Genomic DNA, 72,089 nt, shown 5'->3' with positions numbered 1-72,089 from the left:
CTTATATAGTTTGAGATATCGAAAATATATTTAGAAAACATCAAATTTTAGAAATTAAATTTCAACTCTTTGTTTCTTCAAAGCCCTCTATAGGATACGAAAGGAGGTGACTTGAAGAGATGCTCAGACATCCTACATGCATAGTTGCATACAATTTTTATAAGTAGTTGATGACGATTTTACACTCAAGACATATGTCTACTCTAATAACATATTAAATTATTTTATTTAAAAATTTAATATGCCAAAAAAAAATGTATTTATTAAAGTTTCAAACATTTCACATCTTGAGTGCTACATTGACAAAATGCAAGCATGGATGAGAGAGGTTAAAAAATTGTTGAGGAGAATGTAGCTTAACACTTACTCTTTTGGTACGAAACATATGCTTATATTAGAGAAAAGGGTAATCAATCAAATCATATCTTAACTAGACTATAACAAATTGCATTGAAATAAATAGGATGAGGTTAGGTGTGAAAGTGACCAAAAAATAAAATTCTTGCAACAAAGATTAGACAAATTTGATAAATTTTACCTTTAATTATTTGGTGAAGAAAGTAAAAAAGTCATGTAATTATGGTTTGAGAAAATGTAGAAGAATATATCGATTAGTATCTTCATGAAAACCAAGTCACAATTTAACTTAGGAAAGTAAGTTTTAAGGCATCGAATTCAATGAACTAAGCATGTAATAGGTTTGGTACACACGCATTGATAAATTTTGTATGATCAAATGATCGACCCTACTTATTTAATCTTGACATCTCGACGAACACAACTATAGCAAATTTTATTGCTTGGCCTACATCTAATTTTCTTTTTAAAGATAATCAAATATGCAAGTCTAGTTTAAGCAGAAAAAACATATTTAGTTGATCTTAAACTTTTTACAATATTAATATTAATTATATTAACTAAAAAATATCCAACATGCCTACCCTGATTGTTATTAGAATTCACTAATTTTGATTTCTTTCTTTGTCTCCCTTTTTTCTTCCGTTTTCTCCTCTTCTTCTGCTGCTGCTTCTTCTTCTTCTCCTTTTATATCCCTTTTGTTCTTTGGGACCAACTAAATTTAACAAAAATTAACATAATTAGTAAAATATTAAACAAATAAACACCATTTCATATAAATAAGTACAAAATAAAAAATTTGCACTAACAAACATTAAGACATAAATATTAAATTTTGTGGGCCAAGGACACAATGGCGGGGTGTGTGTGGTGTGGGGTAACGTGCGCAGGGGCTGTCAGAGGTGTATGATAAAAATCAAGAGGTAACTATGACAATAGAACTCATAACTATGCAGTCATATACTATGAATAGCAATATTTTTTTAAGTAATGGATATGTGGTACAACTATTATTTGCAAATTATTCTTTGCCCGCGGACTTTATTAAGATATATGAAGATCCTTCCCTTCTTGGTTTCAATACACTTTCATTTTAATCTCAATCTTCATGGAAAGAAAGCAAGATGAGAATGGGTGTGCTCGACCCTTCTAATAATATACATGACTAGTTTCTTCTATTCTCATCTTGCAACATGCAAGCAGTAGAAAATATATCACTCAAAGTGATGGTACAATCTCTAATAGCACTAGGGAATTGTACGTCATCATGGAGCATCGAGGTTGCTCGTTCCAACATGTCAAGATAGAACAAAGGAGGGAGGATATTTGGTCTAGAAAGTAAGACGAGAATGGGTGTTTTTGACCCTTCTAATAATATACATGACTAGTTTCTATTCTCATCTTAGTACTTACGGATGATAGAAAATTTATCACTTCAAGCTATGGTACAATCTCTAGTAGCACTAGAGAGTTGTATGTCATCATAGAGCATTGAGGTTGCTCCTTCCAACATGTCAAGATAGAACAAACAAGGGAGGAAAATGGGTTTAGAAAGTAAGACGAAAATGGGTGTTTTTGACCCTTCTAATAATATACATGACTAGTTTCCATTCTCGTCTTACTACTTATAGATGATAGAAAATTTGTCACTTCAAGTGGTACAATCTCTAGTAACTCCATAGACGGACCCACATGGGGTCATGTGGGGTTAATTGATCCCACAAAAATGTTTGTTTTTTTTTTTTTAATCTGTAAATTATTCAAACTTGTTGCCAAACTTTTTTTTTCTTTTTTTAATATGTAAATTAATCACAACTTTGTTCAATGGCAAGCCCAATTGCCTGTTACCAAACCTTTGTTTTTCTTCATTTCATATGCATTTGGAGTCTTGAACAACCGTACATTGTCCTACAGCGCCGCAGAGGGAAGAAAATGAAGAATCGACCGACACAAAGAGATCGTCAAATTGCAATTCATATTTTGAGATTTTATTTGCTTGTGCTAATTTTGTGATTTTTCTTCCATATAGATCGCAAATCTACCATCTACTTGTTTGACATTGTTTTTCTTCCAAGTTCCATCTAGGTTAGCAAACTTGTATTAATTGGATTTGGATGTGGCTTTAGTTTTTCCATATATATATATATATACCCTCGTCCAATTGTCCCTTAATTTCTAGTTTGTGCCTCACCTATATTGATATTAAAAATACTTTTCGAAATTCCATAATTTTTTCCTTAAATTTGTCCACTGTCCACTGTAGAAATTTTGATGTGTTATAAAATTGGACATTGCGTTTTAACCCCCATTTGTATATTTAGTTTGATAGGTGATTGCGATTTGCAGGGATATACGTTGCTTGTTCAAAAGAAATTATTATCAATTTCAAGTTTAAACATTATTTTTAATTTTTGACCCCACAAAATCAAACGCCTGGCTCCATCCCTAAGTAACTCTAAGGAGTTGTATGTTATCATAGAGCATCGAGAGATTGCTCCATCTAACAACCCAAGATAGAACAAAGGAGGGAAGGAAATGGGTTTTGAATAATTTCTTTTCACTGACGTTATGACATTTTACACAAGGGTTAGATTGATGCCAAACTAGAAGGTAAGAAATATAAATTTTAATGACAAGTATTATTTTTAGGGTGTGTTTGATAGCACACCCTTTTCCATGGAAAATCGAAAATCAATACCATTTTACAATTTTTGTAGTGTTTGATAGGTGAAATTTTTCATGGAAAATGAATTCTACCTTTCTTGGCCACATCAACATTTTCCATCAAATCCTTGAATTCCAATTTTCACCAAAATGGTGAAATTCTCGGTTATTGTAGCATTTTTTAAAATTTTTTGGTAATGGAAATAAATTCTAAGAATTATTGTAAAAAAAATATTTCCCTTTAAGTGACAATTTTCATTTAAAAGAAAGTCAAACGAATGTCAAAAGATAGATGATTTTCTTTAATTTTTTTTTTTTGGGCAATGGAAACAAATTTCATATCTAATACTAATAAATTATATCTCTTTAATTGATAATTTTCATGTAAAATAAAATCAAATGAATATCAAAAAACACTTTTATTTTAACATTTTTCACGTGAAAAATTATACCAATCAAACACAATAATTTATAATTCCCAAGAAAACAATTTTTAGACAATTTAATTCCCTAAAATTCGTTTTCAATTCCATTTTTGCAATCAAACGGACCCTTAATATAATTTGTATTATATGGAAATATTTTATTGATTAACTTAAAATTTTATATGAAATTGAGAAAGATCAAATGAGTGAACGCTTGCCAAAGTATGGTTTATGTTATAGACATTCTTGATGACATACAACTCCCTTGTGCAATTTAATTGAGTCTTCATAAACATTCTTGAAATACCTTGTTAAGAAATAGATCAAATCTCGCCCTTTAAAAATTTCATATACCTATCAAGGTTTGTTTTACACGATAGATTCTCATTTTACGATTTTGAGACATTTTCAATTAGAAAAATGGACATGTTGACTAGCCCAAGTCGAGGTTCACATGAACTTAAAATTTTGTAAGTCTAACATAACCTGAGTTGATATATGGAAAATAAGTGTTTATATAAATTCTTATTTAAATAAAATTATAAAAATTAAAAATACTCAAAAATAAAAATAAAAATAAAATTCTTAAATTCTAAAAAAAAAATTAAATTCTAGAAAAATAAAAATAGTCCAAACTCTTATTGGTTATTTAAATAAAAATTCTATAATATATATATATTACTTGATAATTTATTAACACTAAATTGTTCTGTTTTATTGAATAATCAAATTTAAAGAAATGAAATTTCATAAAATAATTTCTCAAAATTTCAAATCATACGTATGCTTCGATTTTTCTGTTGAGAAACAATTTTTAGAATAACAAATCAAATAGGTTTTCAAAAATAATAAAATAGAACCTCAAAATAAAAAATCAAAAATGAAAACTAGAATGCAAACTGAACGAGCCTTGAAATTCTCCAAATGAAATACCTTTTTCAGTCGAAACAACGTCAGAAACTTCTCATTTCCTGGTTTCTCCAAAATGCTTACTCAAAGACACCCGTAAATTCAAGAATGAAACTCTATCATTGGCATTAAAAAACAATTTCCCATTTTCTTATGTCATCAACTTGATGGATTTTTACTTACAAAACTATGAGAAAAACACGTGTGGGAACACAAAAGGCCAGAAAGTAAGAGTGAAAATGAATCAAGTAGCGAGGAAAACCCAAATAGGGGTGAAAATGAAATTCAGTCGTCCCAACAGAAGCAATACTTTTAATGAAAAATAGTTTCAAATTCTAAAAGACAAGAAAGCTAGCTTGTAAAATACTAAGGCCATGTTTGATAGCACCAAATTCCATGGAAAATATTTTCCATCCATTTTGTGGTGTTTGATAGCAAAATTTTACATAGAATTTGGTTTTCTTGCTTTTCTTGAAAATTGAAATTTTCTTGGTTTTCACTGATTTTTAGGGTATTGTTTACGTTTTTTATTTTTATTTTTTACAATAGAAACAAATTCTATATTTAATTGTAAAAAAATATTTTCCTTTAATTGATAATTTTCATGATAAATAAAGTCAAACGAACACCAAAAAATGGATGATTTTCTTTACTTTTCTTTTTGGCAATGGAAACATATTTTATCTCTAATACCAGTAAATTTTATCTCTTTAATTGACAAATTTCATATAAAATAAAGTCAAACGAACAGCAAAAAAATATTTTTATTTCAATATTTTTCACGTGAAAAATTATATCAATCAAACACAATAATTGACAATTATCAGTAAACAATTTCTAGGCAATTCAATTCTCTATAATTCATTTTCTTTCCACCCAAATTCTATTTTTGTAACCAAATGGACCCTAGGGGCCAGTTTAATTTGCCCAATATTCCATGGAAAATATTTTCTATTTTCTATCTTTTTGACTTGGTTGATTGCAAAATTTTATTGGCAATTCCATTTCCTTCTCCCCCACACATGACCAATTTACTTGGTTTTGTGGAAAACTAATTCCCACCACAATTGTAAAAAATTATATCCCTTTAATTGATAATTTTTATGAAAAATAAAGTTAAATGAACACCAAAAGATCCAAATTTTCAATATTTTTTAGGTGAAAAATTATACAAATCCAACACAATTAATTGACAATTCTTAGAAAAACAAGTTTTATGTAATTCAATTCCTTAAAATTCGTTTTATTTCCACCCAAATTTCATTCTTGAAATCAAACGAACCCTAAGACTACCATTCTATAAAAACTCGTATTTTTTCAAACTCATTTTTAATCATATATTTTTTTAATAAAATAATTTTACACGTAATCCCAAATTTTTTTCTACTTTTTAACTATATATTCTTCAAAAAAAAATCACTATTATAGAACCTATTTAAAAAAAAAAAAAAAAAAAGGCTCAAACACACCCCTATCCCCCATTTGAACCTATTTTTTCACAAAAGATTAATTTTGTAATAGTAAATTTTTAGAGAATGTATAATTAAAATGTAGAAAAAGTTTTGAATTTGTGTTTATATTATTTTGTTGGGAGAATATAATTGAAAATAAGTTTGTGAAATACTATCCCGTTTGGTTTGTATTTCATTTTTCAGTTTTCTGTGTTGAGGGTCCATAAAACTATGTAAACAATTATTAAGAGTTTAAACCATTTATATTTTTTATATTTTTCATTTTTTTAGAAATTTTTATAGTTTTATTTTTCCAGGTTTTTTATTTTTAGAATTTTATTTTTGAACAATTTTAGATTTTATTTTCTCAAAATTTTTTATTTTTTAGAATTTATCAATTTTATTTTTGAATTCATTTTTCTTTAATTTTATTTTTAAAATTTTAAATATTATTTGTTAGAATTTTATATATTTTTTAAACATTTTTATTTTTTAAGTTTTATTTAAATTTTTGCTTTCCATATTTTGAGTATTTTTAAAATTTTCATTGAGAACACTCAAAATGTCAAAAATATATTTTGAATTTTATTTTATAAATTTATCCTTTTTTAAGAAAATATATTTTCGGAAATACCACTTTAAATGCGTTTTTAGTGTTTCACACGATTGAAAACTAAAACAAAAAATTGAAAATAGCAAACCAAATGTACCTAGAGTTTTTTGATAATTGGGCCGTTGGAGATGGTTTCATTAAATTTTACACCAAATTTGGTTTTGCATTATTTAATTACAAATTATATTATTACAAATAAAATTTAATTAGAAATTATATTTAATGAACTAAAGTATTGCATTTATTAATAAATTGAAAAAAAATTATTGTTGAAATAATTATCAAATCTATTAATTATCAAATTGTTGAAAAATACGGGTCATGAATTGCCCATATGGGATAACCCAACCCATGAGATACCAAAAGGATTGGAGGCAGCTTCCCATGATTTCCCACAACTCCCATTGTAACATTCAATTATTAGTCTATCATTTTGAAAGAAGAATGACAAGAATAATGGTGAAATTCGTATGAAAAATATTACAAAAATTGAAAGGCACCAAGAACCGCAATTTTGATATGAAAACCGACAAAAATTGGCACTTAAGTTGTGGTTAATAATTTCCTTCCATTGTGATTGAGATTGAAATCATTTGGTGCAAAAAAGTTACATATTTTGAGTTTTGAAAAATAAGGTAATGCAACCATTTAAAAGATCTTGGAATTCATCATTTCAAGCATATTAACCCGAAACTTATTATTATGCTACTGCAAATTAATACATTGGTATCAAAACCTTAAGATTGAACTACTTGCAATATTTCATGCCAAAATATGCCACTACATAATTCATTTGAGTTATGAATTTTGTACGTAGAGTTTTCAAACTGAATATAGTTTTTATGCCATCTTTTGATAATTTACAGCTTTCTTTAGATTGATAATTATGTAGTAAGGTTAGCACGGTTAGAAAGGTATTTCAATGGTCTTGCCAACCATATAAAGAAATTAAATTTTAGATTTAAACGAAAAAGTTTTGAAGTTTTGAGGATGAAAATGTGATTTTTCTATGAAATTTTATAAAGTTCGAAATTTCATCACATAATAACTTCTTCTCACTATATTTCATGCTTTCCATTTGGTATGGTTAAATAAATCTTCTCGATACGTTTCTAATGATTTATATAAAGATAATTAATTTTGGCCCTAAAATGAAAAAATTATGCCCTCCCGAAGTTTGGATAAAAATCTGATTTTGTGTATGAAAATTGGTAAAATCCAAAATTACATCACATGATAATCTACACAACATTTCATGATTCCCATTTAGATTCTCAAGACCTTTTTAACATTATAATTTTAACCTTGAAATAAAAAAGTTATGACCTCTCCAAATTTGATCACTATCTGGAAATTTTGCATATTTTTTGTCACTTTCACTCTCAGATAGATCTGTTGCTATCTCAAATGTGGTCTTAAAAATTGATTTTTTTTTTTAAAATTTGACTTTATAGATGAACTCAGAACATCAAAATTGATTAGGATGACCAATCGAAAAAAAAAATCGAGGACAACGTGACGACGCTGACATAATCCCAATATTATATTAATTTAAAATATAATTTCAAATTGGTCCCGCACGTGAGATGCATGCGGAACCCAATTTCAATTCTAGAAATTGCTTGATTTTTCAATAAATTAAATTAATTTTTGAATAGTAGACCGATGTGTATAAATAGGCATTGATTGGAATAAAAATATCTCTAAATCCTGATAGATCATGACATCAAAATCTATAAGGGTCCATTTGATTGCAAAGATGGAATTGAATTGAATTGAAAACAAATTTCAGTGAATTGAATTGCCTAAAAATTATTTTCCTGAAAATTATAAATTATTGTGTTTGATTGGTATAATTTTTCACGTGAAAAATGTTGAAATAAAAGTGTTTTTTGATGTTCGTTTGGCTTTGTTTTATATGAAAATTGTCAATTAAATGGATGTAATTTACTGATATTGGAAATGAAACTTTTTTCCGTTGCCAAAACAAAATATATATATTCTAGAAAATCATCTATCTTTTGGTACTCGTTTAACTTCATTTTACATGAAAATTGTCAGGTAAAGGGAAATATTTTTTTACAATGCTTCTTACAATTTATTTTAATTAAAAAAATAGAAATAAATAAAAAAATCGCTACAGTAAATTGAACCGAAATTGGAATTCTAACTATAGAATTCCAATTCCTTGAAAAGTTGGAATTTGCTTCTTCCCAAGACAAGCTAGAAAATGGATTCCTTGGGAAAAAAAAGTATCAAAAGAGCAAAAATGGAAAATAGAGTTGATTTTTAATTTTCCATAGAAAATTTTACACAATCAAACGGGGCCTAATTGTTGACCTTAATAAAGGTGATAAGCTAAATGCCATAACATTTAACATGATAAGATTTTGAGTGTACTAGAAGAACGTGATATTTTAGAGAGCATTAACCATGTAATAGTAGACCCGATGTGGGTCATACTACTTTAGAAAATAAAATTCAGAACTTTGTCAAGCACCAAAAATAGGTAAATTTTACTACTTGGGCATTTGAATTGTTAAGTTCTATTGATTTTTTCACAAATATGAATTAGTTGAGATGGTTAATATTGTTTTGACATTTTTGTTGTTTACACTTTTTGGATATTAGTAGTATGTTCAAACTAGTATCTTCTAAATAGATAAAAACTTTGAATTGAAGCGTCAATTTTCTCTATTGACACTACCCGCTTTTGAGTTGAAAGACGTATGATTTTATGTCGATAAGTCTCGATGAAATGCATATATAGCAATATTCTACTTTGCATAAGACTTTGGATCTTAAGTATTAAATGAGTTAGAATAAATGTGGGATAAATGAGAAGACTGGAAAGGAACAAGAAAAACATATCAGATAGTAAGTACATGAAAGTGGTTATGGTAGAAGACAAATATTATAAGGTTCAAGTGTTTCAATCATACCGTTTGAATTTCTTAGCTCAAAAGTAGTTAATTTAAAGTACATTACACTTGAGTATGTTCATCTTAGTGTTGTTTACATGTCAACACTATACACATTGGACCTTATCTTATGTGGATAATGAATTCAAGAGATAGAAACCCACTTTATATGAGATCAATAAGTGTCTTTAGTCTATTGTCGAGTCTTCGACTTGATTCAAAAAAGATATATACAAAAAATAAGGATAGAGTGGAGGTTTATATAACTGATATTGCAACTTAGTATTGTGAAGTGAAGAAACTGACCTCCTTTTGATGTTAGGATGGTACCAAAGACTCTACTAAACTTAATCTCAGTTATTGTTCTTCTAAGAGTGGTCTCTTACTTGAACTTATATATGGTAGTTCTTTTCGTACTCACGGTGGTGATGTTTATTATGGTTCTAAATATTTGTATTATGGTTTGACATTTTGAGTTAGGAAAACCATTCAAAATTGTATGACCTAAACTTCTATAGAATAAATCCATCTGAATTTCTTTACAGGCTATAATTAAAAGAGATAAAGATGGAACCTTATTTTTTGTTACATTTATAGATAAATTCATCCATTTCAGATGTTCCTCTAATTTTCTTAAGTTAAAGTTATTGTATTAATTTAGACTTTTCTGTAATCAAGTTATGGAAGTGAAAAATTTGAGAACTATTAAAGAGCGTGAATCTCCATCATGAAAGTTCAATGATCTAGGTAATAAAAGAAAAATTCTAACTAGATTATCTATTCCTTGATCACGAATAATTTCATGGTCTATTGGAAAAAAAGAATGGAATATAAATGAATGTGATGAGATTTGATATTATGCAGTACAATTTACGTATTTTCTTTTGAGGAAAGTTTTAGTTAGTTGCAACATGTCACTTAATGGAGCTCTCCCAATGTTAGTACTTTCAGAAAATATAAGTTTTGGACACGGATAACCAAAAATGAGTTATCTTAGACTCTAGTCGACTATGTAAGTTCTTGATAATGAGTCTGGGAACACGAGTTTATCAAGAGCAAGATGTATCTCTGATACACACATGACAATCCAAAAATGTACTTAAGTGAGATTTTGGATGGATATTAGGTCATAAGATGTGACATTTTACATTTTTTCCCAGGGAGAAAATTTTGGAGAATATTATTAAAATTGATATTATATATATTGATGAATCAATTTTCAATACATAAGAGTTGGTTTAAAATTTTGATTCAAGTGGGAGTAATCTGTTTTCAAGTGGGAGCTATTTAAGATCTATTTCCAAGTGGGAGCAATCTAAAAACTATTTAATTTCAATGATTATTGGTTCCGAGTGGAAGCTAAGAGTTATTTAATTTCAATGATTCTTGATTCAAAAAATCAGTAAAAGATTTTGAAGAAAATGATGGAAGTATATATAGAGTACAAAATTTCAATCTAATTTGAAATATGGTGAAAGTTCTAATTGGATATTATGTTTATTTACAGCAATCAGGTTCTCAAAAAGAAAGTGGAAGGCTAATGAGTATAAAGATAAAGCTCATTTTTTTAGAGAATGGTTATATTCAATATGAGTATATTATGTCAAATAAACCTTTCTTCTTAGTAGCGAAATTCAATTATGTACGTCGTGTAATTAAGTTTAGATTATCCCAAATAAACTTGGAGACTGTATTTTCATTCTCAATTGAAATTTGATTGAAGACATTTACATGAGTTGATTTATAGGTTTCATGTTGAAAGTTTTTATAGTATTGTAATAACTTTATAGTTACACTCATAGCTTAATGCAGTCATCTTGACAATGGTACTTGAATTTTAACAGGGTTTAAATCTCGTATAACATTTCATCACTTGGAAGAAAATCGTTGTATTTATGTAAAGGTCTGCTGATAAGTTGTAATTCTAATTTTGATGTTGATGATATTATACATGCTAAGCAAGAGAATGAGTGTATTGAGACCATTTTGAAATTATTGTCAGCAATTCTATATTTTGGGTTAAAAAGATTGCTTTAGTCTTTTTACTCTATCACAAAAGTTGTATATTTTAAAGACTCTAGAATATTTTTTAACTGTGAAATTGCTACATTGTTAATACTTATATATCGAAAGACGACCATATCAGTCTTCATATATGCCCAAAGATCGATAAGTGCATAAAGAAATATCTAGTACGATTAGGAGTAAAAAATATGTTATGATGTATACTTGTCATAACATGTATCATGCCATGGATCTAATCAGAAAGTATCAATATTATACTTAGAAAGGGTATTGTGATACCTAAATGGTGCCGACGTCAGTTATTCTATTTTGTTATTGAAGGAATAACTTGTAATTGGAATAAATATGCAAATGTCGACTAAGGATGAGAGTTAGTCGAGCACAAATAGTTATTAGAGCTATGCAATCTTACTCTATAGAATATCCAGAAGCATATCTTGTAGTATATATCTTGACAGCCAAATAAATTGTTTGGTATGAATACATTGGGCTTCTAATGATACTAGTTGAGATCATGAAATCCATGATAGTAACACAATTATCTCATGTGTATAGAATTTCAAGTATCAAGATAGAATCACACAATTGATGGTATTTCTGTAAGAGTTATTAATAAAGAAAGTGTCTTTGTGATATATATACACAAGTGATAATCTGCGATCATCATATTTTCAAGATGTTGAGATATACCTGTTGGTAATGTTGAACTCTAGAATTGCGTAGAATACACTACTTAGTGTATCAAAATACTCTTGATTGAGTTTTGTGTGCCCATAGATGAATACGTTTAAGTTCATTTATAATCTAATGTTGAGATTATGAGATAATGATTTGTACGCACGTATAAAGTATAACTGATATTGGTTTACCCACACGAATAATCGTCTTAGACACTTTGGAGTGTACTGAGATGAGACGAAGTGATCTTGTTGTGTATATGATTTAGTCGTCTTGATGAGAAATCAATGTGAGATTACAATAATTAATCGAAATAGATTTTGATATCTATTAAACCTGTTTGTAGCCAGATCGAATTCTCGATTTAAGATTACTTGAAGAAATGAACATAAGGAAAGCTCAATTTAAGTATCGAGGAGTACCTAGACTATGATATATACGATGTTATTTACTTATAAAGAATATGACATATGCCCTAAGAAAGAAAGAAAACATCGTGGCAGTGTTTCATACCACGTATGCTTTTACGACCAATATTGGATAAATGAATAAATATATGCTTTCTCATTGTGTGAGATCCTGATGTTTATATAACCTCATACATACCCTCATAACTTTTAACTATTTCTTAAAATGTTATTCCTGTGTTGCTACTTTAATATATTGTCAATGAATATGATTGATTTGGTTTGATGGAACATATCTAGGAAATCAACTGATTTAAAGTTGAAGAATTCAAATAGAAAAGGAAACTATTTTGACCAACATTTATATTTGTATTCGCAATTGGACAATTGTGTATAACCATTTAAAGTACAAAACACAATTGTAAATATAACAATACGATGAAGGGTTCAAGTATATTCTATAAATACTCGAGAGATCGAATATACTTAAATTGATGTTGGAAATTGAGTTTGGGATATAACAAGATGTAATGTTCCTCTAGTAGAGATGCTATATATCCCTAACAGATTTATAGTACCGCAAGCTCTAATATTACTTGTTGGCCGCACGACCAATTTGTCATATGATTTTTTGTGAGATAGATCTTGAGAAGGATCTAACGTGTGATATTCGATGTTGCTTGTGGTTTGGGTGAAGCCCATCAATTGAGAGTAAAAGATGTTGAAAAATACGGGTCGTGGATCGCCCATGTGGAGTAACCTAACCCATAAGATATTAAAAGGATTGAAGAGAGTGGTTTAACTTCTACAATTCCCCATAACTCCCATTTTAACATCTAATTATTACTTATCATTTGGGAGAAAGAAGAATGACAAAAAAAATGGCGAAATTCTTATGAAAAATATCACCAAAATTGAAAGGCACTTAGAACCACTATTTTGGCATGAAAACTCACAAAAAGTAACACTTAGGTTGTGACTAATGATTCCCTTCTGTTGTGATTGGTCATCGGAGTGCAATAAAATTGTCGATTTTGAGACTTAAAAAAGCAAGATGATTCAACTATTTAAAAGACTCTGGAATTCATCATTGCAAGTGATGTTGATCTGAAATTTATGATTATACATAATGCATTATGTACGTCGTGTAATTAAGTTTAGATTATCCCAAATAAACTTGGAGACTGTATTTTCATTCTCAATTGAAATTTGATTGAAAAAATTTACATGAGTTGATTTATAGGTTTCATGTTGAAAGTTTTTATAGTATTGTAATAACTTTATAGTTACACTCATAGCTTAATGCAGTCATCTTGACAATGGTACTTGAATTTTAACAGGGTTTAAATCTCGTATAACATTTCATCACTTGGAAGAAAATCGTTGTATTTATGTAAAGGTCTGCTGATAAGTTGTAATTCTAATTTTGATGTTGATGATATTATACATGCTAAGCAAGAGAATGAGTGTATTGAAACCATTTTGAAATTATTGTCATCAATCTTTGAAACGAAGGACATGAGTTTAGCAATTCTATATTTTGAGTTAAAAAGATTACTTTAGTCTTTATACTCTATCACAAATGTTGTATATTTTAAAGACTCTAGAATATTTTTTAACTGTGAAATTGCTACATTGTTAATACTTATATATCGAAAGACGACCATATGAGTCTTCATATATGCCCAAAGATCGATAAGTGCATAAAGAAATATCTAGTACGATTAGGAGTAAAAAATATGTTATGATGTATACTTGTCATAACATGTATCATGACATGGATCTAATCAGAAAGTATCAATATTATACTTAGAAAGGGTATTGTGATACCTAAATGGTGCCGACGTCAATTATTCTATTTTGTTATTGAAGGAATAACTTGTAATTGGAATAAATATGCAAATGTCGACTAAGGATGAGAGTTAGTCGAGCACAAATAGTTATTAGAGCTATGCAATCTTACTCTATAGAATTTCCAGAAGCATATCTTGTAGTATATATCTTGGCAGCCAAATAAATTGTTTGGTATGGATACATTGGGCTTCTAATGATACTAGTTGAGATCATGAAATCCATGATAGTAACACAATTATCTCATGTGTATAGAATTTCAAGTATCAAGATAGAATCACACAATTGATGGTATTTCTGTAAGAGTTATTAATAAAGAAAGTGTCTTTGTGATATATATACACAAGTGATAATCTGCAATCATCATATTTTCAAGATGTTGAGATATACCTGTTGGTAATGTTGAACTCTAGAATTGCGTAGAATACACTACTTAGTGTATCAAAATACTCTTGATTGAGTTTTGTGTGCCCATAGATGAATACGTTTAAGTTCATTTATAATCTAATGTTGAGATTATGAGATAATGATTTGTACGCACGTATAAAGTATAACTGATATTGGTTTACCCACACGAATAATCGTCTTAGACACTTTGGAGTGTACTGAGATGAGACGAAGTGATCTTGTTGTGTATATGATTTAGTCGTCTTGATGAGAAATCAATGTGAGATTACAATAATTAATCGAAATAGATTTTGATATCTATTAAACCTGTTTGTAGCCAGATCGAATTCTCGATTTAAGATTACTTGAAGAAATGAACATAAGGAAAGCTCAATTTAAGTATCGAGGAGTACCTAGACTATGATATATACGATGTTATTTACTTATAAAGAATATGACATATGCCCTAAGAAAGAAAGAAAACATCGTAGCAGTGTTTCATACCGCGTATGCTTTTACGACCAATATTGGGTAAATGAATAAATATATGCTTCCTCGTTGTGTGAGATCCTGATGTTTATATAACCTCATACATACCCTCATAACTTTTAACTATTTCTTAAAATGTTATTCCTGTGTTGCTACTTTAATATATTGTCAATGAATATGATTGATTTGGTTTGATGGAACATATCTAGGAAATCAACTGATTTAAAGTTGAAGAATTCAAATAGAAAAGGAAACTATTTTGACCAACATTTATATTTGTATTCGCAATTGGACAATTGTGTATAACCATTTAAAGTACAAAACACAATTGTAAATATAACAATACGATGAAGGGTTCAAGTATATTCTATAAATACTCGAGAGATCGAATATACTTAAATTGATGTTGGAAATTGAGTTTGGGATATAACAAGATGTAATGTTCCTCTAGTAGAGATGCTATATATCCCTAACAGATTTATAGTACCGCAAGCTCTAATATTACTTGTTGGCCGCACGACCAATTTGTCATATGATTTTTTGTGAGATAGATCTTGAGAAGGATCTAACGTGTGATATTCGATGTTGCTTGTGGTTTGGTGAAGCCCATCAATTGAGAGTAAAAGATGTTGAAAAATACGGGTCGTGAATCGCCCATGTGGAGTAACCTAACCCATAAAATATTAAAAGGATTGAAGAGAGTGGTTAACTTCTACAATTCCCCATAACTCCCATTTTAACATCTAATTATTACTTATCATCTGGGAGAAGAAGAATGACAAAAAAAATGGCGAAATTCTTATGAAAAATATCACCAAAATTGAAAGGCACTTAGAACCACTATTTTGGCATGAAAACTCACAAAAATTAACACTTAGGTTGTGACTAATGATTCCCTTCTGTTGTGATTGGTCATCGGAGTGCAATAAAATTGTGGATTTTGAGACATAAAAAAGCAAGATGATTCAACCATTTAAAAGACTTTGGAATTCATCATTTCAAGTGATGTTGATCTGAAATTTATGATTATACATAATGCGAGTTATTACATTCTAGTGCTAATTGATTAACTATCAAATTTGTAACTCCTAACTTTTTAATGAACAATTTTAATTTATTGTTGAAATAATAATTACTTATTAATTGATTAAAATTTAAAAATAAATATTAAATAAAATAACCACCACATTAAAATAATTATAAATCAATAAAAATCTATTAATAATAAAATATTAAAGAGGGGCATAGATGGAACAACAATTTTTGTAAAGTTGAAAGAAGGGCAAAATGGGATTATCAAAAATTAATGCCAGTTTATTTATATTTATTGGTAACAAAGTACATTAAACATGCACATATTAAAAAATTAACTATTCTGTCAACAAAAATAATCTATTCAAATCTTTATGAAAATGGAGTAACAACTCCATTAAATTAAAGAATCACAAGTAATGAGAAGCACTCTATAGAATTTCCAGAAGCATATCTTGTAGTATATATCTTGGCAGCCAAATAAATTGTTTGGTATGGATACATTGGGCTTCTAATGATACTAGTTGAGATCATGAAATCCATGATAGTAACACAATTATCTCATGTGTATAGAATTTCAAGTATCAAGATAGAATCACACAATTGATGGTATTTCTGTAAGAGTTATTAATAAAGAAAGTGTCTTTGTGATATATATACACAAGTGATAATCTGCAATCATCATATTTTCAAGATGTTGAGATATACCTGTTGGTAATGTTGAACTCTAGAATTGCGTAGAATACACTACTTAGTGTATCAAAATACTCTTGATTGAGTTTTGTGTGCCCATAGATGAATACGTTTAAGTTCATTTATAATCTAATGTTGAGATTATGAGATAATGATTTGTACGCACGTATAAAGTATAACTGATATTGGTTTACCCACACGAATAATCGTCTTAGACACTTTGGAGTGTACTGAGATGAGACGAAGTGATCTTGTTGTGTATATGATTTAGTCGTCTTGATGAGAAATCAATGTGAGATTACAATAATTAATCGAAATAGATTTTGATATCTATTAAACCTGTTTGTAGCCAGATCGAATTCTCGATTTAAGATTACTTGAAGAAATGAACATAAGGAAAGCTCAATTTAAGTATCGAGGAGTACCTAGACTATGATATATACGATGTTATTTACTTATAAAGAATATGACATATGCCCTAAGAAAGAAAGAAAACATCGTGGCAGTGTTTCATACCACGTATGCTTTTACGACCAATATTGGATAAATGAATAAATATATGCTTTCTCATTGTGTGAGATCCTGATGTTTATATAACCTCATACATACCCTCATAACTTTTAACTATTTCTTAAAATTTTATTTCAGTGTTGCTACTTTAATTTATTATCAATGAATATAATTGATTTGGTTTGATGGGACATATCTAGGAAATCAACTGATTTAAAGTTGAAGAATTCAAATAGAAAAGGAAACTATTTTGACCAACATTTATATTTGTATTCGCAATTGGACAATTGTGTATAACCATTTAAAGTACAAAACACAATTGTAAATATAACAATACGATGAAGGGTTCAAGTATATTCTATAAATACTCGAGAGATCGAATATACTTAAATTGATGTTGGAAATTGAGTTTGGGATATAACAAGATGTAATGTTCCTCTAGTAGAGATGCTATATATCCCTAACAGATTTATAGTACCGCAAGCTCTAATATTACTTGTTGGCCGCACGACCAATTTGTCATATGATTTTTTGTGAGATAGATCTTGAGAAGGATCTAACGTGTGATATTCGATGTTGCTTGTGGTTTGGTGAAGCCCATCAATTGAGAGTAAAAGATGTTGAAAAATACGGGTCGTGAATCGCCCATGTGGAGTAACCTAACCCATAAAATATTAAAAGGATTGAAGAGAGTGGTTAACTTCTACAATTCCCCATAACTCCCATTTTAACATCTAATTATTACTTATCATCTGGGAGAAGAAGAATGACAAAAAAAATGGCGAAATTCTTATGAAAAATATCACCAAAATTGAAAGGCACTTAGAACCACTATTTTGGCATGAAAACTCACAAAAATTAACACTTAGGTTGTGACTAATGATTCCCTTCTGTTGTGATTGGTCATCGGAGTGCAATAAAATTGTGGATTTTGAGACATAAAAAAGCAAGATGATTCAACCATTTAAAAGACTTTGGAATTCATCATTTCAAGTGATGTTGATCTGAAATTTATGATTATACATAATGCGAGTTATTACATTCTAGTGCTAATTGATTAACTATCAAATTTGTAACTCCTAACTTTTTAATGAACAATTTTAATTTATTGTTGAAATAATAATTACTTATTAATTGATTAAAATTTAAAAATAAATATTAAATAAAATAACCACCACATTAAAATAATTATAAATCAATAAAAATCTATTAATAATAAAATATTAAAGAGGGGCATAGATGGAACAACAATTTTTGTAAAGTTGAAAGAAGGGCAAAATGGGATTATCAAAAATTAATGCTAGTTTATTTATATTTATTGGTAACAAAGTACATTAAACATGGACATATTAAAAAATTAACTATTCTGTCAACAAAAATAATCTATTCAAATCTTTATGAAAATGGAGTAACAACTCCATTAAATTAAAGAATCACAAGTAATGAGAAGCGGTTCAAGGAAAAGTATGCCAGAGGGGCTGAAATTGGGGTGAGGCATTGGGCTGCGTTCAGAGAATTTAGGAATTATTGAATTGAATTTGGTGTCTTGACCATGGAGATAGAGGGTCCAATAGATTTGGTTCAAATATATGTGAGCCCGGACACTAGGTTTTATTACTGACCATGATTGTTTGTAAAAATATTTGTAAAAGAAACGCTCCACCTACGAATGTGGATATAGATAGAATGACAGAGAAGAATTTATCCGCCATTTAATTTATAAATAAATACAAATGAATGTTAAATAAATAAATAATATTTATGAATGAACTAGAAATTTGACTAAATATAGATAGTTAGACATTACAGTAAGGTACTTCCATAGACACTCCTCATTATTATAAAGTATTTGAATTTTCCCAACAATGTTGTACACCCATACACCCCTCACACAATGAGGGGGTCCACAAATATAATATTTATGTGTGTCCCCTCACATTATGAGAGGACTGTACACAAAGCTGTGTACTGGCAGTATGCAAGAGGTTCAATCTTTTTCCCAATAGCTGAATTATATATTAATCTTAAATCTTAATATAGTGCACGGTGAACCCAATAACATGTTACATTCTTATGAAGATTTATGCAATAAAAACTTAAGGGCCACGACCCTTTTGGCATAGCTTTTACTTCATGTAGAAAAGCTTTTAAAGATACCTACCTGAATTTTGTTTGAAAGCTAATTTTTTTAAAAAGTGCTTTTAAAGAAAATCACATTAAATCAAACGAGTCCATAAACATTTTAGAATCTCTAAAGGATCATTTTGACTTTTCAAAAGCCATGTCAAGCGGCCCTAAATCATTTATACACATTAATTAGTAAAACCATCAAATGCAGTACTTAAATCAGGTTAACTGAAACTAGCAGTATCAAATATTTGGTTCATCGGTAGTAACTGTTTAACCAATCACTGTTCCATTACCTGAACCTAGCAGTAGTTTCAGACGGAACTGATAACTGTTAACAGAATCGTTGCACATAACAGGTTCGGGGTGGGGGTTGAGGCTCACAAGGTAGTGCTCATAATGTAAATTAGAAGAGAAACAAAACCAAAAAGAAAGATAAAATTCTTCAACCTGTATGCATGAATGCTAGTTCAACATATTTCCTTGTGAATACAGATGTCCATGAAGGAATGACGGGGCGAGACTAACAAAAATGCAGAGAAAAAAGATGAAACACAACCAACCATAGATATTTCTATCAAAAGTTCACAAACTCATTACTCAAGCAGTAAGCCGAGTATATTGTGACCATAATTATAATGGTTCAAATCTAGCACCATTCACAATCCTAAGATAATATAACAAAACTTAAAGAGAGTCTCGAGAAACAAACTCCATTGCTTGAAGCGAGAAGCAAGCTAGGATGGGATCATTGTTGTCGAACTTCAACTTTCTTTTTCTGCCAGAGCCTATCAAGAGCACCGTCAGCATCACCCTGCAAAATGGATATTCCAATTACAGATTAAGAAACAGAGACTTAGTTTATTAATGCAAGATGGGATTTGTAAATAGAGTCCAGGTCAGTTTTATGTAGCTAAATCCCTATGTGGGAACTAGGGTGATCAGGGGCTTTGGAGTCACAATATGGGCAAGACACAACCGACTCACAGCAAAGGTGAACAACAATGGTTGTTTGACTTTAGCCCCTGTTTGATTTTCCTTAAAAAAACAGATTTTTAGTTATTTTGATAAAAATGGATAAAATGTATAATTCATACGTTGATGAAGTTGTGGATCCCATGAAATATGCAGTTAAAATTAATTTTTGACTTTTGACTTAGATTTGTCAACTTTTTTAGCTAAACATAATTTAGGTACTTTCACAATGACATTTGAAAGAAAATAGAAATTTCATTCAGCCAAGTGTCAAAACATAGTAAGAAATATATAATATTTGTCATTTTATCAGACTGCCTTCCATTAGATAGGAATATATTTGATGAATAAAAATAAAAACACTTTTGTATTTGACCAATTTTGTCACAGACAAAAGTACTCTCAATCTAATAAACAATGTGCAAGCTTTGACATGTACTTGAACAGTGCAAAGTTAATAATAACATAAAAAATATTTGCCCTTTTTGTTAACCAAAATTAAAGCAATTTATCTATAATACGGATGGGAAAAATGCAGGCAAAATAAAAAAGGAATTGTCATTTAGTTCTACAGGAAGAGTAAAAATGTGCAGGACAGCAATTGGCTCGAAGTGTATGATAACCTGGGCACGGACGAATCCACAGAGAGCGAATGTGGAAAATTGACCGGTGTATCGGCCAGTTTCATCCAAATGCCCAACATTGATCTGGACAGATGCATGATCCTTAGAAGTGATCAGCCTGTTTGTCGCAGAACTGCACAAACAAGAAAATCATTTCAGATTAATACACACTCTAAACAACTTAAGAAGTTACGTTTATTATCAAAATTCATTCAAACCAGAAAGATAAGCATTATGAAAAATTATATACCACTTCCTGGGGATGTAGAGGTCCATGTTCTGTCCCTCCTCGTTCTGCATCTTGGCAAATCCTTCTAAGAATCAAGAACTGCAAAAAGTTCAAAGCACCTGAATTTAAATATAAAAAAGGGTTAAATCAACAAGTTCACACGCAGTCTACTCATGGATTTCTACAATTTTAGAGTCTTATTCAACTTCACAATCTTTTACATCAAAAATCTTCAACCAATAAAACATAGATGCACATGGGTTTAAGATAATTCTGAAATAAATCTGTAAAGGCTCAAACAGAAGGAAGAAATAAAAACAAAAACAAAGTGCTGCAGAGTCCTAAATAAATCTAAAGTAACTTATCTCTCTTAACTTGAAAATCTATCACCACAGATATAAAATGAAGACTCCTAATTAGACGGAATTTCATGCGTGTAATTTATTTAAGTTAAGAAAAAAGGAATTTCAAGTTAATACACTTCGAATTAATCTTCAGAAATTTTAAAAAAAAAATAATGGTAACTTTTCAAACAAACAAATAATTGAACGTGTTAGATAAAATGGTGAGTTGAAAAGTGCTGTGTCGATTCAGAAATGCACAAATAAAAATTCAAGTACAACATGAAATATAAACATTACATACTGATATATTTTTTATCAATGCGAATTGCAATGTCTACGAAGAATTTAGAGAGAGATTACCAGAAAAGGACTGCGGCGGCGACAGGAGCTGTTCGCGTCTACTGATCGGTTTTATATTTTAGTTAAACCCTAATCAAATTTTTCAGAAAGGCCACCACGAAATGTTTTCTTAAAAGCCTACTTTTCACACTAGGACATCGATTTAACTTTACTAGTTATGGAAAGAATAATGTCATTTACTCATTTCTAATTACTAATCATTACATATATGTCATATAGGACGATTAAAGTTAATTGTTTGAATACTCACTAAACTTTAAAGGGCGTCACGTTTCACTCACTGAACTTTACTTTGCACCAAATTACTCACTGAACTTTGGAGTTAATTGTTTAAATACTCACTGAACTTTAAAGGGTATCACGTTTCACTCACTGAACTTTACTTTGCACCCAATTACTCACTGAACTTTGTAAACTTGCACTCCATCACTCATCGGGTTAAAGAGTTAATTGTTTGAATACTTACCGAACCCACTCAACTTTACTTTGCACCCAATTACTCGCTGAACTTTGTAAATTTGCACTTCATCACTCACCAGGAACCGTTTGTTCTGTTTGTCTATGTGGATGACGACTTTAACACGTGGCAGTTAAATTAGACAAACATAACAATGAATTGTCAAATCATATATCCAAAAGGACCCAAACATGCCTTACCGTTTTCACTCAAAAATATATGGTGTGGTAGAGAGAGGGAGTGTGTGCGTGTGCGGGGGTTGGGTTTGGGATTAATCGGGGTGGGGGTTATTATTTGGATTAAGGTTTAATTAAATTTTTATTAATCACAATTAATAATCTTATTTGTTATCTAAAATTAAAATTTTTAACTTAACTCTCCTACTTATGAAAACTAATCTTTAATTATAGGGTTCTAGGTAATTTTCCCATAAAATATTTTACACATAAATTCAAAACTTATTCTTACTTTTTTAATCATACATTCTTCTAAAAATTGCGATTCAAAATATCGTTTTCCCAAATTATAGTTATCAAGCAGGGGCTAAAAGTCGTGAGTCCTATGATTTTTTGGTACACCAATCCTTAATTAAAAGGTTTTTGACCAAATTGACCTTGGGTATTTGACAAGGAATGAACAACTATTACCGAAATTGATTGAATTGGTCATCGCACAAAAAAAAAAAAAAGTTTCAATTTAGATGTGTCTAATGGTTAGAGTGAGTATTTTTTGAGTGTTTTCACTCAAAAATATATGGTGTTGAAAACAGTGAGGCATGTTTGGGTCCTTTTGGATATATGATTTGGCAATTCATTGTTATGTTTGTCTAATTTAACTGCCACGTGTTAAAGCCGTCATCCACATAGGCAAACGAAACAAACGGTTCCTGATGAGTGATGAAGTGCAAATTTACAAAGTTCACTGAGTAATTGGGTGCAAAGTAAAGTTGAGTGGGTGAAATGTGACGTCTTGTAAAGTTCGGTAAGTATTCAAACAATTAACTCTTTAACTCGATGAGTGATGGAGTGCAAGTTTACAAAGTTCAGTGAGTAATTGGGTGCAAAGTAAAGTTCAGTAAGTGAAACGTGACACCCTTCCAAAGTTCAGTGAGTAATTGGGTGCAAAGTAAAGTTCAGTGAGTGAAACGTGAGGCCCTTTAAAGTTCAGTGAGTATTCAAACAAATAACTCGGACGATTGTGAAAATAAGTGACTACAAATAGTATTAATTAAAAAGAAACACTGGATCAATATAAAAATGAAAAGTATACTGTCCAAAAATTTGTGTTTAAATACATGTTGGAAAAATGAATAATAATTCATTTAGGGCAAATGTCGATCCTAAGGGCATGCTTAGGAGTGTTTTTCTTTTTCTTTTTTCCATCAATTTTGAATGGCACCGTTCATGCAAAAAAATAAAAAATCAATTTTTGCTATTTTTTTGGCACTGATTTTGGGCGTTTCAAAAATTATCTAAAATAATTATTTCAAGCTAACATATTTATTCAAAAGATGTCAAGGCTTAGTTCGGGTTGGATTGATTTTGAGTCCAACCCAAAATCGAATTCGACTTCGATTTTGGCAAATTTTAACCCAAATCGATCCAATCCAACCGTTGAAATCGAACTAAACCAAACTAAATCGATTTGGATCGGTTTGGTTTGGTTAATCTATTTTGTCGTTGGTGTGAATTATTGAAAAATAAGGAAAAGTTTTTTATTTATGTATAATATTATTTTAATAAAGAATGTGTGGTTGAAAATGAGTACTGCAGAAAAAATATTGTGGTAAAATGTGAAAAAAATGGTTGACAAATAAACCTTAAATTTGAAGTTTACATTAAACACTTCTTCTTACTTTCTTTTCTTTTCATTTGATATTAGAAGTTTTGGTAGAGAAAACATAGTCGGTAAACAAATTATTTGAAAAAAAAAATTACATTTGTGTTTTTATTACTTTGTTTTTTAAGTTTAAAAAGATAAATTTTAAAATGAAAAAAGTATTAAAAAATTTATTAGCGGGTTGGTTGTTACTTGTTAAGCCGACCCAACCCGACTTTTTATGGTTAAAATTAAGGGAACGTCACATATATCCTCCATTTAAAAATCATATTTCAAAATTAGCAAACTTCTAAAAAAAATTAAAAAATTAGGTGATAATTAAATTTATTAAATAATTAACTATAATATAACATAATTAATCTACTTATTCTACCCTACCCCGCCTCTAACATACCCACCCATCACATCAAACCCTCATCTTTCTCTCTCTGCTTCACCCCACCTCCGGCGACTGCTCCATCGACCCCACCCCACCTCCAGCAACAATTTCGATGACCTATCTAGCACCGACGATTGCTCTGGCCACAATTTTGACAACTCGCTGGCAAATATTCCGACAACCTCAAATAACTCTGACAACTATTCCAGTGACCACTCACCTTTTCGACTTCTACCTTTTTTCTTTTTCTTCTTTTTAGCAATGACCTTGACGAGTTCTATTAGATCTGTGACTTGTGCTCATTGTGATCTGTGAACAATTCTATTAAAGTGAGTAATGTGCAACATTTTTTCAAAAATCAATGGTCAAAATTCAATACTTTAAATTTCAATGAGCAATCGAAGAAATGGAACTAAGTTTAGTAACCAAAATTCGACATTTTAATTTTAGTAACCAATCAAAGATATGGACCTAAATTCAGTGAACATTAAGCAATTAACTCCTTATTCATTGAGAAAATTATATATTAAACTATATTTACATTAATATTTCAAATGTACTAATATTATTGTTTAATGCAGCAAATACTATCTTTTTTAAAAGCTACTCGTTGCCCGTGCAATGCACAAATTGGGAGACATTTCGAAGCTAATGTTAGTACGTTCAATGCATAAGTATTGATGGGAGATATGTGTTGATTGAACAAAGGCTATTTGTGACATTCAATGCCAATGGCAAGTACTAGGGTAATTTAGTTTTTATTAGAATCTCTTTTCTTCAACTTGACTTAAGTGTAATGCTCACTGGAGTAAGTATTCATCAAGCACCGGAAGACATAATCACACTTCCTTCGGTGACCTCGACCGAGTACTCAAGATTCTCTGTTGAATTCCAAGTCATCGTGCAGTTGGGATTGTGTGAAAAGTTAGGGAATACGAATTTGATAGTGAGGCAGCTGGGTAAGGCAACTTGGTAATAATATCTAATTTGCTAACTTATTATGTACTTTATAGTAAGAAAAATAACCACCTTATCTCCTTAGGAAATTGAACTAAACCGTTATACTAATTAGCTAAATTATTATGGAGCAAAACTTCTCTTATTTGTGAAATTATTGTCTTTTCATAATAAGAAAAATAACCAGCTTACCCTTAAGAAATTAAGTTAAGAATAGAAGTTAATATATTGTAAAAATAAAATAATATATAAGAAATTAAGTTAAGAATAGAAATTAATAAGGAAATGTGAATGTACTAAATTAAAAAACTAAGAACAATAAAAACGAATTAACAAAGCAAGAATTATATAAGTAACTTACATAGTCCGTTTTATGTAAAACAGATGCAACTATAAAATTTTAACGTGCAAAAATCTAACATGAAAGGAAAAATTTTTAAAAGTTAAGACTGCACATTATCTAGCAACAAGAAAAGAAGAAATCGGAATTTAGATGTAGTGCAATTAAAGCTAACAACAAACCTGAGAAAGAAGATGAACGGAAGAAAGAGATGAAAAATCTAATAATAACTTTAAATCGATGAAGAAGAAATTATTAAATATGATTGAAATAGAAGATGAATACAAATAAAGACAAATCTTTTTTAAATTTATTTATTCTTCACTAAGGTAGGCGTAGCAACTGTTTTTAATTTCATTTGTAACCAGTTTTGTTGCTGGTTGAATATGAAATGCCACGTGAAGGCACCACGATAATTCACTTATTCGGTTGAGGCTCTCAAGGAGACCAGCTGAGTTGCCTCCAAAGCTCAACCGAGGCTCTCCAAAGGTAAACCGAGGTGCCTTTTAAAATGGTCGAAGTGCCTTCAAGGATGTCCACCGAGGCCCTAAGTGGCCCAATCAAGGCTCTCAAGAGGCCACTCGAGGTGCCTTCAAAGATGCCGCCGAGGCCCTAAGAGATCCCACTAAAGTGCTTGTTGAGGTATCTATAACAATGCTAATAACACCACTTAATGTTGGACTTGGACTTGCCCATTTCACTTGTTTATATATATGAGAACTCACTCCATTTCCTGGTTTCGATATTTTCTAAACCTTAACCAAATTCTCCCTCTCTCAACTATTGCACTATATATATATATATATATATAAGAAGGGATGAGGACGGACACCTGTTGGCCTTTTTGGAGGTCAACAAATTGATGCCGTCTATGGAATATCGGTACATTAACCATGTTTTTACCACATCCAAAAAAGTCACCGAAAATTGAAAAATCTTCGATCAATTTGTTCTACCCAAAAATCATGGAGTCAGCCAGCAAAGAAAGAAGAAAAATGGCTACTAAAAGTCTGCTTGAAAAAAGGATATTCCGATTAATTCGTTAATGGTTAAAGAAACCACCATGAAAAATGGTTATTTTTCGGCTATGAAAATACTGCAAATGAAGTTACAAGAGAGAGGATTTTTACTATCAAAAGGAATTTTAAAGATTTTTGTTCTGATTCCATAAAAAATGAGGAAGAACTTCTCTTTGCCTATTCATAGCTGCATAGTAGAAGAAATTTTTTCCAAATCTAGTTTTTTACAGTATTTTTGAAGAATTTTTCCAAGCAATTATGATACCCAAAGATTGAAGGAGCCGGCCACGAAAATGGCTACTTGTGGAAGAAATGATTCCAACCGAAAAGCAAGGGAAAATACACGATAGACTACCGAAAGTGTTAGTGGCCTTGGTTTGTTTTCTTTGATTTTTGTGATGAGCAAAATTAAATTAAAAAAAAGAAAAGAAGGAATGGAGAGTCTCTTCATAACACGGAGTAAATCTAAGGAGAGTTTTTCTCCATTACATGGAGAAAAAAACGCTCTGCATTTTACACCAATTTTTGTTTTTAATAATTTGTTTTGTTCATCATATAAATATTTTTTTTTTCGATTTAAAATTTTTTTAAATTCTTTTCTCTTTACGATAAAACTAAAATTTTTTCGATCTTAATTAAATAATATTTATATATTTTTTATTTAGTTTTCATAATTTTCTTTTGTTAAATTTGTTTTGTTTGTATTATATTTTTTCAAAATTGTTTTTAAATTTCTTTTTCTTCATATTATAAATAATTTTTCTCGATTTAAAATTCTTTTGGTTTTATGATCAAGCGTAATTTTAAAAAGAAAAAAAGAAATTTAAAAATATGATAAAATGTAATTTTAAAACGAAAAACGTAATTATTTATAATATAAAAAAAGAAATTAAACAAATATAATAAAAACAAAACAAATTAAACAAAAGAAAGTTACAAAAGTTAAATAAAGTATATATAAATATTATTTAATTAAAGTTAAAAAAATAAAGTTTTCTCATAAAGAGAAAAGAATTTTAATTCAAAAAAAGTATTTATATGATGAGCAAACAAATTAAAATAAAAAAAAAGGAACCAAGAAAAAATTGACGAAGATCTGTCCATAACACGGAGAGAATTTCCCCGTGTTATGGAGAGTAAACTCCTTTATTTATTTTTTTTTTTAATTTGTTTTGTTCATTATTTAAATATTTTTTTTTCAATTTTAAATTCTTTTTTCCTTATGATAAAATTTTATTTTTTCAATTTTAATTAAATAATATTTATATATTCTTTATTTAGTTTTCATAATTTCTTTTTTATTTTGTTTTATTTTTTTAAAAATTGTTTTAAAATTCTTTTTCTTCACATCATAAATAATTTTTTTAAATTTAAAATTCTTTTTGTTTTATGATAAAATGTAATTTTAGAAAGAAAAAGAAATTTTAAAATATGATAAAAGTAATTTTAAGAAGAAAAAAACGTAATTATTTACAATATGAAGAAAAAGAAATTTTAAAAAAATATAATAAAAACAAAACAATCAAACAAAGGAAAGTCATGAAAATTAAATAAAGAATATATAAATATTATTTAATTAAAATTGAAAAAATAAAGTTTTTTATAAAGAGAAAAGAAATAGAAGAAATTTTAATTCAAAACAATATTTATATGATGAGCAAAGCAAATTAAAAAAAGAAAAAAGAAAAAAATTGGACGAAGAGCCTCTCCGTCTCCATAACACGGAGATATTTTCTCATTGTTATGAATAGGACACTCCATTTTTTTTATTTGTTTTGTTCATTATATAAATATTTTTTCGATTTTAAATTCTTTTTAATTTTTTCAGTTTTAATTAAATAATATTTATAAATTCTTTATTCAATTTTCTTAATTTTCTTTTGTTTAATTTGTTTTGTTTTTATTATATTTTTCCAAAGTTGTTTTAAAATTATTTTCGTCATATTATAAATAATTTTTTTCGATTTAAAATTCTTTTTGTTTTATGATAAAACTAATTTTAAAAAGAAAAGCGTAATTATTTATAATATGAAGAAAAATGAATTAAAATTTTTTTAAGAGAATATAATAAAAAAATTAAACAAAAGAAAGTTATGAAAAATAAATAAAGAATATATAAATATTATTTAATCAAAAATGAAAATAATTAAATTTTATCATAAAAAAAACGAATTTTAATTTAGACAAAAAAAATTTATATGATGACCAAAACAAATTATTTGTAATTGTTACAGTCATAATTGATTGTATTGGTCCTATTTTTTCATTTTTATTTTGATTAATGCTATTTGTAATCACTACTGTCATAATCGTCATATATGACATATATGTGGTGATTAATGATTTGATATATAAAACAATAAAAAAACTATCACAATAATATATCAAATCACTAATTGCTGCATGCATGCTATATAGGGCAACTATGAACTGCAAATAACATTACTCATTTATTTTTCGTATCATTTTAAGCCATTTCAAATTGTGACAATTAACATACTTTTATTGCGATTGTTATCATTGAATTATAATTGGACTTAAAAATAATTAGAATTAAATTCAGAAGTAGCACTACAGAACAAGACGTCGAGATGACTATCTCTAGACCAACTCTATGAAAAATGGTTCATCTATACTTCGTAATTCGTAATGTGTGCACTAGAGAGAGAGAGAGAGAGAGAGAGAAGAAGAGAAAATTGTATACTTTAGTAGAACATTTATTATATATATATATATATATATATATATATATTTTTTTTTTTTTTTTTGACATTATATGACAATTTTAATTTCACTCTTACCGTCCTAAAGGTGTTTTGAACCTCAGCCAATGATCAAATAAGGTTTCACTTTTACCACGTGAGCTAGACATTGATCGACAATATCTGACTTCCAGTGATTCTATTTTTTATTTTTAATATTTTATGCCAATTGAAACTAAAAGAGTGTTTGGTTGGGATTGAAATATGTTGTCAAAAAGTTGTGAGATCCACAAAGATGTGATTAATATTAATTATTTAATTTTAATTTAAATTAAAATCAAATTTTAATCCAAACCAAACAAACACAAAAGTCAATTCAATCTTGTTGTCTTGGAAGCTCCCATATCAATCTGTCCCAAATTGTCAACATTTTGTTTCTGATTCTCCAGTGTGAATAAAAGTATCGCTACCAAACTAAACATTTGAGGGAAAAAAAAATTTAATAATAAATAAGCGATTCCAACAAAAAAAAGCCGGAACAAATAAATAAAAATGGATCACTACATTATAATTAAATGACCTTATTTGGTTACGAACAATTCGATCTTATTAACAAAGATGTTGTTCATAGCGAATGTAAGTAACCGACGAAAAGAAATGATCTATTGTTACATCATTCAATGAATATATGTGAATCCAGAATATTTTCATTAATCATTCTTTAAGTGTAAAAATAGGAAAAATGATATAGTTGTCTTTTTATTGAGCCCCTATTTGACATCCATAAAATTTTAAAAATATTGTTTTGAATAGTAAATTTTTGGAGAATATGTGGTTAAAAAGTAGGAAAAATTTCAAATTTACATGTAGAATATTTTATTATCTAAATGTTTGATTAAAAATTAGTATGAGAAATATATTAAATTAAAACTGTATGACCTCTTTCCAAAAACTTGGTGCGCGATGCATGAATAACACCGATGACATGCTACTCCCGTAAACATGAGCCTCAATAACGACGAAAGACTGCAACTCTCAAACTAAGCCTAATATCTGGCCATGTTTGAGCCACATTATTTTTCAAAAAAATACAATCTTAAACAGTGATTTGATTTCATTTTAACCATACATTTTTCAATAAAATAATATTAAACGCAAATGCAAAACTTTTCTTTATTTTTTAACCACACATTTTGTATCAATACACTATTCAAAAATATATTCTTAGAAATATAATGTGGCTCAAACATGGGCTAAAATCGACCTTCATTTAAATAATTTCATAAAATCAAGTCTAAATGAATAAGTGTTGTTGCCAACTTCAACTCATGAGTTCGTGTTGATGATTCAAAACATAGATTTAGAGCTTGTTTGTCCAAAAAAAAATATTTTTCTTTCCCGCAAAACCCGTCAATGATTAAAAAAATACACAAAAATCTTGTTAATTTGCGAGGGAAATTAGGGCTACTCTCTAGAACCTTTTACGTAATGTGATTATGTGTTAGTTAAGTTTTAGGTTCTCATGTAATTGAAATCGACAATGAATACATTTAAATCAAAGCTTGATGACAAAATTATTAATTCACTTAACATGTCTCTCTAATTCAATTAAGGCCATGTTTGATTCAACACCTTTTCTATGGAAAATGAAAAATGAATTCCATTTTCCACCTTTTTTGGTGTTTGATAGACAATATTTTATTGGCAATTCCAATTCCCACTTTGCCTCACACGTTTACAAATTCTTGGATTTTGGGGAAAATCAATTCCCATGGGGTTGGGTGGCTTTTCATTTTCCACCTTTTTTTGTTTTTATTTTTGGCAATGGAAACAAATTTTAAGAACAATTGTAAAAGAGGATATTCCTTAAATTGATAATTTTCATATAATACAAAGCCAAACGAACAACAAAATATAGATAATTTTTGAAATTTTTTATTTTTGACAATGAAAACAAATTCTAGGAACAATTGTAAAAGATGATATCTTTTAAATAGACAATTTTCATAAAAATAAAGCCAAACGAACACAAAAAAATACTTTTATTTCAACGTTTTCCGAATGAAAAATTATACCAATCAAACACAATAATTAACAATTTTCAGTAAAACAATTTCTAGGCAATTCACTTCCCTGGAATTTATTTTCTTTTCATCCAAATTTCATCTTTGCAATCAAACGAACCCTAATATTCACGTATGATATTAAAATCTATATTAATGAGTTTCTTCACATGACGATCTAGATTCACGAATTTAAATGCGTTGGAAGTCCAGATACTCACTTTAAAGATTGAAAACCCACAATCATAGCTTATGAGAGGTTGGAGAGTCCAATTCTCGTGCTTGTTTGGTGGGAATTTTGATAATTACTTTTTTGATCGTTAGAGAGAAAGTGAGTCCTATTTGTGAGAGAAAAATTCAAAATGACTGCTGAAATAGTGAAATAAGGATTAAAAAATTAATTTTAATTGACTTTTAAACCTAGGGTTGGGCAAATCTCCTGAACCGAACCGAACCGAACTGAACCCGATGGTTCTTATCAAATTAAATACTCGAATGAGTATCTGAATTGAGAACCGACTGGTACGGTTCGGTTCTCGGTTCTAGACTAGGAACCGAAAAATCAAAATTTTCTAATTTTTTTTATATTGAGTAAATCAAATTATTTTAATTTTAATTTTTTCTAAATAAATTAACAATTTCTAAATCCAAATTTTTGGCCTAATAATTTGTTTCATTTCTAATTTTTTAATTTTTGGCCCAATTACCCATTTTATTATTTTATTTTTTAGCCCAACAAGATCCAATCTACTAAATAACCATAAACACCTATACTAAAGTGCATAATGTTGTCTCGACTCTTGCACTCACTCTCGTAGCCTCGCTAACATTTCAAAACCTATACAATTATCGGTCGACGCTGTGACATCCGATCGAAGCTGTGACCTCCGCCGACCAAAACTTTAACCATAGCGATTATTTGAAAAATGTAGTCTACTAGTCTGACATTCCAAAACCATTGAATGTATCATTAGTTATATTTACATAATGTTGTTATAAATGTTAAAAATTTTAATTATAGTACAGAACGGAACGGAACCGAACCCGAACGGTTCTATAATTATATTTGGACCCGACGATTCCATTTAGTAGATACCTGAAAAATTTGATTCGGTTCGATTCTAAAGACACATCCACCCCTATTTAAAACTTATCAAACACGAATAGTGAAATAACGATCAAAAAATTAATTTTTACTAATTCAAAACCAATTTGCAAATGAATACATGTCCAAGGTAATATTGGAGTTGACCTGTCCTTCGACCTCCTCAAAGAATGTAATAATGAAAATTCAACTTCCCGCCATGACTACATGACCATGCCGCCTGCTAAAATCCTATTGGTTCATAAACAAACAACGGATCGTCATCCCATACTCATTTCTAACCGTTCGATCAAAGTCTGAAAATCCGAATTGCAGTCTACTCTCATTGGCAGAAACAGAAGCACGCGGATCGCTGTCACCCCTCACCCTACGACTCCCTACACCATGAGCGCAGTACAAATACCACCCCTTGCCTTTTTACCATCACAGAATACTCCAAAATTCAAACAAAGCTCAAAAGGTTCTCAAAATATTTTTCCCTCTCAAAACTCAGAAATTTTGATCTCGTCAATTTTTCAAGAACATATAATGGAATCTGCAAAGACAACAATTACGAAGGGTGCCGGAGGCCGAAAGGGTGGCGAAAGGAAGAAGTCCGTACCCAAATCGGTGAAGGCTGGGCTGCAATTTCCGGTGGGTCGAATCGCTCGTTTCCTCAAAAAGGGCCGGTACGCTCAGCGAGTTGGTATCGGAGCCCCGATTTACATGGCTGCTGTGCTTGAATACCTCGCTGCTGAGGTAAATTTACGGATAATTGATGAAGGATTTCTGGGATTTTCCCTTGTTTATTCTGTTTTATTTATGAAAAATACATAAATGAGTCACCACAAGGCATGGATTTCGTTGCTATCTTGACTAAATCTAAGACGGCTATGTTTATTTGTTTAAATCTTGTTTAGAAATTTCAAAAAATCTCCTAAATGAGTTGAAATGGTTTCCATTTAAATTGTATTCTGACGTTTTAGGTGTTGGAATTGGCTGGAAATGCTGCACGGGACAACAAGAAGAGTCGAATTATTCCGAGGCATGTGCAATTGGCTGTAAGGAACGATGAAGAACTGGGAAAATTGCTGCACGGTGTAACAATTGTAAGCGGTGGAGTTTTGCCAAATATTAACCCGGTTCTTCTGCCAAAAAAATCCAATGAGTCCGAGGATAAGTCCGCCAAGTCCCCAAAGGCTTCCAAATCTCCAAAAAAAGCTTAGATTTCTAGCAGTTCGACTATGTCTTTCTGTTTTTGCGAATGTAGAAATTTAGATTTTAATGAAAAATGCTTTGCCATTTGTGTTGGTGCACTTCACTCGTGTTTATTTTCTCTATGATCTTCTGTGGTTTATAGTTTTCTATAATATTTTATTCAGATGTCTTGTTCAATCCAGAGGGTTGTTTGATCTGCACCACCACTTTCAAGTTTCAACCTACGTTTTGGGTTAAATTTTCTTCAAAGTGAAGAAATAAAGGATGCAAAGATAAATAACAAAGGGAAATATTAAAGGCATTTCCAATGCTATTGCTTAAAACATTGAATTTCAATAAAATTTGGTGTAAAATGTATGCATCATTTAGGGCTCGTTTGGTAGGGATTTTGAGAATTGATTTTTTGACCGTTAAAAAAAAAGTGGGGTTCATATGTGAGAGAAGAAGTTAAAAATTACGGATTGAATAGTAAAATAACGGTTAAAAAATTAATTTTTTAGGACAAAAAATCCCTACCAAATGGGGTCTTAATTAAGATGCAACAAATTTTGATGCAAATTTTGGTTAGGTGGTGTTTGTTTTTTATTTTTGTAAAAATGAAAATGAAAAATATAATTGTTATGAGTTTCATATAAGATTTTATAAAAATTTAAATTTAATGATTTGATGTGATGAATAATAATTATATTTTTTATTTTAATGAAAAAAATAAGAAACAAATAGGGGTTTAATGTGGCACCAAATTTTGTACTATTATTTGGTTCAATACTATTTATTTTGTATTATTTTTTTGTGCAAAGTAAATAATGTTATTTTTATCTTTGCCTTTTCTTTTCCAAATAAATTGATTAAGGATATTTGTGTTATTTATATTTTTTAATATAATAAATTATTATTATTATTATTTGCATTTAAAATAAAATTTAAATGCAAAATAATAATTAAGGGATTAATTAGGTTTCATTTACGTTCAAGGACATGTCTATTTAATATTTAGTTGATTATGTCTATTTTTAAAGATACAATTTCAATGATTTAATTTAAATTTGTGAATGTTTCAGATATTTCTTATAAAGAAAATTATTTTATTGTTCTGCCTATAATATAAGAAAAATTAAATTTTTGGTAACACTTCAAAATTTATGAAAATTTAGAGTTTCACATCAGCCACTCGTGAAGGTATAATCCTTGAACTCCCAAAACCTTTAGGAACCATTTTTTAGAAGAGAGATGTACAGTAGTTTTTCTGACACTTAGAGGCCACCAAAGAAGTGGCACTGAAGTCAATTTGCATTGCAAACGAAATAGAGAAAATAAGCTATTATCCTAAATAAGAAAAATTCTTTAAAATAGATAAGCTAGTACATAAGAAACTTAGGGTGCGTTTGATTACAAGTAGGAAAATTACATGGAAAGAAAATGAATTCCAAGGAATTGAATTACCTAGAAATTGTTTTCATGGAAATTGTAAATTATTGTGTTTGATTGTATAAATTTTTCACGTGGAAAATGTTGAAGTAAAAGTATTTTTTGATGTTCGTTTGACTTTGTTTTACGTGAAAATTGTCAATTTCAGGGATATCCTCTTTTACAATTATTCCTAAAATTTGTTCCCATTGCCAACAATTAAAAAAAAAAAAAAAAAAAAGCAAAAAAAAAAAGAAAAAAAAAAGGTGGAAAACCAAAAACCACCTATCCCCTAGGAAAAAAAAAGGTGGAAAATCACGCTTTACGGTGTTGTACCTAGAAATTCATAGAAAATCAATTCCCTGGAAAATTTTGTCAATCAAACAGGCCAAAAGTGGAAGTTAGAATTCGAATTCCAAGTTCCATGGAAAATTTCGTGCAATCAAACGAGGCCTTATAGTGACTTGAATACGAATGTCGTAAAATTTTGGGTTAGAGGTATGGAGTAGTCTCTCAACTTCATTAACTTCAGAACTTAAATTAAGAACATGTGCTATCAAATCACGAAACACGTTCAGAGCTTGACCGCGAAGGAGAGTCGATTGTTTATCTATATCAACATAGTCAAATAAGCCAACTTTCGTAATGCCCCCCCCTCCCCTCCCCCCCACCATAATTCTAGCAATCCGATGTTACCAAAGATTAATTTTTTAACGTGCTAAATATGAAAGAGGCTTAAGAAAGAAATATTATCATTCTATTCTTTGAAGAGAGATGATAGAAATATATATACAGCTAGATTTCTATATTAGGAAATTATATACAAAATAGGAATCTCTATAAATCCCTATAAATATATCTAATTTACATCCCGAAACACTCCTCTTCAAGTTGGGGCATAGATATTAATCATGCCCAACTTATTACAAATATTATCAACTCGAATTCCATTTAGAGCTATTGTGAAAATATCTTTCAATTGTTCTCCAATCTTCACATATTCCGTAGAGATTAAATTCTGCTGCACTTTCTCACGAATAAAATGACAGCCAATCTCAATATACTTAGTTCGTTCATGAAACACAGGATTAGAAGTAATATGAAGAGCAGCTTGATTGTCACACCACAACTTTGCTGGTATTGAAGTCTTAAGGCCAACTTCAGTTAAGAGCTGATATATCCACATTTTCTCACGCATAGACTGTATCATAGCTCTATATTCTGATTCTGCACTAGATCGGGAAACAACATTTTGCTTTTCACTTTTCCATGAAACCAAATTTCCTCCAACAAAAACACGATAGCAAGTAGTAGATCTTCGATCAATCTTGGAACCTGCCCAATCTGCATCTGAAAAGCATTCGATGTGAGTATGTCCATGATTTTTGTATAGTTTCCCACGTTTGGAAGCTCCTTTTAAATAACACAGGATCCGCTCTAAAGCTGCCCAATGGTGAATTGTTGGGGAAGACATGAATTGGCTCACAACACTGATAGGATACACAATATCAGGACGTGTTACAGTAAGATAGTTCAATTTCCCAACCAGTATTCTATACTTTTCAGGATCTTGAAATAGGTTAGCATCTTTAGTAAGAAGCAAATTAGAAAGCACTGGAGCACTACTTGGCTTAGCTCCCAACTTTCCTATCTCAGTTAACAATCAAGCACATAGTTTCTCTGAGATAAGAAGATGCCTTTGTTACTTCTTGTTACCTCAACTCCCAAGAAATACTTCAACACTCCTAAATCTTTCGTGTGAAATTGGGCGTGAAGGAAAGACTTCAAAGATGAAATTCCCATATTATTACTACCAGCAATAACAATATCATCAACATACACAACAAGGAGAATAATACCGAATTCGGACTGTTTGTAGAAGACTGAGTGGTCAGACTTGCTTTTTTTCATTTCAAACTTTTCCACTGCCTGACTAAATTTTCCAAACCAAGCATGTGGACTCGGTTTCAAACCATATAAGGACTTTCGAAGATGACACACTTTCCCATACTCTCCCTGAGCAACAAACCCAGGTGGTTGCTCTATATAAACTTCCTCCTGGAGATCACCATACAAGAAAGCATTTTTTATGTCTAATTGATGTAAGGGCCAATTTTGAGTATCTGCAATAGAAATGAATAAGCGAACATATGTTAATTTAGCTATAGGAGAGAAAGTGCCAGAATAATCCACACCATACGTCTGAACATAGCCTTTGGCTACAAGATGAGCTTTAAGCTAGCCACTGATCCACCAAGATTGAATTTGACAGCAAACACCCACTTACATCCAATAGCCTTTTTTCCTACAGGTAAATTTACTAAATCCCAAGTACCATTAGCATCTAAAGCATTAATCTCCTCTATCATAGTATGACGGCAACCAATATGGGATAAGGCTTTATGATCAATTTTGGAAGAGTCACGGAATCTATGGAGGCAACAAAAGAGCAAGAAGAAGAAGACAAGTGATTATAAGAGACAAATGATGAAATAGGATAAGTGCACTGACATGTACTTTTGTGAAGAGCGATAGGTTGTTCAAGATCACTGGACACTGGATCCAATGTCGAAGAAGAGTCAGGTGCTGAACATGTATCAGGAGGGTTTCGTCGTTTGGAGTACACCTAGTATTGGGGGTAATGTGGGAGCAATAGATGTAGACGCAACATTATTTGACGGTAAGTGACATGATAAATCAGCAGATCATCATCCGCGCTCTTACTAAAAGAAGTATAAGAAGTAGGAAAGAAAGGAATATGTTCTAGAAAGGTGACATTAGCAGACACAAGATACTTGTTAAGACTTGAACAGTAGCATTGGTACCTTTTTTGTAGATGAGAGTAACCTAGAAAAACACATTTTAAGGATTTGGAATCTAATTTAGTTACATAAGGACGAACATTACGAACATAGCAAGTACTACCAAATATTTTAGGTTCAATAGAAAACAATGGTTTAGTAGGGAAAATGACACTATAAGGAACCCCACCATGAAGAATAGATGAAAGCAGTCGATTAATAAAAAATAGGCTATGGAGACAGCATCGGCCCAAAATTGTTTAGGAACATGCATTTGGAACATTTGTGCTCTGACTGTCTCAAGAAGATGTTTATTTATTCTTTCAGCCACACCGTTCTTAGAAGGTATGTCAACACACGAGGATTGATGAAGAATACCATTCTGAAGCATGTAAGTTTGGAAAGAATCGGAAAAATATTCTTTTGCATTATCACTTCTCAAAGTATGTACCGAAACATTAAACTGTGTTTTAATTTCAACACAAAAGGCACTAAAATGAGAGAATAATTCAGAACGATTCTTCATTAAATAAAGCCAAGTCACACGAGAAAAATCATCAACAAAGATAACAAAATAATGAAATCCAGTTTTGGACACGACAGGACATACTAACTCAAAAGGACAACTAGCTCTTTTATCTCGAGGAACTGAGGACATGCGATGATGTTTCGCAAATCGACATGACTCACAATCTAAAGACGACACACTCTGAAATTGAGGGCATAATTTTTATAACAAGGATAAAGATGAATGTCCCAATCGACAATGTGCTTCAAAAGGGGTTAAGACACCTGAACAAGTAATGGACTTGGGCACCTGGGTCTCCAAAATATAGAGACCGCCTGATTTACGTCCTTTAGCAATAATCTTCTTTGTCACAAGATCCCGAAAAAGACAGTAATTAGGAAAAATGAGACACAACAATTTAATGCCCGAGTAAGTTTGCTCATGGACATTAAATTACACGAAAATTGTGGTAGACTTAAGACCGAGGATAAGAAAATTAATGGGGTTGGATTACTAGTGCCAGAACCAAGAACAGAAGACATAAAACCATCAGCTAAAGTAACATTTGAAGGAGATGTATGTGATTGAAAAGTGAAGATGAGACTAGGATTACTTGTCATATGATCTGTTGCACTAGAATCAATGACCCAGTTAGAGGAAGAGGAGAGAAGACATGTATTAGATTTACATGTCTCAGCAATGGCAAAGATAGCACGAGATGAACTCTTCAATGCTTCTTGGTACTGAGTGAATTTGGCAAATTCATCTACAAAAATTGTAATGGTCTACTCAGAAGATGAGATAGGTATAGCAGTAGTAGTTACGATATGAGCTGAGTGAGACTTTCTAAGATTTATTGAGTAATTTTCGGCACGAGTATTTGGTATGACTCGGCTCATGACAGTAGCAGCATGCAAGTCCCCCTTCATTCTGACTTCGATTGACCTGACTACTGGTACCTCCGCCTCGTGTATTACCTCGACTATTGCGACTGAGAAAAGCACTAGAAGGATGAGCAGGTGAAGCAACAGAAGCAGTAGTATCTGTGCAAAGTACTCTAGTAAAAGTTTTTTGCAGTGATGAAATCTTGGCACTGGAGAGAATCTGGGATTTAGCAGTTTGAAACTGAGGACTAAGACCAACTAGAAAACTCATTACAGCCATTTGTTCTCGCTGAGCTTGCTGAACTTTCACATCCGGACTAAAAGGTAATAAGACATTCCATTCTTCACATGTCTTTTTGAAATTCATAAAATAAACCTGAAGAGACCGGTCTTGTTGTTCAGCATGGTAAAAACCCTTATAGACTTCATAAATATGTGACTTATTCCCTTTCCCAGAGTACATAAATTTCAAATATTCCATTAATTCCTTAACATACTCACAATGATTAATTAGACTGACTATCTCAGTGTCAATGGAATTACAGATTTGTAAGAATAATCGGGCATCATCTCGTAGCCATGTCTGACTATTATCCTTTGGTGGATCTTCAATTAGATGATTGTCTATAGAAATACTCCGCAAATAAATCCGAACTATTTTACACTAATATAAATAATTTGGACCAACTAACTTATGCTTCGTGATTTTAGACATCACTGGAACAACATCAGTCAAAACGAAATTCTTTTGCTCGGCCATAAGGATAAAACACAATATCCAAATAACAAATTAAAACCCAACAAATAACAGCCTAAATCAATAGGTCCAACGCCAAACACAATCCAATCGCAATTGAAACGAAGAACCAATGACTTAGCCCAAATCCAAATCTCAGGTCCAAAACAAAATACCCACAACTCCCTATGAAAAGAAGGTCCAAATCACTATAGGGAAGAAATCACGACACCACGCAATCGACTTCCCAGAGACTCAGAAACCACGCAATCGGCCTGCCCGGAGTACTGTGCAAATCCGTCGCACCTATACGCCAACGACGCCACACGATGACGAAGAAGTAGCCCAACCTGTCATGCCAGAATTGTGCAAATTCTTGCATACCACAATGTCGCGCGTTGACTGTCTGTCAACCGTGACCATCGCGTGAGGCTGAGTTAAATCAACACCAACGATTCAGCAAAGAAAATGGGTACTCTCTGATACCAAGTGAAAGAGGTTTAAGAAAGAAATATTTTCATTCTATTCTTTGAACAGAGACGATAAAAATATATATACATCTAGATTTCTATATTAGGAAACTATATACAAAATAAGAATCTCTATGAATCCCTATAATTATGCCTAATTTACATCCCGTAACACTAAAAAAATAACTTTTTATCTAATGAGATTCAATAAAAGTTGAACATTTAATAAAAAGCAAATTTAATTTAATAAAATATGTGGAACGTTTTGGAATCATATCTTTCGTCAAATCATTAATAAAAATTAATTCTAACGTGCAATAAAATGAATACTAATTAAAAATTATAATGTTGCTTATAATTGAGTCTAAATATAAAACAATTAATCAATTTCTTTTAAAATTCCAATGTTTCTAAAAATTAAAATAATTTATGACAATGATCCATTGGTCCAATATTACATCCATCCACCATCGTCCAGTATGCTAATTTTTACCTAAAATTTGTAAAGAGGGATGAATATAACGAATTATACTTAATGAGATGCTTGCTACTCCACATTCAAATCAAACATGAAATTATGCATAAATTCTCTTAGCAACATAAAATGAGAATTATTACACCATGACAAATAATAGTTCTAACAAGCACTGCAAAATAACATGAAGGCTAACTGATACCATTAATATGCCTTAAAATATATCATGATTTCTCCCAAAGGAGCTCTGAACTGAAGTAATTAAATTCACACATAACAACGTATTTGAAAGATGCGGAAAAATCATTAATAACACTGAGCACCTTACTTTTTGAAGACGAATGTGGAGAGCAAAATTGTAGGAAACAAGGTTCTTTATTGTAAATCCAAAGACTTAATAATAATGTAGAGAAAAATATAAAGATGGAGAGAGAGAGTGGCTACAGGGTAATTTGTTGTAGAAATTTTGGAGTGAGACAGTAAAGCAATGTCATGCCTTTATATCGTAGTTTGGATTGAAGTCTTCTAAAGGGGTTAGGACCTTAAGTTATCTCTATCAAATAAAAGTGACAAGTTTTAAAATTTGAATTAGTATTAGATTATGTTAATGATAATAATAATAATGGATAGATATTAAAGTTTCCTACTAGAATTGAACAACTAGTTTTTTATGCATACTAATCAAATATTAGTTATAATCAAAATCCATTTAGATATTAGACTGTGATTTCTATCCCTATCAGGTATTTGTATATCTACACATGTATCCTAGTGAAAATAGAGTCTTGATATGATATATTAACTGAGTTGAATAGGTTAATATTAAATTATATAAATAAAATGCGAAAAGAGTTTGTTATCACCAAAATAAAATAATCCTATGTTTGAATTAAAAATGGTGGTCGAAACAGTAAAGTAAAGTTATAATTATATAAAATTTCTTTTGCATCTTGATTCTTCTGTTGATTCTATCTTAACTTGAACTTATCCAATTATCCTAATATATTAAATTAATTACCATCTATTAAAAGAGTCCAATATTGATATTGTAACTTTGTCTAAATTGTTAACCAATATTATTAATTAATTAGTTTTCTTAATTGGCTATAACTCATGTTTAACTTATTCAAATCAACTGTTTTAGAGTCCATAATTCGTTATTTATTGCGAGCTTCAAAAGGGTCAATATTGATAAGGTAATTATAACTCCTTCAATAATTAACTATTTGGCCCAATCAACTAAAAGTATAAAATTTAATACTTATCTTAACTTTGATCCCTCAACTATTAAGAAATATCATATAAATGTAAATTAACTATTAGGCATAACAAATTGATTTGCATAAAGACTTGACTAGACATGACATTCCTACTAATTGACGGATAAATTATATGCAACACAACTAAAAAATTCGGAAAAGCAAAAATCAAGTAAAGGAAAAACACTTATTATACTCACTGTACAATTGGGGCATAATCATAGAATGACGGGGGTCATTTGGTTGAAACCCCCAATTACCGTGAATAAAGAAAAAACTCTCTTTCCAATTACGTACTTTATTAGGAGTAATGACAAACTTCGGGCATACCCTAGGAGAACATGGGAAAGATAATAGTACCCTTTCTATTGCCTGACTTTATGTTTGTCCTCACGGGATGGTAAATAGATTGAATAAGTTTGGTAAAAGCTCTTTCCCCAAACCCGCAATATTCTATAGCAAAAACGACCCTGCCAATAGACCCACCCATTGAAGGAAGAAAGAATATTACTGAAAAATGATGAAAGAGAACTCCAAGCCTATATTCATCGAATGCTTGTGGATAACTATACTAGTTAGGACAAATCAATTCTATATAATCAAGGATACCAAAGCGATCCCAAATTTAAGTCAAGCCCTTCTTAGTAATATTAGTGAATATCGCCGAGGCTTCAAAAATCTCCTTATCACTAACATTAAGATCGTCTGAATCATTTGAAGGCGAGTAATCCTCTTCAACCCTATGTTGGAAACTACCCTTCAAATTAAAAAGTTTTGGGTTAGCCCTAGAGTTGGATGGATTTGTCACAGAATGAGGCAACAACTCAACATGTTAGGACCCTAGCATATCAAGGAAGTATTTTTAAGTTTGGAGCTTTCTACTTCTGAGTCATATGACATATTCTGGGAGTTGCTATGGGAAGACGTTTTGACAAAAGAATTACAAGAGCAAAATAAAGGTAAATTGATACGAAATATCCGAAGAAAAAATAGAATCGCCAAAGAAAGGGTGTAAGACATAAACAAAGAGTAATGAAGGAGCAAGAAAGGAACCTACAAAGGAGAAGAATGTATTTATAGGTTCTAATAGGGAGCGTGAGCTGTCGAGTTACGTACTTACCATCCAAATTTTCCAAACAATAACGGCCATGAAATATTAAAAGGTTCCTATTTAAGAATTCAAAAAAGAACGGACATAATTATATGTAACGATATGCACATAAAATGTGCACATGCTACTAAGGTCTATGCACTATTCGATATCGAATATATGATTCCTGTATCCAGAAACTTAAGTACCTCTGCTCTGACCACTTCCTTCATATTTGGATTCAACCTCCTTTGATTCTCTATGGTTGGTCGAAAATTCTCCTCCATGAGGATCTTATGCATACACAATAAAGGGCTGATCCCTTTGATATCTACCATGGTTCATTCAATCGCTATTTTATTCTCCCTGAGTACCGTAAGCAATTTTTCTTCTTCTACTTTGCTGATTGTGTTCAAGATAATTATCGGGAGTGTACAAGACTTCCCCAATTAGGCATATTTGAAATGTGGTGGCAGTTGCTTGAGTTCCAATTTAGGTGGCTGCTGTATGGATGATAGTGGCTTCATGGGTCCTATTCCAAGCTCCTCAAAATACCTTCTGTGTGTATAAGGTGGGTTGGTATCCAAAAATCTTGCACATGTTTCAATCTCCATGGAATTAGAATGTGTTGATTGAGAGTGTATAGTGCAAGCCTCGAAAGCATCTAATGGATTATGTAGTAAGAATGAATCTTTAACCACCATGTCAATCACGTCGATCTGGAAATAGCTATTTGACTCTGTAGGTAGCTTCATCGCCTTGGAGACATTAAAAGAAATCTACTCTTCTCCCAATCTCAGAATCATGTGTCTTTCATGAACATCAATCAGAGCCCTTCCGGTGGCCAAGAATGGTCTGTCCAATATCAATGGAATGTCATTGTCTTCTTCCATATCCAAAATGAAAAAGTCATTAAGGAATATGAATTTCTCCACTTTGATCAATGCGTCTATAATTATCCCTTGTAGATGTGTTAAGGATCTGTCAAGGATATGTCATCTAATTGCAATGTCACGGTGGTAACCTTGGCCTTTCCTTATCTGAGTTTCCTGAAAACAGACAGAGGTATTAAATTTATATTTACATCAAGGTAACATAAAGCTTTATCAAAATATACTTCACCACTAGTGCAAAGGACAGTTAAACTCCCTGGATCTTTCAATTTTGGTGAAAGCTTATTCTGGATTTTGGCTCTACTTTCCTCAGTTAGCATGATCGTCTCATGTTTCCCTAGCTTAGGTGTATTTGATAAGATGTCTTTCAAGAACTTTGCGTAGCTAGGCACTAGACTAGAGTTTCGGCAAATGGGATGCTTATGTGAAACTTCTTGAAAACATCGAGAAACTTTTTATATTGCTGCTCTATCTTCTGTTTCTTTAGCCTCTATGAAAATAGAATGGGAGGCTCATAGGGGTTGACGGTTTCTGTTGCTTTATTCCGTGATGTACCTGAGCCTTCCGTTGGAGTAGATTCCTTTATTTGCTCATTATGCTCCATAGTCTCTTCTACTGCAAGAGATCTTGTTTCTCTGTTTACACCCAACCTTTTGACATGTATTTCAGGTAGTTGCATTCCACTTCGAGTTGTAATTGTCTTAGCATGTTTTTTTGAGTTTATTTTCGTGTTACTTGGCAAACTAGATGGTGCTCTGCCAATCAAAGCAACTGCCATCCGTCCCATTCGAGTCTCCAGATTTTTTTATGGCGGCATTTTGATCATTAAGAGTGGTGTTGATTTTTCTTATGAACTGATTATTGGTTTCTATGCCCTGATTAGTCTTTTCCATGAGTTTTCCAAACATCTATTCCAGTTGAGGCTTTTTTCTTGCTAATGATACTGGCCCTGTGGCTTATTTTGATTTTGGCTGTTCCACAAGAAGTTAGGGTGCTTTTTCCAACTTGGATTATATGTTTTCCCAAATGAATTATTTTGCTGGCGTTGTCCCCATTGAGCAAAATCTGCCTGCTCTATTTCTTGTACCAAGATTGGACATTTCGCTGTTACATGTTCAATTCCACATTCCTCACAACTGGCTTTCTTTGTTCATGCTGCGTTAGCTGATTGTGACATGTTTTTCACCTTATGAAATAACGAGTCAATCTTTGCAGACAAGCAGAATATGCGTCCACTTCATAAAATTTCGGTGTCCTCTTCTGAACTGCTCATTCTGTGTCCACATAGCTGATGTAGTAACCATTGTCTCGAATAATTTCAGTGCTTCATAAATTGTTTTTTGTAGACAGTGATCCGTTAGATGAGGAGTCAACCATACTCTTGAAGGCTGGAAGTAATCCTGCGTAGAAGTATTGGACCTGGAGTCCCTTGCTAATCCCATAATGTGGACACTTTCGCAGCATAGTTTTGAACATATTCCAGGCTTCATCAAAGTTTTCTGAGTAGCCTTAACGAAAAACAAATATGTCATACTTGAGCTTTGCAATCTTGGCAGGCGGGAAGAACTTGGTGCAAAATTTCTTGGCTAGAACGTTCCATGTAGTGATGCAGGAGAATGGTTGAGAATCCAGCCATTCTATTGCCTTGTCGCGCAGTGTATGTGGGAACAGCCCCAATCTAATAGCATCGTCTGAAATACCTTGATATCTAAAGTGTTGACACATCTCCAAAAAGCAAGAGACACGCGTATGTGGGTTCTCTTCAACTCTTCCATAGAATTGATGTCCATTTTGAAACAGTTGTATCACGTTGGTCTTTAGTTGGAAGTTAGGCTGCCCAAACGGTAGATACACGATGCTTGACTGACTTTGAATTATCTGAGGGGTCATGAAATCTCCTACAATCATATTGCCTTCATCCGCTGTCCCTTCTTCATTGGCTCGAAAGATGAGACTGTTCTGTATATTAGCCATTTGTTGCTGTGCTTCCTTGGTTTCTCACTGCATTCGATGTAAAGTTCGTTTTATTTCTGGATCGGTTGGAATCAGGTCTCCTCCAGTATATTTTAGCGTGCAATTCTGCGAGAAAAATCAGCAATAACACTTAGATATTGGAATAATTCAAATAACAAAATGAAATGAAAATAAAATAAAAGAATTAAGAGATTAACGTTCAAATTATTGCTAATGTAAATAAGATTAAATGAATACTCAATCCCCGGCAATGGTGCCAAAAACTTATTTACGAAATTATTGTTCGATCAAAATACCGCAAGTTTACAGTTCGTTAACAAGTAATAAAGTGAAAAATTTGAGTCCGAATATCATCCTACAGAGATTGAATAGTTTAATTCTATCTACTTGATTTTAATTTAAACCTAAAAATAGAACAGGATTTGTGATAACATAACTTAACCATAATTTTGACCTAATAAGCAAATATGCAATAATTCGCGTGAATTTGAATGCAAAATGAATGTTAAATGCAATGTTGATGAAATTAATGAATAAGAATCGCATTAGGATCACGAATCTCCACGCAATGTCCAATTTTAACCCTAGTTTTACAAATTGACAACACGTTGGTATTTTGAAGAATCAATGCATCTAATTCTATCCAACAATCTCTCTCAAGTAAAGTTGAACCTATTTTTATATCTCACCAGCCTATATCTCTATGACGGGTGCAAATATACAAAAATACATGTGGTTTGTGAGCATTTACGGATTCACGCAAAGCATAGCAGTATATCTCTATCCCCTATCGAATCCTACGATGATTTATACCCTATCGAACTCATTTTCTTTCTTTCCAATGCATGAAAAAGTCACCAAATTTATATAATTACATGCACATAATTATTGAAATAATAAATTATATATAAATCATTCAAAACTCAAGCACGTGTTTCAATGTCAAATTTGCAAAAACTAGAAAGTAAAAATCACATCACGAAATTCATCAATCTCCTAGTACATGAAAACCGAGCCTAACATGAAGAAAAGAACAAAATACATAATAGTTGTAAGAAATGGCATCACCGGTAAATGAATTGGCGTGTAATCTCCTTAATCTTCGCGTTTCTCATCATGATTATGGCATGGAATCCTCTCCAATATGAGTTATTCTTCTTCCCCAGACGTTCTACCTTTAATTTGATGGTTTTAGGGTTTATATATCACCTCCCGACGAAGTTATACAAGAGTTTTGACGAAAATAGGAAACGGCAGAATTCGGTCCCAAAATTGGTCTATGTGACCACATAGCATATGCTATACGACATAGATGAAAATTCTTGGCACTTATATTCTTTGAAGCCATGCATGCGACCGCATGGGAGTTACTACTATGCGGTCGTGTAGTTGTACTAACTTCCAAAAATTGTCATTTTGGTCATTGCAACTTGTTCTCTTCAATTTTGACCTCGTTTCTTCATTTTTTCATTTCATATATTAATAGTGGCCTCCAATTGGTACTTGGCTCAATCAAATCCTCGATTACTCCTTCGGTTCATCTTTTGGATAATTTCACTTTAGTCTCTAAACTTTCATTTTTCTTCGTTTTGGTCATTTTCTTGTTTTTCTTCCGTTGATCATCCCGTATTATCCCTGAGTTGATAATCAGCTTGTTTGCGTTGTTGATTTGCGTTTTAGTTCCACTTTTGGTAATTCACACTTTAATCCCTGAACTTTCGTTTTCTTTCATTTTGGCCTTTTTTTTGCATTTTTTCTCTTGAATTCCGTCACATCCATCAAGATAATCCTATAAAACAAGATTTAATAGGATTAATCCATATTCCACTATATTTATCAAGAAATAGTCATGCTTTGTGATTCAAATAACTGTGTAAAAACACACTTATCAGTTAGAATTACAATTTCATGTGTCGCAATGGGCCATAACTACAACTGCATGTCATAGTTGGAAGGCGTTTGGAAATCGTGAAAGTTTGTTTGTATCTTTTAATAATCTTTGACTATTATTCCGTGGATGTATTTATATGTTCTTTGTGAAAGGCATAAAATTCATATTAAAAGTTATATGTAACCATCAACTTTAAAGCATATATGATCAGTGATTTTATACAATTAAATGATTGTACCATTTATATTGTTTCCAAAACTGTCAAATGTGACGTAAGTGACATTAAATTGTGACATTTGTACTAATTAGATTTCTATTCATCTGACATGCAAAATTGTGGCTTTATAATCCGATGTATTTAAAAAAAAAAAAAAAAAAAAAAAAATTTTTAAATAAAATTTTTTTTTTTTTTTTTTTTTTTTTAAAAATTTTTTTTTTTTTTTTTTTTTTTTTAAAAAAAAAAAAAAAAAAAAAAAAATTTTATTTAAAAATTTTTTTTTTTTTTTTTTTTTTTTTAAAAAAAAAAAAAAAAAAAAAGCAATTTTTACATCAATAATTTATGCATGCAGTCTCTATGGCCTCTCATAATGATGGTGAAGAATGAGAGAAACAAGTATTTATCTCTAAAGGAGATGTATTCAATTGAAATTTTTAATTACTTTTTTAGCCTTGAAAAATTTAGGAGTATTCAATTGAGACTCTTTAGAAGTCACGGTGTAATCAATTGAGATTTTTATAAATTTTTAAAAAGTTTCTAAAAGTTATGGTGTATTCAATTAAAATTTTTTAGAAGTCTATATAAGTCTTGGGGTATTCAAATTTTAATAGTTTCTAACTTTTAAGCAAAAAATACTTATATAAAGTTATAAAATTTATCTCTTATTAATCACGAGATTTTGGGAGACTTTCACAAATTTTTTTTTTCCAATATTTTTTTACTTTAACCTTTCATGGACATGTATCATTAAAATAATTTTTTTTTACCATTGATTATATTCCATTTATCTTTTTTTCTCTCTCTTGTTATTTATCTCTATTTTTTATGAAAAAATTAAATTGAATTCTTGTAGTTTTTTTTCTTTTTTTTTTTCATTCATTTTTTATGAAAAATATCTATTTTTATTAAATTATAAAATTTTATATGAAAAATATCTATATGTGTGTGTGTGTGTGTGTAATTTTGATTATTATTTATTTAATTTAGATCTTGATTTTATTTTATTTTTTAATTATATGGGAAGAAGAAGGGGAAAGAAAAGGGAAATTGTGAAAATTAACACCTCGTATCTGAGAATTTTAAACCAAATTTACGTGAATTCTATTTCAAATGAAAGTTTCTAAAAGTGTTTTGAATTCCATTAAAGTCTATAAAAATTCTAAAATGAAAATTTACAGAAGTTTACGAAAGATTTCCACTAATTTTATACACATTTACAAAAGATTTACAAAATTCACAAAAGTCATCACTTTAAAAAAGTTTTCAAAAGTTTCAATTGAATACACCTTCCTCTAAATAAATATGGAAGCCGAAAGAATTCCATTTTATAAAATTTGAATTTCAAAAATAAAAATCAAACATACATTGCCAAAACTAACAAAACTGGGGACCAAAAAAAAAAAATTATAAAAAATACCTAATTTTTTTAATGAAAACTTAAAAGCATAATTTCCTCCAATTTCACTTTTTATATTGGGTGAGAGAGAGAATGAATAACATCTTGAGTGTTGGGCTGATGCTTTCATTCTCACTGAAAAGTCCCTAAAATTATTTTGAACACTTTAATATTCTCACACGACCAGTGAGTCTGAAGCATCACATCCTAATTTATTTACAATATTCCATTGACAGCTCGGCCAACTGGTCGAGAGAGGGCGTGCGTAGTCACGAAGTCTAGATCATATCGGAAAAAATAACAAGTCTTAACAATAATAATTTCATCACTTACTAACAATACGATACCAAACAAATTAAACCACAGAATTCGCAACAACGAAGGCTCGACCGGTCCATATCATCTTGTGCTTCGGCTTCCCCTGTTTTCACCGCACATCTCCATTCCCACAACTTTTTTTTCTTTCATTGGTTTACCAACTGGGATCTTATTTCACTTCTTAAGATTCAATTTTTTCTTCGTGTTCCGGTTTATAGAGGATGGTAAGGCACATAGCCGAGCGTTTCCCTCAAGTTGGAAACCACATCATTGCACTTGATTAGAAGATTAAGCATCTGTTGTGCAATATCATTATTTGTTGTTGGGATGATGGGTATACGTGGAGCATTAAACGATGCAGATACTTGCTCAGAAAATGGCATATTACTCCACAAATTTTGAAACTGATTAGAAGTCAAAGGATTGGCATTGGCAGAATGAGAAACAACCTTCGCAAAATTCTTACTACTAAGATCGACTGAATGTGTAGAAGCAGCAACCTCGGGAAAAGTAGGAATGACATTGGTGTTCTCATTCACGCTCAACTGCGTCTCATCCCCGCCTAATACGAACTTGACGCGCGTGCTTCTACCATTGCCCCCTTCATCGCCTGAGGACTTCTTCAGACAAGACTTGAGCTGGGCAGGCGGTCGCTGATTCAGCGGCAAAGAAAGTTTAGCGGCCACCCTCTGCTCAGCTACATAATCTTTAGGTTGTTGGGAGGCCCCAGTTAATAAGTCGTCCTTCTGAACCTTGGCCTGTTCCGATTCTTGACCCTCGACTTCCATTTCCCGGATATAGCATCTCACGTTTGTATTCCCAAATAAATTGTTACTTCCTGAAGCAAACTTCAAGGCAGCTTGAGCATGAACCTTGGACTGGTAGACAAGACGGCACGTATATGTCTTCCAGAAAACTCGAGTACCAGAGTGATCCAATGGACCAAAACGAGCAAACTTTGCTTTCAGTTCTGCAATTGAAGGAAGTGCTCCTCCTTGTGGAAACTTCATAACAAGCATTGTACGACTCGCAGCTCTCGTTGGCTGCTGCTCTATCCTCTTGCTAGATTCCAATTTAATTGCTTTTTTGGATGTTAGTGATACAATTTTCACACCCGTTTCTTTTACATCCCCCCGTTGGATGTCTATAGCCTTTCGGGCAGCCTTCTTCTCCGCTGCCAATGATTTCACATCATCAAATCTCTTGTTTTTCTTTGAAGCAATTTCTTCAAGACGATCAGATGGATCACGTTTCTTCCCAACTTTGCCCGGATCATCATGCCTGACCAGAGGTTTAACAGGCTTCACAGTTGAAATCTCTTTGATATTCCCTGTAGCAGGTAATTTACTTGTACGAGCTTCATTTAAATCGTTCTCTGCTGGAGCTGACAAGACCAAGCTCTTCTGGTAGACGAGATATCGGAATTTTGATAAAACCTGCTTTATAATAGCTGGACTCCTCCTTTCTATGCCATGGAAGGGGTTGAGAGCAAGAGCTTGCAAATCTTTCAGTAGAACTGCAAGTTCAAACTCTGCATCCCCAATCCCAACAGCCTGCCATGTTTCCATCGAAGGAAGCTGAGACTTTTCACCCAGAGAATCTTGAGAAGATGTTCCAGAAGCTCTCATGAGTGCTTCTCCGCTGTTATCGACAACTCCAGTTATCTGCACATGGTTAACCCTAATGCCCATTTCATTCTTTTTCTTCTTGTTGTTCTTCTTCTTCTCTGTCAGAACTGTATTCTCGGTGCTTATTTCCCCAGCAGGACGCTTGTGAACCTTTGCTTTCTTAGCTCCATTGTCAAAAAGCTTCTTGGGACCTACACCATAAGTCCACTTAGTACCAAACAGAGAAGATTAGTATGCAAAAATAGAGAGAGAAAAAGATGCACACCACTGCAAACGTCCTGAAGTTTCTTTTCTTGTAAATCTTCAGCAGAAAACTGATGACTGATAGGTCGGTCAAGGCCTTCAGAAACTCCGGGCTCGGGAGTCTGATGAACATGCTCAGATATGCCAGAATGAACTTTCCCAGAAACATGCAACCCATCTTCCGAAAGAGGCTGACTAGAGGAGCCTACTTGCGTCAAGCTTGCTTTTTTAGCCTTAAACTCATTTGGTGTGTCTCGGCGTTTAAATAAATACTTTTCTTTCTCAATTTGGTCCTTTATTCTAACAGGTTTTGCAGAGCTTTTCTCCTTACCAAGAGCTTCTGCAATGACAAGTCGGCCACTCAAAGGATCTGCAAGATGACACAAAATTACAAAAATGATAAGAGAGAAACCATAAATAGCATAAAATTAAGATTGACAACTAACGAAAAACAAGCTGAGAGAAATGGCAGCAAACAAAAAGAGTTCCAAGAGCCAGGGAAGGAGTTGATGAAGCACATTTGAAAGAAAATAAAAAAGATACCAAGTAAAATTTCTATGGCATGCCATACGTGAAGGTAAATAGTTAAATAATAAAAGGCGATGAAGCTTTCCATCAAAATCCCCCTCACAACATTTGAAGCGAGATCAACGGACCATTAATAGTCCCTTGAGTACACCAAAAATTTTCCATCTATTTCTTCTAGATGATATATGAGAAGAGACAAGTCAAAACATGAAGACAAAACTCATCCAACAACTATGAAAAAATAGTTTTGACCTATTACTTTTACAAATAATCATATTAGCCTAGCGTATCCCCCTGCCCGCAACGTGCACAAGGTCAATTGACCAAAGGCGCGAAATATTAAGAGCAATCTTAATTACGCCATTTGAAGACTCCACAAAATTAAATTTAGATGCATCTCAATAATTGTCTGTGCAATAACATTATATTAAGATAACAACTGAAGCTAAAGAAGAGGTGAACAAGTGGCAGCAAGCAATATCAGGTGCAAGTGCAAGATTTGGGGGAAGTGTTGATGGAGTATATCTTCATGAACAACTAAAATAATAACAAATGAAAATTTTATTGTATGCCACACAAGCAGGTAAATGGTTAAAAAAAAAAAAAAAAATTTAAAAAGTTGTGAGCTCCGTGAAGCAATTGTTGGAGATATTTGCCTGTTCCATTAATTTCATCCCCCCGATGGAGCCCCTCCCCAAATATCCAAATCCACCATCCAACCACATCACCCAACCACCACCTACCCTTGTCAACGTTGGCAATGGCAAACCCTAAACCATCGGCCTCACACCACATATCAACCCACACACACAATTGATGGCCCTAGGTGAAAACCCTAGCACCGCCACACGAACCGGTGACACGACTGAAGGCACGAAATATTGGGATGATGCGGAGACCCTAGGTGCTGAAGAAACTAGTGGAAGGAAGAGAAAAATGGTAGAGAGATGGATCAATCTGGGATATAAACCTAGATTCCTCAAGATCCGGCCACCATTTTGGCATACAGGCCCGAATGGTGGGTTGGGCAGGTCATTCCGATATGGGGGACTGTGGCGAGAAGCATGCACCACCGTGTAAGCCACGCCGACGCTAGAAAATTGAAAAATTCTTCCAACTAATTCCAGATCCCCCAGGATGCTTGTCTTACCATTAGATGCACTGTTTACACACAATCAGGGAAAAAAGTTAGTGGATGCATGCCGTATGGTATTCAATCATTGTTTTTGAGTAGAGACGAAGGAGTTTGCTGTGTCTGTTAACCATTCTAGCACAGTTAGGATGGCAGAGTGGGATCCATAGGTCACTCAAAGGAGATTGAGGAGGATATATTCTAATCATTTCCCTATTCTAATCATTGCGTTGTCTGCTTCTATGCTTTGAAACTGTATCTGGATTTAAGATTGTAGGATTGCGCAGTTGTCTATGACATATATTAGGCCCCCCTTAAGAGCACAATTTAAAAGTATAAATATTTGGAACGGTATTGCAGAAAAGATGGGGAGGAGGTTAGCAGATTGGAAGCTTATGTACCTCTCAAAGAGAGACCGTCTTACCCTTATTAAGTCCACCCTATTGAATCTCCCTACTCATATCTGGTCATTGTTTTCTATTCCTATTTTAGTGGCGAAAAGATTAGAGGAGATTCAAAGGTGTTTCCTTCGGGAGGATTAGGGTAAGAGAGAAAACTACACTTGGTAAATTCAGGTGCAGTTTGTTCTCCCATGAGGATAGGGAGCCTCGAATTGAGGAGCCTTGCATTGTTTAACAAGGCTTTATTGGATAAGTGATTATGGCGATGCGAAGTGGAGAGAGAGTTTCTGGAGAGAAATTCTAGAAGCAAAATATGATATTATGAAGGGGGATAGTGCTCAGTCGAGGTTCTTGGTTCTTATAGGTGAGTTTGTGGAGGTTTATCCGACGAGGGTAGAGACTTTCGAGATAGATTGATGTTTGTGGTGGGGAATGGAAATACTATCCATTTTTTGGAAGATTGTTGGTGTGGAAATTGACCGTTAAGAATGGGATTTCCTTCTCTGTATTGTATTTCTTTGATGCCATATACTATGACAGATGATGTCTTAGATATACATAATGGGAATCTCAGCTAGAACATTGTTTTTGGGCGGGGTCTGAGGACTAGAAATTAGATGATTATGCACTCTTCTGACTTCTTTATATGAGGTGCATATCAGGATATGAGATGGTAATCGTAGCAAGTGAAGGTAATCACTTACTTTAGATCCTTATTAGGACTTGTGAAGAGCTCATTTTACTTGGAAGATGGTATGTTGCCTCCTTGGGTGACTTTTTTACTATGGACGGTTGTGAGAGGACAGGTGTTAACAGTGGATAACCTTCGAATAAGTGGTTTTTATGTAGCAGAGTGGTGTGATATGTGTAGGAGGAATGAGGAGTTAATTAACCACTTGTTCCTTCATTGTGACGGTGCTCGTCTACCGTGGAATGATATTCTAACTTCTCAACACATGAATTGAGTGTTACCATGGCGTATGGAAGATGCATTAAAGGCATGGAGAAAACGTCGTAATAAGGATAGCAAGTTTCTTTGGGACCTTATTCCAGAATGCATCGCATGGGGGGTGTGGAGGGAGAGAAATAGCCGTTATTTTGATGATCATACACGAATAATAGAGTAGATTAGAGAATTGTTTTATTTGACATAATATATTTGGTTTAATGCTGCGACTACAACTCGTATAAACAGGCTGCCCAATTTTATATTGTTTCTTTCTTGTGTAAATTGATAATACACTTCCTGTATATTATTCGTGATTAATAAAATATTTGATTACCTATCAATAAAAAGTTAAATACTCAAAGAGAAATTTTCCCATCAAAAGGTGGTCTCCTCAACATTTATGTCAGACCAACTAAAGACAAAATTAATAGCTCCTAAAGCCACCAACAATCTTCCATGCTGTTCCTTCTAGATGATACGTGAGGAGATAAGTCAAGAGAGAATGACAACTTATTTGACAACTCTGAATAAATCTCATTTCAACCCCTTTTACGTAAATACATTTACAACATACATGTTAGCCGACTGTGTTGCCCCACCCCCTGATTTATTAGAAGTCAAATTTTAGTTTCAATATGATTAAAGGACTTCCTTGAAAGCAATCATTAGCTTGCAATTGTAGTCAGTCAAAAGACAACTTTTTGTTGTCATTAACTGTTTAAAATATCAATTAAATAAGATTATGAACAAATAAAGTAGAAGCATTATTTTTCTAGTCAACAATAATGGTTTTTAAAGCCTTATAAATTTAGATGGTTCTCAACTAAAATGAATTTCCTAGGACAAGTTTATAAGAGAGTAGGGGTGTAAGCGGTCCGATTTTACCAATTTTTGACAGATTTTCAAACCAAACCGTTTAAAACGGTTTGACAAAAATCCAAATCCAAACCAAATCATTTTGAACGGTTTGAAAAAACTCAAACCTAAACCTAACGGTTTGGTCCGGTTTTAAACCGCCGATTTTGTCATATATTTTTTTGCCCGTCTACTTTTATGTCATTAATTCATTGAATTTAATATATATTTATATCTTACTGGTAATAAATCTAAAACAAACTAAGCCCCTGTTTGAACCAAATTTTTGGGACAAAAAAATGAAAATTTGGACCGTTATTCCATAAGTCCAGCCGTTTTTGTTGACCTGCTATTTCATGTGTGGGACCCAGCCTCCTCTCCAATAGTCAATTTTCTCATTATGATGATATGGAAAATATGGCTCAAATAGGGGCTAAATATATCTACTATAAATTTAAATAACAACTAAATTAGAGTGAAATCACAATAAATTAAAACATAATTTTTTTTCATTTTTGTTCACATTTTTTAGGCTAATAACGATACAATAACGTTACAATAGAAGTCTATTAAACTAGATATAAGGTCCAAAAAACATAATGATGTCCAACAAGATCTCGTGATCATCATATCTGAAAAAAAAATGATACTGATTAAACAAAGAGAATTACACAAGTTTACGTTTGTATGATGTTACGAAACACATTTAATTTCAAATTCTTATCTTAGTTTGTTCCAAAAAATTATTGATCTGAAACTTTATTTGTAGCAAATATTATTATCGAAGGTCTAGGATCTCTTTATCTCCGATTTGGTATAATGGACTTCAATTTAACTTTGAAGATGCGTGAAAAATCTAAAAAAGAAGTGTGTGGTGCCGATGACTCAAAACTATGTTGGGTGTCGACTGGAGTTCATCTAAATTTTGAAGAGGAAATAGGCTTTTGAAAGATTATGTTAGTCTGAAATTATTAAATATATATTAGGATTATTGGATGATGATGACGATGACGATGATGATAATAATATATCTGTATTAGAAAATTAGGAATTGACAAAAATATTTACAAATGACAAAACTATTGAATTTTATATATTTGGATGAATTCTCAAAAAAATTCATTTTTTTATTTTTATATATTTTTTCACCGGTCCAGTTTGGTTTTAAACCGCAATTAAAATTCTCAAACCTAAACCAAACCATTTTAACCTGTTTGGTTTGGGTCAAAACCATTTCTTTGACCGGGTCCACGTGACACCAAATCGACGGTTTCTAAAATGCGGTTTCGGTTCGATCTTCCGGTTTTTGCTTACAACCCTATAAGAGAGTAGTATTAACAAAAAGATAAGTCCAGAAGAAAGTACTTAAAATACTTTACCCATGTATCAATGATAACATTCTATAAATGATTTTATTCTCATAAATTCGTTTTCTGGACATCGAGTAATTTATTTTCATAGCATGAATTACTTTTCAGCTTAATATGGTGAAATCCGACTCCTAACAAGTGATTATATTCAGAAGGAAGGCGTTAGCAGCATAGAGCAATTATAGAAATATTATGGAAAATAATATTCCCTTATACATCATGACTCACGAGGTGTAAGAAAGAAATTGAATTTTTCTACAATATTCTAGTAAGATGAACCTTCTCAATTTCTTAACATTTTCTCCAAATATTATGTTTTCCCAAACGTCGTTTGTTCTTAGAATTGCTTAATCATATCAAACATTAACCAGATCAAAGCTAAAATATTATTGGCTTCATACCATGAATTACATCTTCAGAAGAGCATACGGCCAAAATGCATTTGGGATTTTTAAACCTTTGTTTCCTTATTATTCATCACAAAATTGTTATTACAAGTCTCCATAAACATATCATGTTGAGAAAGGACCTTCCAACTTTACATGTCAGAAAAGCTCTTACATTAACTTAGAAGGTGCATAAGGAGTCCTAATATTCTTGGAACCTAGCTCAAATTATTTGTTTGACAGCAAAAACTGGTAGACCGTCGACAGGCCCTTCTCTACAAGATCAAGAAGTAAGGAGACAAATAGATTCTTCCTTGCTCGGTCAACAAAAATACTGTTAACCAGTTAATGTAAAAGGACTTTTAGAGTCAAAGCCCACACTAAACGAGCCCAAGCTGAATTAACCTTACTGTCCGACCTGCTGTAAGGATTGATCCCCTTAAGCTTATCCAGTTTCACGGTTCTCAAACGAATCACATTTGCAGTAGAAATGAATTAGAGAAATACAAAAAAGCCATATTATCAAGTTTATGATATAATTAGCAACTGTCACCTTTTAATTTCTTTAAGAACGCAAAAAATTATTCTATAGAAGCCGTGCATCACCAAATTGAACACCACGAAGCCAAATTCACCTGCTTTGCAACACTTAGCAAGATCAACCACACAATCATCTATTTCTTATTCAAATATCAATCATCGCTATAGCCAAATAACATAGAAGCAACTCTGTATCATAGTCTTGCCATGTTCTAGACAGACATCACAAAATGTCACTCCAAATGGTGGTGCTATCATAAACATCTATTAGTTAATAGATACAAAAAGGCATATTTAAATGGTCCCAATCATGAAAAATTTTAAACAAAATGAAGGGAAGAATTTCCACTGCTTGGCACCTCAAATATCGGTCCCAGATAACCTACTACTACGATGAAGCAATCCCAAATAAAATTAAAGGGAACTACTCAGACACATTAACTTTCTATGTTCACGTAATTAAGTTGCACTTGCAGGAAGATTAGCGGAGTGAAACATACAACAAAAACACCACCAAATCTTCACAACCAAAAAATAAAAAAAAAAAATAAAAAAAAGCCTAATAAACAATACCTTTAGATGAATCCATAACAGGTGGCTTTGTGGGCCGAGCAGGGCGCACAAACTCAGTACCAAAGGCTTGTGCATACGTCTCATCATACTCCTCAAACAGGGCCTTCCTGAACCCTAAAACCGTGGCCTTGTTCTTGATAAAATCTAGCATCCAGTATTTATCTGACAAGGGTTTCAAGGCTAGCTGCTGAACGAAAGTGAGCATCTCCCGGGGAAGAAAACGCTCTCGTGCTTTTTCAATCTGACTCGTAGGATAAACTGCGCCCGGTTCATAACCAGCTACATCTGCAATAAAGTATCCCTCAACACCAGTGGGCCAAAGATTAAACTTGTTTCGACATCTGCAGGCCAGACCCAAACCCCTTCTTCGAGATACCTCATCCACAGCTTCATCCACTGCCTTTGAAAATGACCGTGAAAGTGTTTGCCGAGATTTTTCCGCAAAATTCTTCTCAAATGGTATTAGTTCAGCTGGTTCAAACCACCCATAGCTGCCATCCCCGAAAAATGCCACCAACACATGGCCCTCATGTTTGGTTCTCCTAACAGAAGGCGTAGCAAAGGCTTCATTGTATATAAATCCAGGCCACCACGGGTGTGATTTTACTTTGCCCCACACCATGTCACCAACTTGGTAGCCATTGCCGACTTCTTCACCTTTTCCCTTCGTGACAAACTCGTCAAGTCCCAAGAGCGACGAATCATGATCTCCTGCCGTACCAGTATGTATCTTATTCTTATCGTCCCAAGAATCAGTCGGAATAGAAAAACTATCCTGATTCTCCGAAACTCCATACGAATCAACAGATTTATTTTCTTCATTTTTCACCTCGGTAACTCGAGATTCAATCAAAACATCCTCACTCGCCTCAGAAAACATAGCTTGCTCTGATTTAACCGCACTTTCACCAGAAACCCTAGCTTCTTCCGAAGGGCCCTCTTGATTCAAGCCCAAATCTCCTCCGCCTAAAGAGACACTGCTACCACTGGTGAAACGGACGTTGGGTTCATCTTTAATAGCGTCTTCGTTTTTTCCGTCCGACGAACCTTTTTTGCTACTGCTTATCATGGATATCATCTCATTCCAATTCAAGTCGAAACCCTAAATTTCGAAGAGCGATAAAGAAAAATAATTTCGATTCAGAGAAGATATAAGATTGAAATTGATGAAAATTCTAGGGAACTCTGGAAATTCGAAACGGGAGAGAGACAGTTTTATGTAAGATGGAAATGGACAGATCAAGGCTCGTACTCGAAGTGAGTATATGCTTCCGGTAGATCCTTACTCTATTCCCTTGTAGGATTCAGGAATAGTCGGGTCGTAGCTCAGTAACTGGAATCAATAAAAAGACATCAATTCAAATCCTGAATTTTCGAATTGAGAGAGATATTGAGAGAGATCAAGAATTCTTGGAGATTTGTGAGAATTGATTATGTTAAGAATGTGTTTGCTCAAATTATTTTAAGTGTGCGCTTAATCCATTCAATAGCAATTCGTTATTTCAATTGTAGAAATAGGACAACAATCTGCCCATAACCTATCACTGCAAAGAGAGAATTACAGAAGTAGTCAAGCGTTAATTTCCTAACCATAGTCAGTGATAACTGTCACATTACACTTCTGTATGAACACCCCAGCTGCTAGCCCGAATAAGTCCTTCCCTTATTGCAAGTTGAAATAATTTTGAAATGACAAAAAGTAATTATTTTATTACAACTGAAGGCCTAATAAGCTTCAATAGAGGCACTATTGAGTGGCATCACCAACTTCGTGCTCCGTGCTGACATTTCAATCCCCATCGAGTTTAGCAAGCATTTAATGTGATGAAATGAGTTTTCTAGATAGATCGTTTGAAGAAATGTGTTGTTTGACGTAATGCTCGTGTTGACTATTGAAATCGAATCAATAAATTTATCTTACCTAATCATGAGTTTCGCCTCTTAAACTTACTAATTTTGATACTTAAGCTACAGTAAGAGGAAAAAAGACTATTTGAGAGGGAGATGTTGAATTTGCATGTCTTTTCTGCTTTTAAATGGGAGTATCTCTAGATTTTCCTTCAGGTTTTGGGGACAATTGGTTTTTTAAGGAAAAATGACATATGGCGGCATCTTATGGGTTGTCCTGTAACTGATTCTGTTATTGCATCATGTTTCATTTATTAGTTTACCTATCGTGCATTCATTGACTTAGGAGTCATGTTTTAAATATTTGTCAACGTTTACCTCTATAAAGATTTTTAGCCAACTTGAAAGAGGGAATGACTCGCTTGTTGCAGAAGCTTTCTTGAAAGATCTTCAAATCGGTGATTTTCGGGCTCAGTCCAACGCACCTTTTTCAACCAACAACCAGTCCAATATGCTCCAAATCACAACCAATTGATTCACCTCGATTGCTATTCAATTTTACCCACGTAGGACAAGAAAAGATGATGATTTGTGACCACAAAGATTAGGAGAAGACACCACAAAGGTATACTATGAAGAAACCACCAATTGCACACATTATACAAGCGTTCTGAACACTTCTGAAGACCTTTTTTCTCACACAAAGGGGCGCAGCAGGGATTCTCTTTTTCTTCTCTCAAAATCACACAATATATCATGAGAAAGTGGCTAGGGTTATAGCTATATATATACTCTAGGGTTAGGCTTTAAGTTGGATTATTAAAGGGGTAAACGGGCCAACATTCAAGTCATCCATAAGGGAATACAATTGGGCCGGGTGTAACTCATGAATTTGATTGTTGGACTTATTTCATTCATCAACCTATCTCTATATAATAATATTAACCCACATTAATATCATAGCCCAAAATTTATTGGGTATCAAAAACTCAACAAATCTCCACGTTGATACCCAATAAATCTGCAAGCAATCAAAACGCAAAATTAGCACTTGTATAATCAATATAGCCAATAAAATTGGATCACAGACCTTACCTCGTGTTTCCAACTTGAAACACATATCATATCTGCTCCATGTACTCACTGGGGCTAAGGTAAAAAACACTCAAGTAGAAGCAAATATTTAACAGTAAACAATCAAGAGCAAATCGAAGTGCGATGACGATATAATATAGGATAACACACACAGATCTTTTCAAAAATACGTTCACATAGAATTAAAGATTAGCACCAAGTCAATCAAACCACGGTCAACCACATATGCAACACATGCATGAATGACCCTAAGAAAAGATCTCACCACACTTATCCTAGCTAAATCCGTGTTGCTCACACCTCGAGAATACATATCTCCTCTCATCGCCCACAAAGCTCACTAGACAGATCACTCAACTCATGTTTAACTGGCAAATCATAATAGATCCTAAGTCCACGGGATAATCCTCTATCTCCACATTACTTCTTCCAACTTACGTGGATAATGGGTCTCCACCTAACAGAAGTGATAGAAGTGCCCCTCTCACACTCTACCTGATTAGGATCTCTTTCCAGATAAAATATTCTAGACATTTAATCACATCTCCACTCGTGATCCAAATGTCAGACTCCACATCCCCGGTACAAACCACCATGTACCCCTAGGCATCTGTACTCCACCTTACCAAAAGGCAAACAACACACTGCTAATGCATCCTAACCCACTATGCATGCAAGCAATTACACCATGTAATCCTAATGTCTCAAATTCATGCAATTACACACATCAAACAAGTTGAAAGTGTAACATCAATATTGCAACAAAATTAAGTAACCACATACATGCAGAAAGGATTACACACAAATACAATACAGTAACCAGGTTTATTCTCCCAATAAACCTCACTAGAATCACTACTCGACCCTAAAGTCACATTCGCCTCGTCTCTATTCTCATCTTTCCTTTTATTATCATCTTAAAACAATCTCTTTCAACTATGCACAAATTTTACCATGGTTAAAACATATTTTATTTTTCGCACTTACCTTAGACCTATACATGCTAACAATACCAAATAATGACCACAAGCAAAGTACTGACACATAAATCACATAGAACAGTCAAGTAAATTTTCCTGGTGACAAATTCACATAGAATTTAAGGTAATTAACATGTAATTCCTAGGTCTAGCAACAAGCAATGGTTACCTCAAATCTAACGTCTCCCCACACGATGACTTCTAACGCGAAAAATAAATAATTAACATACACATTAATTTTAACTGCAATAATAAAAAGCAAAGAATACGATACCGAGCGGACCACGTCTAAAGGTCCGTAAATATCGAAAGACGCGAATTCACTACTTTAGGATCGTCACTGTTCGTCCTAAAGTCAACAGCAACCACAGCAACACGAAAACAGCACCCGACACCCGAACATCCAAGGGCAAAATCGTCCAACTTTCATCGTATTGCTCCAAACTGAAAATTGAAAACACTGCAGGGTCCGTCTCATCTCCGACAACATTCTGTCTTTTGGAACCCTCGTCGGAATCTCTCTCACACCTCCACGCGTCGGTGCCATATTCCTCACGCGCCACCCTTCTTGAACCATCTCAGTCTGCATAGTCCAATGGTGGTGTTCGTTTCTCCAAATTATATATGGTTTCACTAGAAACGCCAAAACAAATTCAGTAGAAAATTGAAAAACTGGATAGTTTCTGGCTCTGATTTTTAAATCCGTTTCTGACCACTTCCAGCCCGTTTTTAGCCCCAAAAATCACAAATTTATCAACAACACAAGCTCTGATACCAATTGTTGCGGAAGTTTTCTTGAAAGATCTTCAAATCGGTGATTTTCGGGCTCAGTCCAACGCACCTTTCTCAACCAACAACCAGTCCAATCGGCTCCAAACCACAACCAATTGATTCACATCGGTTGCTATTCAATCTTACCCATGTAGGACAAGAAAAGATGATGATTTGTGGTCACAAAGGTTAGAAGAAGACACCACAAAGATATACTATGAAGGAACCACCAATTGCACACGTTATACAAGCGTTCTGGACACTTTTGGAGACCTTTTTTCTCACACAAATGGGGGGCAGCCGGGATTCTCTTTTTCTTCTCTCAAAATCACATAATACATCATGAGAAAGTGGCTAGGGTTATAACCATATATATACTCTAGGGTTAGGTCTTAAGTTGGACCATTAAAGGGGTAAATGGGCCGAGATTCAAGTCATTCATAAGGAAATACAATTGGGCAGAGTGTAACTCATGCACTTGATTGTTGGACTTATTTCATTCATTGGCCTATCCCTATGAAATAATATTAACCCACGTTAACATCATAGCCCGAAATTTATTGGGTATCAAAAACCCAACATCGCTTATGCTATGTGAGCCCCTTATATTATTGCCCTCTCGTTTTACTTATGGTTCGTCAGGTATGAGCTCATAGAATTGAATATTTGATTCAACAAATAGTCCCTAAAATCAATTTCATTATTCATATTAAATCTAGTACTAATCATATATTTATTAATGCAAGCTTATTATTACTTGCGCATTTTTTTTTTTTGTTGTTGTGGCTTACAGGGGCTATATTGAAGGAACACGCTATGATTGTTGCAGTTTTTGCATGCATTACAAGACTTTTTGCGCCTTTTAAGGTTAGTGGCATGTGCAAATTTATGAAAATGTTAGTTACAATTAATCGTATATGTTCGTTTTTGAATACTTAAATAGACGTCCTTTAATATTCAAAGGCCTTGATTGCCCGAGTACTTTGAATGTTTGTTTGAGTACGTAGTTTGGTGGCTTACACTCCTTTTTAGAACCTATCAACACTCTTTTCCCTTTTGTGTGTTTCTTTCTTGCTTCTTCTTCAGTACTTCTTTGTTTATGTGTGCCTAACACCCTTTCTTTAGCAATTCCATCTTTCAATTTGAAAAGTTTCTTCGCATTATTCCTTTATTTTGCTCTTGAGATTCTTTTGTTAGAATGTCTTCACAAAATGGCTCTTTGAATATGCTACGTGATTTGGAAGTACAAAGCTCTAGACTTAGGGATACCTCCCCTGACTTGTCCTTTTCTTTCGAGAGATCCTATTGTGCTGAGGTATTACCTCATTCTGTAATGAATTCACCCAGTTCTGGGGCTAATCCAAAACTTTTCAAAATTGAGTACAGTTAATATAGGGTTGTGAGGGTCGCAAGCCTTCGAAAGATTTGGATGACCTTAATGTTAGTGATAGAGAGGTTTATGAAGGCTTAGGGATATTCACGAATATTACTGCGAAGGACTTGAGTGGAATTGGGACCATTTGGTGTCCCTAACGACGTAGAATTGATTTGTCCCCAACATTTGCGGATTGCTTTCCTTATGGCTGTATAGTTATTCACAAACATTCGATGAATATGAGGCTTAGAATTCTACTCAAACAATTTTCGCAAACATAAGGGATCATTGACAAAAAATAGGTTAAGTGAAGTATGAATATCGTTCCATGAGAAATTATTGTAATGAATGTATTGAATTTCAAAATTCACTTATTGATCTCTATTTCCAATTTTCAACTTAAGTAAGTTAGTGTTTTACAAGTGTTCATGATAATCGATAATCTATTAATATCTAATATTACTTTTCAAGATATATTAAATATATCATAAGCATGACCCGATCCTATTTCTTGTCTAAATTCATATGTAAAGAAAGCATTCAATCACACGATTATCACACAATTAAGCACACCATAAAATTTTATTCCTGATACATATTGTACATGTGTCAATTATGCAACGTTCTAACATATTGTGAGTTTTACAACACTACAATAAGCAACAAATTATGTAATTGGTAGCTAAGCAGTTAAATAACGCAATAAACATGCATAATTAATCACAAAACACAAAAAAATAACTAAAATACGATAGATCTTGAATTAAAAATATAACTCAAAAGTTTTCATTATTCATCCAATACACATGAAGTTTAGCCTAGCATTTGATATTCAAATTATACAAGAAGATACGAAAAGACATCACTTAAAGTAAAGAAATCAGGGAATATTTTTGACCAACTTTTTCACCTTTTGAACAGCATGCATACACTCGTGACTCCATGGGTCAGGGTTATTTTGTAATCTTTTGAATAATGGGGCACAGATTTGACGGATATCTTTGACAAAATCAGCCACATAATTGACACAACCTAAAAAACGTTGCAAACTTGTTTTTTCTTTAATTTCATCTGAAAATTTATCAGTGAAATCAAGACTTCTTTGAATTGGAATAATTGAAGAATTTTGAATATTATGACCAAGAAAACGAATTTTTGTTTGAAATAAAACAATCTTTTTAGCAGAGACTGCTAAACCATTTTTCTTGATGACATGTATGAATGTATGAATATGCTTGAAATGTTGTTCAATAGATTTTGAATAAATAAGAATGTCGTCAATGTAAACAATAATGAAGTCTGAAAATGAATTGAAAATGTCATTCATGATTTTTTGAAATTCAGAAGGAGCATTTTTGAGACCAAAAGGCATAACATTCCATTCGTATTGTCCGAAGGGAACATTGAATGCAGTTTTGTATCTATCTTCTTCCTTTATTTGAACTTGCCAAAATCCTGACTTCATGTCAAATTTTGAGAAGATGATAGCTTTTGAAAGACGATTCAGAAGATCTTTCTTCTGAGGAATAGGATATCGAATCCATTGAAGAGCAGTATTGAGTGGTTTGTAGTTGATAACAAGGCGTGGGACACCTCGTTCAATTTAATCTTACACGATAGGTACTGTTTAAAATAGGTGAGTCTGGTTTTAACCTGGATGTCTGCTGAATAGACGTTGGTCAGCCCTGTAGATGTTGGTCAGCCGTGTTGGTGGTCCCGTTTGTAGACTTGGTGAGAATTCTATTTATCCTATTTTACTGTTTTTATTGTGTAATTTTAATTTGATTTCATTTATTCAATTATGTCTTCGGTTTCAAATTGGCTAAGGAGATCTAGGTCTAGAAATAGATCACAAAATCAAAATGAAAATAGTTCAAATGTTTTTCAAAATGAAGAAGAAGTTGACAATGCATCAAATTCATCTGCATCTGCATCAAATGATTCCAATTTTTTAGGACAAATGACCATTTGCTACAAAACCTTTTTGGCAAAAGGAGCCACAAGGCTTCAAGCTACAAATAATATTGTTCTTGGATTCACTGGACAGCTTGGTCAATGGTGGGAAAATTATCTCTCATTTACTTCAAAAAATATTATTTTTTCTGCTGTCAAACGTGATGAAAATAATAGTATTATTACAAATGAACAAGGAGAACACATTAACGATAGTTATTCGGTTCTTGGATTAGCTATTATCAAACATTTTATCGGTACTCCAGAAAATTATATTCAATTTCAAAATGATATTCTTATGAATTTAAAATGTCCAAAACTTCAAGATTTTCGATGGTATAAAGATATGTTTTTAACACGTATCATGCAAAGAGAAGATTGTCAACAATCTTTTTGGAAAGAAAAATTCATTTCAGGACTTCCAAAACTTTTTGCTGAAAAAGTAAAAAATTCAATTCTAGAAGAAAATAATGACCTTCAACAGCTTACTTATGGTGAAATTATTAATTTTATTAATAAGGAAGCTCTCAATTTATGTAATGATTTAAAACTTAAATCTAAATTGAAAGCAGAAAAGGCTCAAACTCAAAATGAGTTAGGATCATTCTGCGAACAATATGGATTTGAGAAAATCTTACCGCCTTCTTCAAAATCAAGAAAAATTCTTCATAAGAAAAGATTTTCAAAAAGAAAACATTTTCCTGAAGAAAATTTTCATAAAAAGAAATTTTCAAAAAGAAAACAATTTTCTAAAAGAAAATTTTCAAAAAATTCTCAAAAGAAAAATTCACAAGTTACATGTTGGAAATGTAACAAAACTGGTCATTATTCCAATAGATGTCCTCTCAAAGAAAAAATCAGTACTCTTCAACTTGATGAAGATACTAAAAATCAACTTCTCAACCTTATTCAGTCTAGTTCTGATAATGAGTCTAACTCTGAATTAGAACAAGTTTTTATCAATCAAGAAGACTCTGATTATGAATCTACTCAAAATTCTGATTCTTGTACTTCTTCAAATGATAAAGAAATTTGTGGTTGTAAAACTATAAATGTCTTAACAGGAGAAGAAGAAATTGTTCAAAATATCATTGATAGGATTGATAATCCTAAACTTAAAGAGAAATTTTCATCTTTGAATTTATCCTCTACATCAAAAGAAAATTTTGATGATATCAATCTTACAAATATTCTTCGTCGTGCTCAAAAGGAATTTTCAAAAGTTCCTAAACCTTCAACTCCTGATCTTCAAGGTGAAGTTAAGGAGATGAAATCTCAAATTTCAAAACTTGAAAAACATGTTCAAGATATTCATATGGAAGTAGTTTGCCTTAAAGCAAAAGACTTAACCAATGAATATTATTCTCAAAACAAAGGAAAATCCAAAGTTTCTTCAAAAACTCCTTCACATCATTCTCATCATTCTGAATCATCTTCATCTGATTTTTCATCTACTTCAAAATTTCCTCAAATTGAAGAAGAAAAGATTAATGTTATTAATCGAATTCAACTTCAGAAATGGTACTGCAATATGACTATTGTAGTTAACAAAGAATTCAAATTCAATACTCGTGTTTTGATTGATTCAGGTGCTGATCAAAATTGTATCAAAGAAGGACTTATTCCTACAAAATATTTTGAAAAAACTACTGAACACCTTTACGGTGCTAGTGGTAAAAAACTCAATATTAATTACAAAATTTCAAAAGCTCATGTTTGTAATTCAAATATTTGTTTCAAAAATATTTTTTACTTGGTAAAAGATCTGGATCAAGATGTTATTCTTGGTACTCCATTTATTGTTCAAATTTATCATTTTAAAGCTGATTATAAAGGATTAACTACAAAAATTTTTGGAAAGAAAATTCATTTTAAATTTTCAAATCCTCCTTCTTATAAAGATGTTAATTCTTTAAAAGAAGCTGCAATTTCAAAAATTATTCATAATATCAATTTAAAAAGAAATCATGTTAAATTTCTTAAAGAAGAAATTTCTTTTCAAAAAACTGAAAAAAGACTAGAAGAAGACTCTTCTATCAAAAATCTTATTTCAAATTTACAAAAGAAAATTGAACAAGAGATTTGTTCAACTATTCCAAATGCTTTTTGGGATAGAAAGAAGCATATTGTTTCTCTTCCTTACCATTCTGATTTTCATGAATCAAACATTCCTACAAAATCTCGTCCTATTCAAATGAAAAAAGAATTACTTGATTTTTGTATCAAGGAAATCAACGATTTACTTGAGAAGAATTTAATTCGCCCAAGTAAATCTCCATGGAGTTGTTCTGCATTTTATGTTAACAATTCTGCTGAAATTGAACGAGGTGTCCCACGCCTTGTTATCAACTACAAACCACTCAATACTGCTCTTCAATGGATTCGATATCCTATTCCTCAGAAGAAAGATCTTCTGAATCGTCTTTCAAAAGCTATCATCTTCTCAAAATTTGACATGAAGTCAGGATTTTGGCAAGTTCAAATAAAGGAAGAAGATAGATACAAAACCGCATTCAATGTTCCCTTCGGACAATACGAATGGAATGTTATGCCTTTTGGTCTCAAAAATGCTCCTTCTGAATTTCAAAAAATCATGAATGACATTTTCAATTCATTTTCAGACTTCATTATTGTTTACATTGACGACATTCTTATTTATTCAAAATCTATTGAACAACATTTCAAGCATATTCATACATTCATACATGTCATCAAGAAAAATGGTTTAGCAGTCTCTGCTAAAAAGATTGTTTTATTTCAAACAAAAATTCGTTTTCTTGGTCATAATATTCAAAATTCTTCAATTATTCCAATTCAAAGAAGTCTTGATTTCACTAATAAATTTTCAGATGAAATTAAAGAAAAAATAAGTTTGCAACGTTTTTTAGGTTGTGTCAATTATGTGGCTGATTTTGTTAAAGATATCCGTCAAATTTGTGCCCCATTATTCAAAAGATTACAAAATAACCCTGACCCATGAAGTCACGAGTGTATGCATGCTGTTCAAAAGGTGAAAAAGTTGGTCAAAAATATTCCCTGTCTTTCAATTCTTGACCCCACAGCCTCAATTATCGTCGAAACAGACGCCTCAAACATAGGATTCGGTGGTGTTTTAAAGCAATTACCCCTAGGATCGTCAAAAGAACAGTTAGTCAGATTTCATAGTGGAGTTTGGTCTGGACCTCAAATCAACTATTCAACTATCAAAAAAGAGATTCTTTCAATAGTTCTCTGTATTTCCAAATTTCAAGATGATTTGATCAATAAAAAATTTATTTTGAAAACTGATTGCAAAGCTTCAAAAGATGTTTTACAAAAAGATGTAAAAAATCTTGTTTCCAAACAAATCTTTGCAAGGTGGCAGGCAATTTTGTCCTGTTTTGATTTCGAAATTCTATATATTCAAGGAAAATCAAACTTCTTGGCAGATTTCCTCACAAGAGAGTTTATTCAAAAGAGCGAGAAAAATGAGTTGGGCAAAGAAAGTTGAACAAGAAGAGGATTCTCAAAATCCTTTTCAAACAAAAACCTCAAGAAAGAAGAAAAGTTTAATTCGTTTCTTCGAAGATCCCCCAAAGGATCAAAAAGAAGCTTCATCTTCCTCAAATACTCTTTCAACCTTCGTCAAAAAACCTGATCAAAAGCAAAAAGCTGAGTCCTCAACCCCTTCAAACTTCAAAAAAGCTGTTCAAAGTTCTGGCAAACTTCCTCAAATTAATCCTCCAAACTCTTTCAAATACTTTACTAAGAGTCTTTCTGATTGTGTTCTTACAATGGAAAGTTCTTGGATCAATCGTTATGGTGGTCTTGATGATTGCCTTGAATCAATTCTTCCAGAAAACTTTTGGTTCATGCCTTCAAATATCCAAAAAACTAGAGATTATTACGAAACCATTCTTTCTTTGACTGGTTCTGCATTAATCTTTCATACTCCTGAACCAAGAGACAAATCAAATATTATGTTTTCAAAAATTTCAATTCTAAGAGTTCTGTCTTATGAAGACTGGGGACAGAATCCTTGGGAAGAAAAGAGATTAAATCTTTCAAAAATATTTTTCACTTGTCAAGATACTTTCAATTATTTTGATTACCAGAATGCTTGGTATAAGGTTCTTCTTTTTAGGCCAGTTACCCATTCTTGGTTTATTAACTTTAATCAAAATTGTAACCCTCATTTCTCGAGTTGGTTTCAAAATTGGTTTCAGTATCATGGACTTGAAGAACAAATTTTGCCCAGTCTAGTTCTTCAAGGATATGAATACTTCAAAAGAGAGGCAAAACCTTTTCTCAAGCCTCAAGAAAATCTTTTGTTTCAATTTGCTTTCAATATGAAAGTTTCATGGATTTTCTGTTGGGATTTCTTCCATTATGAAAATCTTCAAGATATGTTCTCAACCCACTAAATTACAAGAAGATTCAAGATCAAATGGGGGGCAAAATTCAAAGAAACAAATTGTTGTCCAAAAGCAGTTCAATCATGGATACAAGAACAAAGAAATTTGGGTGTACCTAAATTTTCAAAGAAAGAACAAGAAGATCAAGCTGATTTTTTGACTGAAAAACAAAGAATCATTGCAATGTTATCAAAATGTAAAGATCCCAAAGAATTATTAGAAATTTATGATCAAATTTCTAAACAAGGATCTTCAAAAACAAATGAATCTGATCAAGAAGAAGAATCTCAATATTCTCAAGAGACTGACAATGGTGATGACTTAGTTGATCTAGGTGATGACTATGCGGAGTTTCTTGCTCAAGAGAAAGCTGCAAAAGCTCAAAAGAAAGCTTCAAAGAAAACTTCAAAATGACTATATGGACCCAGTTTTCTTGATGAATTGAGACATTCAAGGGTCTATCAAGCAAGAGAAATTCTCCTCAACCTCTGTCCAATTCAAAATCGGTGGTGCCACATTTGTCAAGATTCCCATCAACTTTGTGTCAGACATCAATATCTACTTTAATAAAGAAAAAGATTATCTTTATTAAAGGAAGTCAAAAATTGGAAACTTTTGACT

At 32.1% G+C, this 72,089-nt stretch overlaps 4 protein-coding genes across 5 annotated transcripts; 1 reads left to right on the top strand and 3 right to left on the bottom strand.

Moving 5' to 3' along the window:
* Nucleotides 1-19,970: 19,970 nt before the first annotated feature.
* LOC111410258 (40S ribosomal protein S21-2-like) lies at nucleotides 19,971-22,184 on the bottom strand. 2 transcript variants are annotated; one of them, XM_023040521.1, is made up of 4 exons: nucleotides 22,071-22,184; nucleotides 21,388-21,465; nucleotides 21,138-21,270; nucleotides 19,971-20,353 (listed from the first exon to the last, which is right to left on the bottom strand). In XM_023040521.1, exons 2-4 carry the CDS (start codon nucleotides 21,435-21,437, stop codon nucleotides 20,288-20,290), a joined length of 249 nt encoding a protein of 82 aa, XP_022896289.1. In that variant the 5' UTR covers nucleotides 21,438-21,465; nucleotides 22,071-22,184; the 3' UTR covers nucleotides 19,971-20,287. The 2 variants fall into 2 exon arrangements, with proteins under 2 accessions (XP_022896289.1, XP_022896288.1); XM_023040520.1 differs by having other exon boundaries at nucleotides 21,388-21,485; nucleotides 22,071-22,179.
* Nucleotides 22,185-33,346: 11,162 nt separating this feature from the next.
* LOC111410257 (histone H2A.1-like) lies at nucleotides 33,347-34,231 on the top strand. The gene is made up of 2 exons (XM_023040519.1): nucleotides 33,347-33,669; nucleotides 33,897-34,231. The coding sequence occupies exons 1-2, from the start codon at nucleotides 33,460-33,462 to the stop codon at nucleotides 34,134-34,136; spliced, it is 450 nt and encodes a 149-aa protein (XP_022896287.1). The 5' UTR covers nucleotides 33,347-33,459; the 3' UTR covers nucleotides 34,137-34,231.
* A 10,306-nt stretch (nucleotides 34,232-44,537) lies between these two features.
* On the bottom strand, nucleotides 44,538-45,429 carry LOC111411277. The gene is made up of 4 exons (XM_023041825.1): nucleotides 45,207-45,429; nucleotides 44,876-45,084; nucleotides 44,783-44,807; nucleotides 44,538-44,719 (listed from the first exon to the last, which is right to left on the bottom strand). Exons 1-4 carry the CDS (start codon nucleotides 45,427-45,429, stop codon nucleotides 44,538-44,540), a joined length of 639 nt encoding a protein of 212 aa, XP_022897593.1.
* Nucleotides 45,430-50,316: 4,887 nt separating this feature from the next.
* On the bottom strand, nucleotides 50,317-60,690 carry LOC111410255. Its single transcript, XM_023040518.1, has 3 exons — nucleotides 59,053-60,690; nucleotides 52,341-52,688; nucleotides 50,317-52,266 (listed from the first exon to the last, which is right to left on the bottom strand). The coding sequence occupies exons 1-3, from the start codon at nucleotides 60,128-60,130 to the stop codon at nucleotides 50,660-50,662; spliced, it is 3,033 nt and encodes a 1,010-aa protein (XP_022896286.1). The 5' UTR covers nucleotides 60,131-60,690; the 3' UTR covers nucleotides 50,317-50,659.
* Nucleotides 60,691-72,089: the final 11,399 nt, after the last annotated feature.

This window comes from Olea europaea, chromosome 15 (genome assembly GCF_002742605.1).
Source record: "Olea europaea var. sylvestris chromosome 15, O_europaea_v1, whole genome shotgun sequence".
In the NCBI taxonomy this organism is placed as follows: domain Eukaryota; kingdom Viridiplantae; phylum Streptophyta; class Magnoliopsida; order Lamiales; family Oleaceae; genus Olea; species Olea europaea.
This window is presented reverse-complemented; position numbering and strand designations above follow the sequence as displayed.

What these genes read in the sequence shown, in the direction of transcription:
- LOC111410258 (XM_023040521.1), bottom strand. Translation starts at nt 21,437, where the DNA reads ATGCAGAACGAGGAGGGACAGAACATGGACCTCTACATCCCCAGGAAG. An exon ending in CTCTACATCCCCAGGAAGTG is followed by an intron (nt 21,271 to 21,387) that starts GTATATAATTTT and finishes TTGTTTGTGCAG; the next exon opens with TTCTGCGACAAACAGGCTGA. An exon ending in GTGGATTCGTCCGTGCCCAG is followed by an intron (nt 20,354 to 21,137) that starts GTTATCATACAC and finishes TCCATTTTGCAG; the next exon opens with GGTGATGCTGACGGTGCTCT.
- LOC111410257 (XM_023040519.1), top strand. Translation starts at nt 33,460, where the DNA reads ATGGAATCTGCAAAGACAACAATTACGAAGGGTGCCGGAGGCCGAAAG. An exon ending in TTGAATACCTCGCTGCTGAG is followed by an intron (nt 33,670 to 33,896) that starts GTAAATTTACGG and finishes CTGACGTTTTAG; the next exon opens with GTGTTGGAATTGGCTGGAAA.
- LOC111411277 (XM_023041825.1), bottom strand. Translation starts at nt 45,429, where the DNA reads ATGGCAGTTGCTTTGATTGGCAGAGCACCATCTAGTTTGCCAAGTAAC. An exon ending in TACTCCAACGGAAGGCTCAG is followed by an intron (nt 45,085 to 45,206) that starts GTACATCACGGA and finishes GATGTTTTCAAG; the next exon opens with AAGTTTCACATAAGCATCCC. An exon ending in TCAGATAAGGAAAGGCCAAG is followed by an intron (nt 44,720 to 44,782) that starts GTTACCACCGTG and finishes CACATCTACAAG; the next exon opens with GGATAATTATAGACGCATTG.
- LOC111410255 (XM_023040518.1), bottom strand. Translation starts at nt 60,130, where the DNA reads ATGATATCCATGATAAGCAGTAGCAAAAAAGGTTCGTCGGACGGAAAA. An exon ending in TGTTATGGATTCATCTAAAG is followed by an intron (nt 52,689 to 59,052) that starts GTATTGTTTATT and finishes GTCATCTTGCAG; the next exon opens with ATCCTTTGAGTGGCCGACTT. An exon ending in ACTTCAGGACGTTTGCAGTG is followed by an intron (nt 52,267 to 52,340) that starts GTGTGCATCTTT and finishes CTTATGGTGTAG; the next exon opens with GTCCCAAGAAGCTTTTTGAC.